Raw genomic sequence first — 60,410 nt, forward strand, 5'->3', positions numbered from 1 at the left:
TTCGGTCAGTAGTCATCTTAATGTAGTTAACTCCCAGCCAGCTGCACCAATCCTGGTGCATGACGCCATGTGCATTCTTCTCCATTCCTCACCGCCCTCCGTGATTCTCCCATCCCCAGCCATTGGCAAGTAAAACCCCTCAATAGATCCCAATTCTACAATGTTTCCATCATCTACTCTGCTTCTGTCTTGTCATGTCAGCAATAATGTGATGTCAGGAAATGGAATTCTCTTCCTCTGCCCCTCTTTCCCCTCCCTAATACTATTCTGAGGCTGGCTGATTCCTTTTATTTTAATGCAGTTCCTTTCTACTTGTGACTATTCATGTAACTACACAGTACATTAGGGTAATTTTTTGGTCTCCACAAAACTTCAAATTTGTATTAGAATGTTTGAGGTTGACCATCTAGATCTTGTTACAAAAGTCATACCAATAAAAAGTACTTTGTGCCCAACAATCTATTTCACATAGAACCAGAATGATTTCAGCCTGTCCACAGGAAAAATCATGGTTACCCCAAGCTCTCTATATTTCTGCAGTATAGAGGGTGTTACTTTGTTTCTGTTTAACTGGAAGTCAGACATCCTAGTAAATATACCAGACATGTAATTGCAGAATATTTAACTTGTGCCCGTCACAGCATTATTGGCATGTCACTGGCCACTTTGCAAAGAAAAGCATTCACAATGACTTAATCCCAAACATGTTTCCACGGGCCTTATAGTTTAAAATTTACCTATCCATATCTGTTTCTCACCCTAAACTGTTGATTGTAAACTTCATCTATTAGAGCAAAAAACCTTGGGAGGGAAGAAACGTCATACATTTAGTCATAAGCAACTACATTAATTTGGATACTATTTATTTGTTTGCTATATTTGTATACCACCCTTCCCAACCCTGAAGGGGATGTAGGGTGGTTCACAGTGGTTGGCAGTGGTCCTTTGATAATGATAAAAGTATAAAAGTAATTAGCCAACAGTGTGATGCAGCAGCTTAAAAAGCCAATGAGATTTTGGGCTGCATTAAAAGGAGTATAGTGTCTAGATCGAGGAAAGTCATGGTGCCTTTGTATTCTGCTTTGATTAGATCTCACCTGGAGTACTGTTCTGGGCACCACAGTTCAAAAGAGATATTGACAAGCTGGAAGATGTCCAGAGGTGGTCTACTAAAATGATTAAAAGTCTGAAGACTGTGTCTTATGAGGAGCATCTTAAAGATCTAGATATGTTTAGCCTGCAGAAGAGAAGGTTGAGAGGAGACAAGATAGCCATATATAAATATGTGAAAGGGTGTTATATTTCTGCTGCCCTTGAGACTAGGACTAGGAGCAATGGGTTCAAATTACCTGAACAGTAAGAACTTCCTAATCATACAAGCTGTTCAACAGTGAAACTCTTTGCCTCAGAATATAGTGGAACCTCCTTCCTTGGAAATATTTAAACAGTCTGGATGGTCATCTGTTAGGGATACTTTGATTGTAGTTTTCCTGCATGGCAGGGGTTGGACTAGATGGCCCATGTGGTTTCTTCCTACTCTATTACTATTATTCTAATGGTAGTTTTTTATTGAACAGACGCAAGGAGGCACACTTGCCCCAGTTGTCAAGGCAAAGGCAATATTGGAGCTTTGCCAGCATAAACACATACGAGAACTCCAGTTATAGCCACTGTATTAGCAAGTGTCATTGCTGTGTGTTTGCCTCTCATCCATCCCCAGATAGTGGTGTGACATTTAAAATTCTCCCAAGGGTTTATATCACTTATTGGACAAGTAAATCACACAAACAGTACAAAACGTTAATGCAAACTTTATTATACAGCACAGCACTTCTGTGCATTCTATCATCTATTAAAACAGATCTTCATTATGGCACTAAGTGAAGTCTTGACCCACAGTCGTGTCTCTTAAAATACATATAATGGAGGAAGGGACTGCAGTGGAGAGGATATTAGTACTATAGAATACAAGAGAAATATTTTGTTCTCATTTTCCATGTTATTGCACTTTTCCTATACAGTTTGTTACCTATGCTTTTAGGAGTATTATACATCAGTTTAAAAAATAAAAAGTAGTACAAAATCTGTAGGCATTACAATGAACTGTATAACTCTTCCCAACACTTCTTCCTCCCACAGTAGCCAAGTGTTAAGAGTTGACAAACAGTAACAGAACCAAAACATTTAAAAATGTAAGAAATGCAGTGCTATTCAAGCCCCTGAGAGAGATTCAAATGCAGATGTGCTCTTATTCTCTCTCTGGAGAAAAAATAATAGTATTGAGACTTTTTCTTTTTCTTTTTTTTTAAAAAAAGAACATCTGGCTAGGATACAGAAGAAACACTATGTACAGCTCAAAAATTAAGTGAACCACATTAAACAGGAATACAGCACTGACGTTCTTTTAGCTGAAGTCTGTCACCCTGCAAAAACCAACATTCAAGTGTCTTCTCACCCCTCAAACATTGTCATTTGGAAGGGAAGGAGCAGAAGGAAGGACTAACTTAACAGAAGTGCTGTAGGGAGTTAATGCAATAATTTGTTTTAATTATACAAGAAAAGCTTTCATTGTATATTCACTACATTAATGCTGGAGAAAACACAAGAAAAATTGTCAGTTGCTAAACAGGAACTTCTACAACCTGCTTTACTACAAAGCAATGCCATAGGCAGCAACAATGTACCAGCAAGCTAAAGGTAATATTCCAGCACCACAACATAGCAGTCTGCTATTGTATTCAAGCCTTGCTTCTGGAGCTAAGTTTAGCTCATGCAATTCCTATGTAGTGTTTGTCCAGAGCCTAAATGACAACAGTTTTCAGAGCAGAAATAAAAAGTACCCTGATATTAATTAGCTCCAACTTTGAACCATCAACTACTTGCACCAGCATGGGTGCCACGATTTCCCCAGGAATTTGTTTTGTAAACTAGTTTTGTTTGCTATATCCCTAGGTTTTTATTTTTGTTTGTTTGTTTGTTGTTGTTTTTACAAAAACCTATACTTTAGAGCATTTGGTTCTGTCATTAACCTGTAAACCTTGAATCATGCAGTAAACAAAGTTTCCTTCTGGGTGTGAAACTAAATAGGTAATAAAAACTGGATTCCTAGAAAATTGGACTCGGAAGTAGAGTGGGGAAGGGTTTTTTAAAATAGATTAAATTGTACCTGGACACAATTATTTTTCAAGAACTTATAATGTCTTTGGCAGATCTCTAAGTTACTGCTCTTGTGTAGTCACTAGAGAAAGGCCAAAGGAGTGATCTTGCTCTGCATTCAATGGCCATTATCAATCCCACCACAATGCCAATGGTGGCATATCATTTTGCCCATGAGGCTAGAGCTCTGCAATTGTTTAGTGTTTGCATTATATACTCAACCAGCAACCATAGAAAGAGCATGAGGACATAAAGAGGGCTGTCCTTTAAATCAAAGGTGGGTAAGTGCAAAGATTGGGAGGGGGATGATTTTCTACGCTGAACCCTGCCAAGGGGGTTGCACCAATATACAAAGCAGCTGTTGGGTAGCAAAAAAAGAAACCACAAGTTTTTTCAAGTTTCTGGTCATGTGTGTGTTTGTGTTAATCACTTATGTAATTTCAGGAGTGTAAGCAATCAGACACTACATCCCTGGTTTAAATAAAAATAAATGCATTTTAAGCAAGAGAATGTTTCAAAAAGAATGTAACGTGTATTCCCTGCTGGGAGACATATCACAAGCTGTGACATCTGCTTAATACTCAGAATTATTTTAAATAATAATTAAAATTACATCCAACAGAGAAGTACTTATATTGTATATAGGACAGATGTAGGGAGGCTATTGCATGTCTGTGGAGGAAAAAACATTTTCATAAAATTGAAACAAAATTTTGAATTTTCTTTAAAAGGCACAGGGTAAAGAGTAAGGAAATGCAGAGCTCCTTGGGAAAAGCTATACAAGACATTTTCAAATAGTTTTATTTATTTTCTGTTACATAACTATTTCTATCGTTCCAAAAATACTGACCTAGATGCCCTTAATTTTAAACAAGGTCACTAGCCATGGTAGCACAGTGTAAATGGATATGTAACAAATAATACTGTCAAGTGACTGGAATGGTGGTCCGATTATACATTGAGTGACATTTTAGGACTTCCTATTTGAGAACATATGTGCTTTTCTGTGAGCATGGTTGGCAGCTATTGCTGCCCATTTCAGTTCAAGTTGCCAAATGCTACAGTCAGTGGATAGAAGTGCTAATACAGTTTAAGACCACCACATAACAATTAATGTCTACTAAGTAAAAAGCAATAATTTTAAAAGCAGTTTTTCTATTTTATTGCACACACAAGAAAGGGTTTATCTAGGAGGCTGAGTAACACTACAAGATTAGGTTCTTGTGGGTTTTTTCGGGCTATAGGGCCATGTTCTAGAGGCATTTCTCCTGACGTTTCGCCTGCATCTATGGCAAGCATCCTCAGAGGTAGTGAGGATGCTTGCCATAGATGCAAGCGAAACTACCTCTGAGGATGCTTGCCATAGATGCAGGCGAAACGTCAGGAGAAATGCCTCTAGAACATGGCCCTATAGACCGAAAAAACCCACAAGAACTAGCGATTCCAGCCATGAAAGCCTTCGACAATACTACAAGATTACTTTTGTCTCTAGGAGTTTATGTAAACAGACAAAAAGTTGTATTTTTGTTTTGCTCAAGCAGGAGTAATTGGAAGTAAAATATGTTTGCTTCACTGGCTTTGCACAGCATATGGTAAATGGAACCAGTCCATGTCTCATTTCATAGAAGAAGGGGAACATGATTATATACTGCATTTCCAAAAAGTTTGAGGCACACTGTGTAGCTGGTTCCTATCCTTAGCCATCCAGGTCTATTCTCTATTCAATCTATATCAACCTCAAAACACAATTATACTAAAAACTAGTTGCTGTGTAAGCAAATGCAAAGGAATTTTTGTTTCAAGATGGATAACCTATAGGAGAAAGAGCCCTTCATCTCTGGACCTTCCTCTCCATGTGCTTCATGCAACAGTGTCCTCAAACAATAAAGTCAAACAAAACCACAAGGAAGTAAACACTGGGCAGACACAGCAACACATGTGTCTATAGACAGGTTTCTCTTGGGTACTCTGTCTTAGAGATGACTTAAAACACACAGATAGCTGAAGGAATCTTTTAAAATGACATGTCAATATTAGAGTTTAAAACAGTCACTGCCTTTATACTTTATTCAAAAGAAAGAAAACTGCTCTAGTTAAAAACCTCATCTGCTATTTGTCCATGAGAACAGACAGTAGTTGCCAACTGTATTTCTATATGTGCAAAACCTTTTGGTGAAGTACCCATCTTACTGTAAGATTGGCAGTGGGGAGTAAAAAAAGGCCATCTTTCTTCAGATGTTTGAAGAGTTTCTATTAGGCATTTACTGGAAGAAAGATTAGTTCACATGACCAAAAGAAGAAGAAAAAAATAGCTTATACTTGTGGGTATTCCACTGCAGTGGGGCTTTCCCCTTCTGAGGATGAACACTGTGATGTAAACATACCAGGTATTACTAGAAGTCTGCATGAACCTATGTCCCCCCAAAGCCCATGCTACCAATGTCTGCAGGATTATCGTCCCTATTAAAGGGATACAGCCTCTTTCTTCCAATTATCCACATTCACAATATTCAAGGCAGCTTAGATACATCGACCTCTGGCAGACTGTAGCTAGAGATGCAAATATGCTGGCCACTAGATATCTGATGCAAACAGTGCTTCTTCTTTTTTCTTTACTGAAGCCTGAAAAGGGGGGATAAGCAAAATTCCTAAGAGATTTGAATCCCCTGTCTGTTTTTAATGAAGAAGGAAGCACTATCAACTATCATTAGTAGTGTGTATTGGGAATGAATGTCCCTGGCTACTCTTACGATGTACAATTTTGATATCCTTTCACACAATTGTGGGCCACTCTCTTCCAAAGAGCTTAAACACAAGTTGCCAGTGGCAGGGTAGGGACCAGACTTCTCATATAATTGAACAGTTCCTCCATAGCTTCTTTTTCAAGTAGAATCATCCAACCCTTTGTTTAACTGCTCAGAGTTCAACTTGCAAAGTCTATCCATTATGCCCTGCAACATGGGCTGGACTATTCCCAGAAGTGGGCGCTGGGAGGAGTCACCATCCCAACATGCTTCCATCAATTGCCAACATTCCTCGTCAAAAATTGCAAGGCGTTCAGGGCGTACTCCTGGGGAAAGAGAACAACAATTATTTGGTAAACAGGGAAATAATCAGTTCATTTTAGCTATTACAGCCTTAACTGCCATAGCCAGATATGAAAGCAGTTCCACACAGTCATGTTAGCACTGCACCTATGAGTAGGCTTGTCAGCCAGGAAGAGTGCTTTTGGAAACGAGTTCTATAGACCATGGTTTTGTCCCTGTTGAAACTGAGTTGGAATAGCATAGGTCTCTTCAACCTGTGGCCCTCCAGGCATTTTGGACTTCAGCTCCCAGAGTTCCAGACCACTGAACAAGCTGGCTAGGGTTTCTGGAAGTTAGAGGCCCAAACACTTGCAAGGCCATAGGCTGAAGAGGCCTCACCTACACCAACTCAGCAGGGACACAACCCTGGAATATCCAAAAACACTCATCCTGGCTGACAAACCTACTCATAGGTAAAGCTGTAGCTTCTATTAACAGGATTCATTGGAATGTGCAGAGCCTACTTATGTTTTAAACCAGCTCTCAGAAATGTGTAAAGGCTATGACACTGAGCACAGTGGCCCACAAAGAAAGTCACGATGAATTAAAACATGCACAGGAATGCATTCCAAGTGCACTCCTGTGCATGTGGCCACCGAGCAAGCTAGTGCTTCCCTTATGCCACATGCTATTTATTGTAACTAATTTTCACTACCAAGGTCATCCATAAGCTTTAAAATTATCTTTAATATGAAAATAAATATCCTCTCCCTGGAAGAAATGGACAATAATTTTAAAAACACATTTTAAGAAAAAAAAGGTGTTGTGCAGGAAGCTACAAGAATTCTGATAGCTTCTACCACAATTTTCACACTGACTACATTGCTATCCAAATTAAGCATGTTCCAATTATCTGTAATTCTCAACATGTGCTGCAAGTTATTATTACATTTCAAATGTGATTTACCAAAACCCTATCTTAAATGATTTTCAAGTATTAGGTATCCCTGAATTTGAAAGCATTGAATTATTGTTTCCTATTTTGAGAAACTGGTGCTACTATTTTTCCTTGCCTTTCCTTTCCTCTGAGGCTAACAGAGTGTGACTTGCCCAAGGTCATCCAATGGGTTTCCATGGCCAAGAAGGGATTCAAAATTCAAACTGTTACACCATGCTGGCTATCATTACATTATAGCATGAAGAAATCTTAATCCCAAGATTAGAAATCCTGGTTCATAAACAGATGTTTCCCAAAAAGCTGGTCTGAGTATATTTGTGATTTCCAAAAAAACTGGCAAGGTATTTTTTAGAATCTAGAACATCTAGTTTTCTGTATATGGAAAATACATGAAGGATTTTGTCTAGCATAGAGGTTCTCATTGTGCTATAATGAACTTTTATATAACTATGCTTTCCAGTTCAAATCTAGCCTTGTTTTCTCAGAAGGGAGCCTCACAGTGACCAGTAAAGTTCAGCATAGAAACTGTCCACTGGATTCCTGTCTGAGTTGTAAATGCTATAAGCCAGGCATGGACAAACTTCAGCCCTCCAGGTGTTTTGGACTCCAGCTCCCACAATTCCTAACAGCCAAACTGTGAGAGTTGGAGTCCAAAACACCTGGAGGGATGAAGTTTGTCCATGTCTGCTACAAACCATCAACAATTTCCTGGAAAGATGAGTGTTTGACACAAATTAGGAATTATATCTTCTTTTCCTTCTATCTAATCTCTTGTAGTTGTCACCTAAGTAAACATCCAGACAACACTATCAAAAGATGCAAGAACATTATGATTACTTCTATGCCATCCAAACTAGTTTCTCTAGCAGCTAAAGGGGACACAGAATTACCATGCATCCATATAGATTGCTGCTTCAAAACCATCTAAATAAAAAATATGCCTCACTATATGCTGTTTGTATATATGCTGTCTGCATCATATTTTAAAACAACTATAAAATAATCACTGACATGGAACTGTCTGCATGCTTTTCAATCTTGTTGGAATCACCCAAGTTACAAGATTTAAACATATCAAGAGACAAGAAAAGATTCCAGGGGCTTTCTTACTTATTATTTTACTAATTTTTAATTTTTTCTGTTTTTGTTTTAATTGATTGTTTTGCTTTTATGTCTTGTGGACATTCTGTCCCATATGCAAGCCACCTCAAGTCCCTTCGGGGACATGGTGGTGGGGTATAAGAATAAAGTTATTCTATTATTATTATTATTATTATTATTATTTCTACCCATTTGGTAAAAACATGAACTGCTTGACAAGGTATTTCTAAAACTATCCTGAAAATTAAGCACTGGCACAACAACTGTAATCACAAAAAATTAACACTCCCACAAGACAAACACAGCCTGACATCCGGTCATTTAAATTTGGACCTTCTGTATAGCCTCCATTCTTTAATAACACTGCTTCAGGCCTTGTTGTGTTGCAACCATGCCTACCTCTTCGGACGTTGTTCCAAAGGTGGTCTTTACTTGCACATCTCTCAAATGCTTCTGGTAGCTTCACATGTCCTGAACAGATGTACCAGAACAAGATGCCAAATGCATATACATCCACAGAGTTATCGTATTTCCCTGGGACAGATTAGCAAGAAATACTAGTTGAATACTACTCATGAGAATAGCAGCCTAACAAATGACTGGATACTGCAACCGTTAAAACTTGCTGTTTCTCATTTATTTATTTATTTATTTATTTATTTATTTATTTATTTCATATACTTGTACCCCGCCCTTCTCACTCCTGAGGGGGGACTTTGATGGTACTTTGCAATCCTCCATCCTCAATCAAGACAATCTTCAATTGTACCAATGCAGCAAGGGTATGAAGAAGTGATTTCAGTGATCTTCCCATCAACTTAAGGAATTTCTCTAGCTAGTAACTTCATGAAGTCTAAAAATTAGTACTTTGAGAAGTTTATGAAGGCCTGCTTGTTAGAGCAGTAATTCAAGACCAAGGATGTGTGACTTTTAATGTGATGGAGTTTTATTGTAATGCTGCTAAGGATTCTGTGTTTGTTGCTCAAACCTACCATAAGTCTACAGACCTAGGGAAGCTACAGAAGGAGAGAGTTTTACTTAATTTAACAATTCCTTAGTGAAAATTAACTATCAAAGTTACAGAAATGTAGGAGCACACTTTGGAAAATAAGTGATCCAAAGATAATAAATGTAACGGGAAAGGAAGGGATTTTCACATTCACCTCTCTCTCTGCAATAAAACTGTACAGTCATAGTTTCATTTTCATGGGTGGGTTTCATGCTCAGTTTTGATTATTCAGAAGCTGGCACTGCTGTCTCCATGTCAATAATCTTACAGCAGCCCCGTTCTCCTTCTCTTCCTGTTTGCTGCATGTTTATGTTTTTCTAGTATCTCCCTCCCTTTGCCGAAGCAAAAGAGACACTCCCAGCACACAGGAAGAGGAAAATGACCCAGGATCTGCAGGTAGGTAAAGTGGGGCCACCACCTCCTCCTCCTCTTGGGATCATGGCAAGTGTGCTCCTGGATATATTCACAGTTTTTCCACTTTTAGGGAGGGAGGCGGCAGCATATGTAACCTCTGCAAAAGCGATGGGGCAACTAATTCTATTTTAAGCTTCCCAATAAGATACTTTATACCATATCAAACCATTATTACAATCATGTTCTATATAAAGATAACGTAATTTACAAAAGCTTTCAGATAAATTTTAATAAAATGAATCATGCACAAACCTAGGTAGATCCTAGTGTTAATATAGAGAAGCAATTGTCACTGTTATCATTAAGCTGTATTTCTGTGTTTTCCACATTTTCATTGTCCAACATAATCTAAAACTTACTTATTGAGGACTACAGTCCTACAAAGTTTAGTGGGTCTTGCCTCCACATAGAATATCCCTTCCCTAATATTTAGGAAGGTGTAAATGCATCCACCTACTTTCTTGCTATAAGCATCAGATGTTAAAAGTAAAGACATTGGAGAATTGTCATTTTAAGAGAAATCTGCAAGTTCTCCATGGCTAACTATCAACAGGAGGTCCGTGGGAAGCTCACCTGTGAAGAGTTCAGGAGCCATGTGGATAGGAGTCCCAACAATACTGCCAGACATCATTGCTTCAGGTTTGCAGAATCCTAAGTCTGTAATTTTAGCCCTGTTGTTTTTATCAAGCTGTAAAAGATAAGAAATGTTCATATCTTATTTAATACCCTAAAATTAAGCCATTTTAGTTGCACTATCTCTACTATAATCCCATATATAAAACACATCAGAAAAATAGTTTATCAAACCAAAATAAAATCCCTAATTGGTGATAAATTCCTGAAAGTTGCTAAATTGGACAATATCTGATCCTTAGTTATTAGTCATTATGCAACTGTCTTTTGCCAAATGCTATTCTGAGGATTCCAAATGTTGCCTGCCTAAGCTAATGGCATAGAAGATATGTCCTATATGAGACTTTAACCACTGTCCTGAACAAGTCAATCAATCAGTTTTACTGAATGAACCACAATTATTTTTATTGGGTGGACAAGAATTCTCTTACTAGACAGAACTGACATCTGCATGTGCTAGAGCCCATTTTAAATCACCATTACGCGCTTTTTCAGGCTGTGATTCAGTTTAGGATTTTTCTCTTAGGTCTAGGAAATATATTTGTTGATGCTTACTTAAAATTGAGTCTGGTTTTCTTTAGTTTATAAGAGTTCTGATTTACTTATATGAAGATCAGGCATTCCCCAATTTCCCCTATATCCCAAATAGTCTACTCACTCCTGTTTTTCAGTTTTTAATAAAAAAGGACAGCACAAATTTTGTGTGTTAGATGGGCGGAGATAATGTTGATCATGCTTTTCTTTCAACAAAAACACCTCCCTGCTGCCCCCTTTTAGTTTTAATGCAAGAAAATATTATTAGATATTGGTTTGAAACCCCCCCCCCCCCCACTATTTTGTCTATTGATACTTCATTCCATTTCAGCAAGAAGTAAGTACAAAGCCCAAGAAAGAAACTATCCCTTACCAATACATTTTTAAGTTTGATGTCTCTGTGAACAAGCCCTTGGCTATGAAGAAATCGGATCCCTTCAACTACATCCAAAGCAATCTGCAATCTTATCTCCAGTGCCAACCCAGCCTGAGGGAGGAAGAGAAAAAAATACTGATCCCTTAATGGAGTTTTTCCAAAGATACAGAATATTTATCAAGCTTTTCAAAGAAGTAGCAATGTTAATCTCACGCAACATAAAAAGGAAGATGGGAAGGGAAAAGAAATGTAGCAGCACCTTTGGGATTAACCGCTTTTTATTTTAGCATAAACTACCTGGATATGAAACCACTTCTTCAGATGCAGTACAGAGCATATCCAGGATTTAAGATATGAAGCATATTTGCACATCTGTGGAAGTTGAAGTGAAATGGAATAGGAACCCGAAAGATGCATATCATAACTCCTCTGTAAGGTGATACATATCACACTATATGTATTAAGTCATACAAGAGTCCTTGCAACTGCACACATAACAAAAGGAATCTTTGAACCCAAGGAAACTGATTTTTGGTAAGGAGAGGCTGCACACCTTTAACCTCAGTTCTTCGAGTGGTCAGCTGTGAATGCATACAAATGGGCACCTGTGTTTGGAATCTTCTAAAGCTATTAGGTTTCGGTGGTTATCCCACCCATCCTGAGATACCTCATAACCTTGCTTTCCACCTAAATCCTCAGTTGTACGAACATTGAAGTAGTATCTGAGGATCTAAGGAAAGGCAGACACAATCAGGGGAAAATGGTTTCTGAGAATTCACAAATGTCCACTTGAACTAGTTATAGAAATTCAACCTTTCCAAACCATTTAGCATAACTGGCACTGTGGGGATAGGTTTCAGGAAGCTGGGAGACAAGCAAAACACAATGACAAGGAATGATTTCAGGGAGATAAAAGCTACCAGGCACAGTATTATGTAAAATACCAATTTTAAGTATTTCTATACCTTTAATCCTGTATAGAGGTCTCTGTGCAATTGTTCCATTATCAGTAGAACGGCAATGCTAGAACCTCCCCCATACCCATAGTCTATCACTGAGCCATGAAGGTCGACCAACCGTTCATGTTTTGGCAAGGATCTAGAAAAGATACAAAGTAGTTATCAAGAATGATTGGTCAATAAGACAGGTGAAGATCTATATATATAAATCTGTTAGGTTGGTTCAACCGGACAGCAAAACTCTAAAATCCCCCAACGAAACTGCACCAAAATTGCCATGGCCCTAGGACAACCCACTCGGTACAAACTAATCCACTCAGAATTACAAACAACACAACAACACACTCACAAAACGGCAAAACAACTGAGCATGCGCACTGGAGCAAAGTTCCCAGCGCGCGTGCACACATGGCCGAACGGCCAACGCACCCTCAGCACTTCCCTCCCTCCCTCGCCTCGCCCAGCACGAACACGTCGCCGCCCACACACACACACACACAAACAACGCAACTTCCCCCCGCCCCCTTCCCTCCACCCCCTCCTTCATCTTACCCCTCCCACGCTGCCTCCAAGCCTCGCCGCGCCGCATACCCACCGGAAAGACACGCCTCCTCCCTTCGCCCCACCCCTTCCCTCCCTAACTCACTCCTTCCCTCCTCCCTCCCTCCCCCTCCGGAAAGACACGCCGGTAGGGATGCGGCGCTTGGAGGCAGCGGCGCTTGGAGGCAGCGTGGGAGGGGTAAGATGAAGGAGGGGGTGGAGCGAAGGGAGGGGGCGTGTCTAACCGGAGAGGGAGGGAGGAGGGAAGGAATGAGTCACAGAGGGAAGGGGTGGGGTGAAGGGAGGGGGAGACTTTGAAGACACGCCCCTCCGTTCGCCCCACCCCTTCCCTCCCTAACTCACTCTTTCCCTCCTTCCACCCCCTCCGGAAAGACCCACCCCCTCCCTTCGCCCCACCCCTTCCCTCCGTGACCTTGAGTACGGGAGTTGTAGTTCACCGACATCCAACTTCGCCCCGCCCCCTTCTCGCCCACACACGCACCACGCAACTTCGCCCCTTTGCAACTTTGTTTTTTAGATATTCTGATTACATTAAGCATTGCCCTAGTGGTTCCAAATAGCTCTTAGTATATTCAGAAAGGAATTTAGCATCAAAACACAAACTAGATTTACTCATTATTACAAATACTATATATATCTGCCAAATTATTTCTTATTTAACCTGGTAGTTTCATACCTCATATAATGAAACTCAAGTGCAAGGTCATTCCAGTGCTTCTCATCTGGTGGAACAACAGATTTGAGTGCACATGGGAAGTGCCCTCCCCAGGCATTACACAAGTACACCACTCCATACTGCCCTCGGCCCAGCTCACGACCTAATTTTGGTTTGCCTGAAACAAAACAACTGCTTTGTCAGATGAGATCCATAAATAAAATTTAGTTCTGCATAATTTCCACAGGTGTGACCTTCTACAACTGCATTCTGAGTTCTTTTTGTTTGCACAAGGGAGTGCAATCCTCTGATCAAATATCCCTGAACTCTGAGAGCATATCTTCAGGACAAACAAGGGACTGCAGATTAATGAAGGATCGGTTTGTCAGTCCTTCAACTCCTTCAAATGGGAGTGTCCCATAGCAAAATTCCACTAACAGAAACGCTGGATCAAACGCTGTTTAAACTGCTCATCACAACTATTTGTTCCCTTTCTTAATTTGTATTATGGAATTAATCCAGCATGCTAATCATCCCAGAAATGTCTTCATTCATCAACCGTAGTTTTTGAAGGTTGTATTTAAGGGGTTTCTATTTAGGTTTAATTTAATACATTAACATGAGCCATGTTTAAAATGATAGCAAATATTCAAAACATACAGAACCCAACATCAAAATTTCATTTTCTGGAACAAATAGATAATAAATTCTAACTTAGCTTTCTTTGGCATACAGGAATATAAAAGGTAGAACTGCCCACACTTACTATACTAAATGGCATTCAGGAAGTAATCAGTTGGAACCAAAACAAATGTAACCATCATGCAATTATCACATATGTTTTTTAAAATGTCAAAAGCAGAGATAGGTCCTCACAATCCAAATCTACGAAGGCAGTACTCACCATGTAACAAAACATCCTGCAGAGATCTGCTTTCCAGGGAGAGGCGGGCAAGCCGAGGGGCATGATCCTTTCGCACTTTCAACCAAAGATCTTCTGTCTTCTCCAGCCTTCCCGAGTGGCCAACCTCTAGCTAATGAGACATAGGCCAAATTTAAGTCTAGCTTTGCCCTCCTGAAAATTGCATCTCAGATGTCTTTTCTGCACTCTGCTTCTCAATTTCTTCCTTGCTAAATTCAATTAAATCCTGTTTAAGATTGTAGTTTGTGAAAAAAATTACTCCCATGAATCAATTTAAGCAAATTATGGCAAGGCATATTCTTTTCTGAAGCCAAAGTTTTCATGAGTAATTTATTTTTTTGTGAAAGAAACTGTTTTCAAAGTCTTATTTAGGAACACGAATTTTCAGATTCCAACCTCTATGAAATTGTTATAGTGCTCTCCTCCCAAAAGTAGCCAGGTCTATTTATACTTTAACACTAAAATATAAAATAGCTACAGAAACGTAATAGTAAATTAACTAAAGCTAAGCAGCAATACATTTGTGCTACCAGAAGGGAAGGAAGTGTCTGACCTTCTGGCCTAGAATCCTTTACCCTTGGGAGCTGATATAAAACAACACCCTAAAGCAAAAAGCACTTGAATAAATATGGAAATGGTTTTATAGAGCTGGAAAAAAACAACTGCTTTTAAAAGCAATTTAGTGTTGTTGTTTATATTGTCTAGATCCAATTGTTAGTCTTGGCTAGATTGCTCACTGAATCAAGGTAGACTTGGTAAATTAATACCTATGTAAGCTTTACCGATTCCATGAGTATACTCAACCTTTGACTAATAGCTGAATATAAGTTTGTTTCCTTGACTACTTGTTTACAACCATCTTCAAGTAGGGAGACACTGTTGACTTTTCCAAAGCCCTAGTATTAGGTCTTCATCACAGATCACCACCTCTTACATTTATTCAGTTTTCTTGGGAAGGGGTGTCAATAGAATAACAGCACATTCTGGTTACTTGGACTGCTTTCTGGGAGTAAAGGGCAATTATCACAACAAAAATGTGATTAACATATTACATGTGTCTTATTCTTGAATAATAAGTTAGAAGAAAAAAGTGTAACTGGTTTTCAGCGCTAGATTACAAACAGTTCTACAAAGTTAATCAAACTATGTCAATACTATTAGAAATGCATTTCTCAGGGCTGCTTTGACTTCTGGCTTCTAGCCTTTAAAATGGTGTTATGACACAGGTTTGAAAGCATGCTTAACTAAGGAAGTTCTGGAACGGAATTGATAGTCAATTGTTGACAGGCTCCTGTTAACTCTATTAAAGGGACATTTTAAGCCAACTGCATGAAATATAAAGAACAGATGCTTTTATGGTGTTAGGGGGAAGTGGGAGAAGATTAGTAGATAAATAAAGCTGGTTTGGTTGTGGCACAATCATCCAAGATACTCCTCTGATTTTTTTTTAACTTGAGAATGATTGTCCTGAAATCTGGGTTGTTATTTATGAAGTATGGTCACCAGAAGTTAGCAGAAATGATCTATGCAAGAGCGGATACTAGGAAGAACCTTCCACCAACTTAAACTCCCCTCCCCAGGCATTAGAACATTAATGCAGGGGTCTCCTCTAGCCCTCCATACTGGTCTAAATACTGTATCACAGGAAAACACAAATAAACTACTGTGCTTATTCCCTAGAGCTTTTTGGAGCTGAAGAATGGACACTGTGTTGTTCATTATTAAAGACTTTGGACAAATAACTGCAACATCTGCTTTATATTCCTTCATTCCTATACTATACTATTACATTCAATTCCATCAGCCCCAAAAGGGTCAGGAGAGACACAAAGATGTTCAGGTGGACTTCTGGGTAGAAGAAAATGGAGACAGGACAGGCAGTTAGTCTTTCACTTCCTTGAAAAACTGGAGAGAGTTGGCTGGTCCTTATTCTCACAACTAGCTTTATATTCAAACTGACCTGTCTCAAGGATGCTGCAAAAGCTTCATGAGAACTGTTTAGTCTTGTCCGAAATTGGCTGCAGATACTTTTGGCCAGCCTGGATGCACTAAGACTCTCAATGGCATCCTGAGCCACTTTCTTTTTCCACTCAGTGGTAATAGCTGGTGGGCTCACCCAAGTAATTCGCTGTATTATCTAAGGAAGCAGAAGACCAGTGTTTCAGCATCAAAGCTCCAGTATTCAATAACCTTCCATCTTATTCATCTGCACTGAAATTCTAATATTGGCCAGATGCAAAGAAATTAGGATTATTAGGAGCAAGACTACAAGACAACTATTTCTGTTTGCAACATAACTCTCAAATTTTCACAGAATATGGCAGAAAATTATTTTATTGTACAATGCCAATAGATATTGATAAATATCATCTTATAAAACAGGTTAGTCTATGAAAAAGTTCAACAGGTCAATTAAAGAATTAAGATTACTTTGAATGGGCTTTTACTGTAAAACATGTATGGCAATACCTGCTTGATTTGTTCCCACAGCATTCTGGATACTGTTGAACCAGAGTGAAAAGTTACTTCAACATGGTAGGCAGCATTCAGTATCTGTAAACAAAAATGTATTATTGATACATAAACAACAACAATTAATTCCTGTTCCATGGATTAAAAAAAAGAATACTGAATGCCCTGGATTCACAATTTGTAATATAGAAACAGAGCTGTGATGAACTCTGTTTTCTTTCTGGCAGAAAGCAGTGACCTGTTTCAGCCAATATAAAATCAAATACCATATTTACTCAAGTATAATGCACCATCAAATGTAACGCCCACCTCGATTTTTGAGGTGTACATTACAGAAAATCCTTGAATGTAATGCATTCAACAGGGCAGGCATAGCATGCCAAGGAGGCAGGCAGCATGAATAAGACCAGGCAGGAACTGCACTGGACTGAGCCTAGTGGGGTGGGAGAGAGATCCCGAGGGCTATCGGGGATCTGTGATTAAGCGCCAGGAATGATTGGATCATCAGCCGAGCTCTCCTCCTCTTTCTCTGGGTGCCATGGAGCTCTTATGCCACTGGGAACAGCCTCCTTGCCCAGTGTCTGGGATTCCGGGTCTTTCCCATCCTTTCCACGCAGGTAGGTTTATGTGAGCAATCCTAATGTGTCATCAATTCTAATGCACACCTCCATTTTGGCAATGTAATGTGGCTAAAAAAAGGTGAGCATTAGACTTGAGTAAATATGGTAGTTGGATAATCTTGTAGCATCTGATTATTTGATTTCGTAGTGGTTGAAACAGACCACTCTTGAGACTGAAAGAAAGAAACTGGTAGCACAAACTTTCATAGACTTGAGTCTACTTCATCAAATATCGAAATTCCACTAGTGGTCATATACAGCTCCCAACTGTTAATGCTGCCTGCAGACAGTTTCCCAACCTCAAACAGCCACTTATTACAGGAAGACAAACAACACAGATGGAGAGATTAGTACAAGACCTTTCTTTCCATAAACCCGTTTCACTTCTGCCCACCCATCTACTGAGGAAATGTCACCACAGCACTTAATTACATCACCCACAAAAGTACTTTCATTTGCTCATCATCTAAGATAATATATGCCATCCTTTGTCAACAATGCCCTTCAACACTTAATATTAGGCAAATAGGTCACTCTCTGCGCCAGAGAATAAATGGATATAAATTAGACATTCGGGGGAAAAACAGTTGCAAAACATTTCCATTTTCCTGGGCATTCCATCTTGGACAGTCTTTGAACAACAATAATTAAAATTGTCTCACTATTTTTTACTTGGCCTCACAGAAACATATATGTAAAATTAGTTCAAAGTTTATTCTCTTTTACCTGTTTTAAATAATTGCTTGTAATATGCACTGAAACATCATGCTGAGATTTCTCCAAACTCTTAAGACATCTTTCCAGAGTGCCTACAAAGCTCTCACGGAGGTAGTCCACAGAACTTATCAGTTTGTTGGCAACTGCTTGATTCAATCGTGTAATTATCAATTCTTGGATTTGCTTAATACAGCATTTAATATCTTTGGAACTAATAGGCTCTCCATTCTCAGGAATTATAACGTCTGGGATGGGGAAGATAAAGAGAAAAAACATAATTATCACAGGAAGCACAACATACAGTATCATTACCCCAGAATAAGCAGCCACCAATATGTGTAACAATGAATTTATTTATTTGGATACAATGGAAACTTTCTAATAATAGCTTTATCTTAAATATTTTCTCATCCTAAAGGTTCAAAATTTTCTGCTTTCTGCCATTTAATCCAGTGTGAATTAGAACATACTCTTAAATGTGAAATCAACAGGGATTACTTTCTAAAATTGAAATATGAGAATGAACAAAAAAGTATAGACTTCCTGCAAAAGAGACAAAACTTCAATTCCTGAGCATTCCAAAGCTATCAAATATTAGAATTGGGGAAGGAAAACTCTTGCAGCACAAGATTTATGGGCATTTTCTTTCCATTGCTTTTCTCAATTTTACAGACTTGTATAAAATCGAACTGTCAAAGTGGAGCACACTCCTAAATAAAACTATATCCACGGATTGTTTACAACTTTCAAGACAGGCTAATCTTGATCACTGGGATAAAATTTCTAAAACTTCACCTCAACATATTAAAACACTCTATGCTAACATTGTTTACAGATTACAAGCAAAAAGCTGGTAAAGAATTTCACTGCAAAGAGATTGTTCAGAGCTGACGTATATACATGCAGCAAATCACAGTAGACTAGAGTTGTGGGGCGGGGGGGGGGGGGGGGAGAGCACAGGACCAAACAAATTAATTTTAAAGGTCAGGTGCTGTTAAGACATCCTTTGAACATTATTCACTTCCCAAAATCAAAACAACAATTATGGAAAGACTGAAATAGGTTATGCATTTCTGGTGTATAGCCTACTGAATTCAGCAGGGCTCACATCTGAATGAAAATATTTAGGTTCATGCTGCTGATTTGCTTATACTGTAGCATCATTTTTTTTCTAATCAGTTTGCAGGTCTCATCTAAACAGAAAAGTAATCTTTCATGTTTGCAGAATGAATAGTGATTTGCCAAAGTCTAGTTACTTAGAACTCCCAAAAACAGAAGGCAGACTTCATTTCTGAACTTTTCAAAAAAGAAATGAAATCAGAGAATATATTTTGAATTCCAGTGCTGAAAAACTGGATTCTACATGAAGTATTTGATATCAATGCATGCAAATCACTATTGTTCTTCCCCAAGAATGTTAACTGTCTAGAAACAACGCTATCAAAAAGCACAAAGGTATTTATATTTGGTTCAGAACACATCTGTCAACAAAAGATATCTTGTTCAGATGGTGAACTTAGTAAGTAAAACTTACTTAGTAAGTAAATAAAATGGAACTTCTTCTATTCTTATATATGCTTTATACATACGCGGATACAGTTGTACAACAAATATTATGCTTCCACTCATTGATAGCAGAGAACAGACCTTGTATGAAATAGGGCATCACTGCACTTGGCATGCCCTCATTACAAATCATGTAAATAGATATCATTACACTTGGAAAAATGTGAGAACCACCATAAACCGCATGACAATTTTGCTAACCTGTGTTGAAAAGTCAAGTTTCCTTTCCAAGTGGCCTTAAAGCACAACAGAAAGCCAAATGCTTATCAATCTCTTTAATCAAAATTACCTTTGAATTCCATATTAGCAGCATCTTCCAGCAGCTCTTCTTTCATGTTATTGAGTGTCTCAATTATCATGTCCTTCATTTCCTCTTGTTTGCGGTTGGCTATGCTCATCAAAGATTCATACAGCTCATTCTCTTTTTTACGTGTGTACTCTAGACGCTTTGGAGTGATTTGCAAGTCTCGCTGCATGTCAAAGGCTTGGTTGATGAAGATATCCAGGCAACGGCAATGTACTATGTTCAAGATGGTGGCTGCATCCACCAAGTGCTTTTGCAGCACCTGTTTGGAGAAGGTGCTAAGCAGACGGAGCTTATCCGATTGTTCCACAAGCATGCTCTGGGCTTTGGCATCAGAGGTGGGAGCTCCACAGCTGCAATGGTTGGTACTAAGATAGTCTAAATCCAGCAGCTGCCGATAAAGGGATGACTTTTCATTCTCTTCATTTTGAGGGGATATTAGTTCAACCCCCAAATCTGGCACTTTGAAAAAGAACACAGGCAGAGCAAGTTTCTCTTTAATCCCACGCAGTTCATTCATATCCAGTTCTGACAGTTCTGCCTCACTGATAGCAAAAGTGACGACTGGAAGGACACTGTTAATGTATTCTCCCAAAGTGACTTCTGCAGACTGGAATTCCCGACACGGCGCTACTACAATATCCACCTCCTAAAAACAGTTTTAAAAAATCAGAATTTAAAAATTAAAGCTATTGTGATTGATTTGAGATTTTCAGCCAGCACTGCCCTCCCATCCCCATCCACTGTAAGAAATCTATTCCTCCTCCTTTCAAGGACAATATGAAACAAATCAACAACCCTCCTGTTAGGGCAATGTGATTCTTCAGATAGGAGGTATCTCCGGGATGTCTGTCTATTTATGAGAAAGATTGGGAGTGTGTTATGTAAATTTATGTTGTTAATTCTTTTCTCCTTCCAGATTTTAACTTTACACTTGAATGTACATAATGAAAGCAAGGAAATCAACAACAAGGAAGTGAGCTCAAACCAGATGACAAGATGGTAGGAATGGCTTCTTACTTTAGAACAGTAACCAACAAGGTGACTGAAGAGTATTACTTTCTAAATGACTTATAAAATGAGCCTATTTGTCAGTAAGGTGGTACACCTGCATATGGCCTATAAAACTTTAGATTTTAGGTGAAGGGTTATAACAGAAAATGCCTTCATATTAACATTTATCATGTAGTGGGAAAATGTACTAACCATCACTGTACTCTAAGACTTATTTTTATACGGAGGGAAATCAGCCTGAATCCCTACCTGTATCCAGAAGGGGTAAGTCCTTACAGTTAAAATTGATATTCAGCACTTCTTGAATTCATGCACTCACACTTTGCATTTAATATTGACTAAAACTGCAACTTTTTAAATTCCTACTGCTGGCTTCTATTTGCATATTATATTTTACATTCTGTAATTTGTTTGTCCTCCTTTGATACAGTTTTGTAAATATGTGAAAAATGGAACTGCTATACTAGTTTCTGAACTCCTCTCCCTGAGTTTATATTTGCTTTAAACTTCCACATAGTCTTTTTTAATTTTACAACAGGCACAGCAATTCATTATATGCATTCCTAGTCACTTTCAACATTTCCAATACACTTTCCAGAAGAAAACAAGAAGCATACTGGGTATTTTTCTGTATTACGTTTAAGCCCCTAGTCAAAAAAACTTCTCAGTACTTTGAGGACTCCAGGAGAGTGCCAAGTCATCATAAACTGTTTAAAATAAACACTATGTTAAGAATTGAAGTCTGTTTCTATTAACAGTTCTTGCCACATTTTTGTAAAACTTCTAGCTGATGGGATATTTTTGGCTCTGATAGCATTGCTGTTCAGGCTGGCTTGAAGTCTGAAATACTCTTATGAAAACTGAACTGGTAGAGAAACTGGTAAAGGCATTAGAAAATCAATAGTTGTTTAAAAAGTAATCCTTTTTGTTTTTTAAAAACAGCCATGATGCATGGGGCATTAATGTTTTCAACCTCACTTGGAGCAAACTTTGGAATTCCCCTAGAAAGCTATTGAGCTGAAGCCAATGTACGAACAAGCACTTTCAACAGCCAACAGATGCATTCCAGTAGAAGTTAGAAAGACATTACTCATTTATTTACTATTCAATAAATAAATAAAAATATTCTAGCTAGTTTGAATCTCCATGCTAGTTTGAATCTCCATCTCCCCTAAACACTCTTCCCAGTTTCCCAAATTAACTTCTAATTGCAGTTTGCCTGACTGTCATGAGACTCCTAAGCACAGAAACATAAAAACTGATGTAGCCAGATAAGAGTATAAATTGAAAGCGATGTTGGATGTGCGACTCTACATTCACTATGAGAGATGGCTCACACTGACAACAATAAACAAAAAGGAAACCAATACCATTTCCATAAGCCATACGTTTTATAATTATTAATATTTCTTATTTATATTGTGTCCTCATACATACATGGCGCTTTATAATAAAATGACCAAAAACAATGGTTCCTGCCAGAGGCACACAGTCTAAAATATATGTGTGTTCACATACACTGAGAGAAAAGGAATAGCAAAACAAAATCATATAAAAAATACAAAACAAATCATCCTGATAAAATGCAAAAAACCAGAAGCAGAACCCACAACCATATGCCAATATAATACAAGTAAACTGACTAATACATATAATCAAAATACAAAGTGTTCTAAAAATATGGATCCGATTTGAAATCACTATATCCCTTCAATCACAAACCACCCATGAATGAAGAAGCTCTTGCCATTTGAAAGGATGGGGCATAGAGTTTAAAATCATTACCGTTGGATGCCTCTCTCAGCGCACAAACAGTCCCTAGCCTGTCGTTCACAAGATGGCAACCCCACAACATAAGGTCTAATGAGACCATTTATGGAAGTATTTTTTTAACTTTGCTTTTGGCTCAAAATGGTTACATGATAATTTGATAACTCAACCATTTCCAACTGTTTGCATAATTGTAACCTGTTGCCATGGTGAAATACTGTATACAAGACTACAAAATAACATCAAACTAAAATTCCAAAAGCTTTGGAAACAAAAAGGGTTTTGACTGATATTTAAAAACTAGGGAAGGAGCAGTCTATAAATGTTTATGGAGGTGATTCCAAGAGTATGGGGCAGCAAGTCAGGAACAAAAAACCCAAGCCCAGGAAGAGGGAAGTCTCAGTTACAAGGAGCGTTCATTAAAGATTTCCCCTGACCCACTTCCTGTAAGGACTGAGAGCAATGAAACTTGGCACAGTTATTAGAACTTCTCTACCTAGGTACCACCTAGGGACACACACATCTACCATCATTTTAAGCAACTGTTAACACCTCGCTTGTAGAAGACTACTGGTTGCTGCAAAAGCCACATTGTAACTTTGGAAATCAGGGTCTCATCATCTGATAAATGTTTGCCCTTCAAAAATAACTTCATTGTTGGAAAAAGGTGGAGGTCCGATGGTGCGAGGTTAGGTGAATAAGGAGGATGCGGTAGAATTTCAAAGCCACAGGAGCATGCTTCCATTTGGCTAACACGTGAGTTGTGAACTGGTGCACTGTCTTGCAGAAGGTAGACACCTTTTATGAGCATGCCATGTCTCTTGGTTTTGATGGCCTCCCACCATTTCCACAGCAGTGATGAATAGTATGCCCCAGTGATCATGGTATCCTTTGCTGGGAAAGCCATCAATACAACTCCGTGCTGGTCCCAAAATACTGTGAGCATGACCTTTCCTGCCAAGAGTTGGGCACGTGCCTTCTTTGGAGGTGGTGAGTCATGATGCTTTCACTGCATCAACTGGACTTTAATCTCAGGATCATAATGATGGACCCAGTTTGCACTGAAGTCTGGCCCCATTTGAATTTACAATACCAGTTCTTGAGTACATCATATGATGGGGAATCATCACCATAACCCTCTTTCATCTCATCGAGCATCTCCTTTGGTATGCAGCCTTTCAAGTCAAGGAACTAGAGGACTGCTCTATATTCCACTGGGTCCATTATCAAACCTCATACCACTTCAGCACCTGTAAAATCAAGACCGTTATCAGTTCTGAGTTGTAAACTGGCACGTAACCTATAGAGACTTACATGATTACACACGTGCAGTTTCAGCATCCTGTGATAAATAGAAGTGGATCAGGGGAAATCTTTAATGAACGCCCCTCGTAGGTGGGAAGCCTAGAATTCCTAGAAAGCAGCTCTTGAGCAAGGCAGTTAAAAAAATGAGAACTGAAAGATAGAGGGAGCTGGGTTATATAGGACTGAACATTAAAACAAGAAGTTTGTACTAAATCATAGAAGGAATTGGTAACAAAAGAAGGGATATTAAAAGTGGGTGACACGATCAAAACAACAGGACAAAGATAATTTCAGCAGAAGAATACTGAATGGAAAGCAGAGGACTAAGGTGTAAAGCAGAGGACTAAGACAGTAAAGGAAAAATTGACATGATTTGTTACAGAGTCAACATGAGGAACAAAAGACAAAAAGTCAAAAATAAAGACATGACATCATGCTTCCTTCAAAGCATAAATGGGTACATTATTAACGGTCAGAGAATGAATGTGGTAAAGAAGATTTTGTTTTTGCCATGTTAAATTTTAAGTAATTAAGGAGCATCAATGCTGATACAACTGAAAGACATGCTGCAATATGATATCCAATGTCAGAAGAAATTACAGTGTGGAAAGACGGAGTTGGTACATCATTGTCATGAAGCAAACCCAACAAAAGCACATAGTAAGTTGTATTAAAAGCTGCAGAGAGATCAGGGAGAACAAAGACTGAATATGGGCCTTCTGACTTGGCTTAAAGAAGATCATCTGTGATTTTAGCAAGAGCTATCTCCAATGCAAGGGGCAAAGTCCAGATTGGAAGGCATCCAGTACAAAAATAGGAGAAAGTAATCCAAGACAAAATACATGAATAACCCTTTCTAAAACATCTGACTAGAACAGAAACAGTAGAACAGGGTGATAATTAAAATAAACATGGCTCAATCAAAGTAGAAATAGAGTAATAATATGGAAAAGAGAAGAGAGAATGTCAGGGACAACAGTAATCAAGAAAAGAGAAGCAAAAGGATTAAGAGAGCAATTAGAAGGATTTCAACATTTTGTATAAATTCATCTAACAAGTCAGGAGGAAAGTAGAAAAGAGTAGAAGAGATAGACAACGGAAGACCCATCTACCACCCCAACATTCATGGCAACTTGTATGAGAGAAGGAGAGCCCCCCAAAGGATAGGGCAGCTGAAGTAGCAGTATCATAGGCAGAGAGCCAGGTTTCAGTGAGAGGAAGAAGGTGAAAAGATCTTGAGAGAAACAAATCTTGAAGAGAAGCATTTTTAGAACCAATTGAGTGATAGTTCCATAAGGAGCAAGAAGAACAATGCTGAGGAGAGGTAAGACAGGGGATAGGTGTCAGATTATGAGAAAAGGAAGGAATTGGAGCCAGAATAAAGAAGGAAAAGTGGGGAAATTTCAAAAATAATTACCAAGTAAAGGATAAATATAACCTCAGGAAAAAATAGATAAGATACACAGTAAAAAAAACACTGACACAGCATTAGTAATGAAAAACCAGGATTTTCAGCTGGCTGACAAATAGCATTTGCTGAACTTACCTCACAAGGGGGGCTAGAATAGTTCTGGTCTAGTTTTATAGTTATATCACCCAGAGATGATACGGCTGGTTGCTGAATTCCCCTATCTGCACTTACCTAGAAATTAAAAGGTTGTTGTTTATGGATAGTGGCTTTTTCTTAAAATGGAACAGAGAATGAAGCAATTTCTCTTGGGTATGCTCTCTAAATTATTTTTTTCACTCATGGCCATGTTGCCACTAGTCTGAATTATGAGGCTGTTAAGAGCCCACCTCTTTGAGAACAAAGTTGATGAAAGTGTCCTTGGGCCTGCTTTGTCAAACCACTGTGAGAAAAGGTAAACTCAATAGAAATACATGTCAATTGCCTTAATCATTTGTGGGTGATGTTTTACTAATTCTCACAAGTTTGATATTCTGCAAAGTTTATCAGCATGCACATGCACATCAGTGATGCAGAAAGGAAAACAGAAGTACTGAATCAAAGAACTGGAAGCTGTGGTAAACCAAGTGTGCTCCAGTTCTCAAACTGGTTCCTACAGTGGAGGATATCAACAGAATTATATAGTAAGTGAGAAATTAATTCACCCACTGGCTCACTTGCTTTGTTTTTGCCTCTCCTGAGCCACAGATACGAATATCAGGACTGAGACACCCCTCTGTTGTTTAAAGGAATCCTGGAAACTGAAAGCCTTTCTGTCTCTCAGTCCAGGACCAGCAAATGCTCCAGTTTCAAATCATTAGGTCTTCCTCATTCAGGAACTAACTTCTGCACAGAGTGGGGGGGGGGGGGGATCAGTTCCTAGGCTCAGCAAATTCCTATACTGCTTTAGACTTACTAATTTGGAAGTCTAAGTAAAAAGAAAGTGCTTCCCTTCTAACTATTTAAGTCAGCTTCACAGACTCAATAATCACAAACAAATAATACTGCTGGAGAATTAGCCATACATTTTTTCAATTCATATGTACTTTGTTCCAGCCACAAGCAACAGAAGGAGTAACACAGCATGCCAGGGCAACTGACAGGAATAAGACATCTGCTACTTGAAATGAAACCCTTTGCAGTTTGCCAATTTCCTCAAGAATGTTCTGCAATACAGTGTTCACAGGGAAGAAAAATGATCTTCAAATAACTTCATTTCTCATGCTCAAGTATAAAGCACTCAAAGTGACTCCGTTAGGAACATAGGGCAAACTGTAGAAGCAGTTCTCTGGCTAGAAATCTACAAACTTTCTTTTTGCATCTTTTCTTAGATTTCCTTTAATATTTGTGAAATCCAGAAATAATGAGATGTTATAATGAGTTTTCCCTTGATCAAAGTATTTGAAGTATTCAAGTTTTGAATTATTTTTCAAAATCAGTTGTCAAAATGCCCCATATTGCTTTTCAAAATTTCAAGCTCCAATAGACCATACTTTTAGTAACATGAACACAGCAATTAACATTCAAGTTGATGTTCTTGTAACAGTAGGGTTAAAATGTTTATCATTCAGTTTTGATTTGAAAAATGTGACCCAAATGCATACAAGTCCTTCACATTTCTCTTCATCACATCTTACCTTGAGCAGGTTAACCATTTCTCAAATCTGTAACCATAACTCAAATCTATTAGATATTTCTACACAGATCATATCAGATGTAAGAAGGCATATCTCTCGTATCATGCATGGATCACATAAAACATATTTTATGAATATACTAGCTGTCCCCTGCCACGCATTGCTTTTTGTGTATATATGTGTGTGTATATATTTGTGTATATGTGTATATACGTGTATTTGCATATATATGTGTGTGTGTGTGTGTGTGGTTTTGCGCATGCATTGTAATGTGGGGTTTTGGGGCTTTTTAAGTCCCTTCTGCTATGTTTTTCAGTGTTTTTATTAGTGATGGTCACTCGCTGGCCTAATACGTGTATTGTGTTCAAATCTGGTGTCAATTCATCCAGTGGTTTTTAAGTTATGTTAATCCCACAAACAAACATTACATTCTTATTTACACAGAGTATCTGGGGGAAAAACTAGAATAGTGAAAGAGGCAATTCCAAATCCTAGTTTTCAGAAAAGTCTCCATCTATGGCTTTAGCAAAAGTACAAGCATTAGCCAATCTAATTTCATTCTGCCAAGTATTGAAATATCTAGTGGGGACAAAAGGAAATAATTAAGGAACTCAAGAAAATTCCCACTAGAAGAATTGTAGAACTTTCAAAGCATAGTTTGTTGCCGCAGAGGGAACAAATGCCAGGCTACTTCCAAGCCTGCTAATTGCACCCTTCACACTAATTTAACAGACAATGGTTCTTTCCTTCCATCCTGGACATCCTACAGGTATATATACTCCACTTGCTTGACTACTATCAGATCCTCTGAAGATGCCAGCCATAGATGCAGGTAAAACTTCAGGAAAAAATGCTACTAGAACATGGCCGTAGAGTCCAGAAACCACACAACACCCCAGTGATTCCGTCCATGAAAGCCTTTGACAATACACTCCAGTATTGTTTAAGATGATAAAGCTCCTCATGTATAAATGTAGAGATGCCTGCTAAAGAATGCAAATGATGTAACATTTTATTTCTTATAAAAGTGTAATACCTTACCTGACATATATTAAAATGAATGATGCCTTATGTGCAATATACTGTAAGTAATGTGTCTACTTGACACTGAAATGTCAAAGTTTCCTATGGGAAGTATGTATGCTCAAATATCTATGAGTAAATAGCCTAAAAGAATAACAGAAAGTTCCTTGTCCCATTTAAATATTCTGAGATTCCAATACTTAAGAAGATTCAAGTGAAGTGTTGATGCTATCTCTACCTGTTCAGATTTTACCACTGGTAATTATTTGGATGCCTAAGTGGCCAGAAGGAGATAAGAGGTACGTCCAAACCGAAACAGATTAACAAGTGGCAAAGAAACCTTAATCCTTTAGGCAAAGAGATGGGGGGGGGGATCGTGCCCATTTCACACCACCTTTCACTTGCACAGGGAAGTCTTGGTTTTATCTTTGAACAAGCAGCAAATCTATTAAATTTGAGAGGAGAAACATTTGACACTATGAGCTCCAAAATCTTAGCTAAGAGACAAATACACAAATGAATAATGTTCGGCTATATAATGTTTCATTAAAATTGATTTTGTTTTTTACTGAAAGCTTTTTTATTTCCTTGTTGCTTGAATTCCAGTTAACTGAGTGTCTAATGTAAATAGCATGAAATGGTTATAGACTTGGGGGGGGGGGGTATTGCTACTATAGTTAAAAGGTCAGATATCAAGAGAGTAGACTGGAGCGGGAAGGAGTCCACTCTTTTAACCTTTTCTTTCCTTGTGAAACCTATACTGGTAATTGAGCAGGCCAGTCAACTTCTCTGATCTTTCTTTCCTCCCCTCCCAAACTGACAGGTTTCAACATACTCAAACCATATTCAAAATAATATGTTCAATCTTTGATCTATTTCATTCATTTTTTCTCAGTTTTTAAACTAGCATTTCTTGATAGCTGATTTTTTAAAAGCCCTAACATTAATGAATTAATTGGTAAATAACTTGTTTTTGATGTGGCTTACAAACTCAAACTTGTTAATTCCAGCACAATGTGATTCCTCTCGGATGATTAAATATACAGACTCTCATATATTAAATGTGAAAAGTTAACTTCTATTATTTAAAATTCCATTTGCAGAAGACATTTTCACATTTGCTTTGACACAGAAAACAATCTTAATTTACCATCCCTCACAAATAATTTGAGAGGCTGTCGTAATACATGCTGCCCTAGATGAATCTGGAACCTAACAAAGCAATCTTTGTCACTAGTTTGAAAAGTTTACGAAAGACATTTGAGCTGCCTTCCATTAGCTGACCTATATAAACAAGGAAAAACATGGTTGCAATAGACAAAAGCCAACATTTTCAAATCTACTTTCCAACTGTACTGCATATCAGAAAAGTTCAGAAAAAGATATACTGAAGAACAAACAGGCAGGGCTTCTGGGATTATAAGCATGATTCTTCACAAAGGAGGTAGGTATCCCAAGTCAAAGCAACTCTTATTTGGTACTACCTATAGTACATCAGTTTTCAGCTACAGAATACAGTAGTTAAGTGTTTTGACTTTGAAGTAAAGGAGGGATTAAAAGAACACAGTATCCATTTTACTTGGGTTAGAAGGTTTCCTTAATGTGAATTACAACCATTCACGAGAGAATTTGGGATGAAAACAAAAGCAACCATAGAGAAGCAATCTGAAAGCTCATTTATTGGGCTCAAATGGTATGTATCTTTGATTTGCAGGCTGAGAGTGAATGGGGCAAGCTAGCTGGTCCTTTACACAGCTGCCAAAATCATTCCCCCACCAAATTTTAAAGCAGTTCTGATCATTAAAGCCAATGCCACATACACACCCCTTGCAGGAGAAAGGCCCAAGTCTGATTGGTGAGCCAGCATGTAATTCATTAATATGTTTGACTGCCATGTCAGCTGCAAAACAAGGAAAATTCATTTTGCTTTACAGTACTTTATATCCCACCTTTCTTGTCATATAAGATCCAATGTGGCTACAATTCAGGCTGTTGCTGTGAGTGATGTTTTTAATACAGATCTGTCTTCAACCCCAGATATTTGGAATGAATTTGAAAGACACTGTCATCTTGATATAAGCCTTCCAGCTATAGGTTTGGGAACTGGGCAGGGGGTAAAGCAAATGGTGTGCTGAAACTGACAGAAAGGGAAAAATCAATATTCCCCTTCCAGCCAAACCTTTCCTGCTGCAAACTACAACCTCCAGAGTACACAGATGGACTGAAAAGAAAAAGAGAGTGTGTATATACTGAAGCAGATCTTGGGTTCTACAATCATATTTAGGAGTGCAGTGAAGCTGACTCATGCTTCTGGAGTTATCTGGTTTTATGTAGAATTTACTCATCTACAATCAAAACAGAGAAATACAGTATCCATTTTTAAAAACTTTCTGGCAAAACTCACATTATTATGAGTTAAAATGTATCAGTTAAGTACATACATGCTGGTTTTCATCAGTACCTGCAACAACGTGTGATTCAGCGTAACTTCCAGCTCTGCGATCCGGTGTGCCAAATCCTCATTATCTTCATGGATTTCCAAGTCTTCCTCAGGTATTGTTTCCCATCTACCTTGATGAGCTGCCAAGTTATGAACTAATTCATACTGTCCAGGTAAAGCTAAACTGATCCGTGTTTGTCTTCCATGTGTGAAGTGAATTCGACGCCTCTTGCAGTTTTCCTCACTGCTGATTTTGTTGGTAGGCAGCAGTCTGTCCCCCAAGAGCATGTTGAGCAACTGGCATTTGGCATTACAGTTCTGACCAAAGATTAAAAGGCATGGATGACAGCTTACTGTCAGCTGGAGGTACTCCTCCTCATGTCGGGGAAAGGCAATTGAACTCAGCTGCCCTAAAAAAGTGGAAGAACAAGAAACACATTAGCACTTCTATTTGTTGGATGAATTTCTATTGAAGATTTCAAAATCTCTTCTCAGTACAGAATTCTCCCCAGAAATACAAACTCCTGAGCTGGAAAGACTCTTGCATGGATGCTGTTAATTAGACCAGGTAGTATCTGGCTGAGAGTCAACAAGTTTAACTTTTTCCTTTTGCACAGTAAGCAGCAAGCAGAGTTGATGGCGGCAGCAACCTAATCACCAAACTTTGTGCTTTTCATCTGCAGTTTAAAATTAAAGCATTATTGTAAAATGAATCGATCCAAAAACTGTTCTGCTGAGGTCAGAGGAATGGAAAGAAACACTAGGCCTTTGCTGAAATTGTTAATTAACAGCAGCAACCCTCCACTGTGAAGAGATCCAGTTCTGTGACCTGTTACATTACTGCTTATAATATACATGTAGAGAGCTCTAGAAGACAAAATGTCAAGACAATCCATAGCATATCTGAGCAAGAGCATTGTTCGGATTTCCTTATATTTCTATTGCCAGAGCAACAACAAAAAAAATCAATGAAACATCATAATCAGACAACATCATAACAACATCATGGCTGAACAACAAGTGATGGGTTCGGGCTCATGATTCCTAAGTGTAATGATTCCTACATAGAGCCGGGGAAAGTACGACAATCGGAGAGCTGGGCTAGGAGGTTAATGTTATGGGCCAGGAGCATAAGTGTTACAGAAGAGACCATAAGTGGGAGAGTAACCAAGACACTATTAGGATTATGAACTGGAGCATGCAATTAGACTATACCATACACACAAATGCTTCTCAAAGCTCTCTGTTGTGGGAGATGGGCACAACATTTTTGTCCACTGGGAACAACTGTTTCTTTCTTGGCCAGCTCAGGTGACAGGCAGTCAATGGCTCAGAAACCCGCACTGGTCTGGGAACCACTACTCTGAGCAACATTGCTGCATATTATATAGTCATTTAATGTGTACAAAGTGAATGGACTTTTGTAAGACACCTTGCGAGATCTTTGCCATGAAAGAGTAAATTAGGTATTTTAAACAACCTGTGGACGTCTTAACATGAATGAGGATACTAATTTAAAAACTCAATAGGTTGAAACTATCCAAGCTGTCACTTTCCATTTTGCCAATATTTGTGAAGTATTTCTTTCTTTGTAGCCTAAAATACCCTATAATAATAAACAATAAATCAGAAATAAAAACTGAAACAGTGGTGTATTTAAATACAATTTCACAAGTACAGTGAATTTTGAAATAAAACTGGTGCTTTTGTGTTCAGAGCACTCAATTACCAATATTTTGGACACCGCTGCTATTTGAATATATTTGAGCCCAAACCACTGTTTGTTCAGCCCATCTCTTGTATAAGAAACAAGTTCCCCAAATATAGAAATACACCTATATTTTCCTAGCATTTGTCCAATATTTTTCTGTGCTTGAAGGATTTGTACTCTAACGTAATTTGTTTCGATAAATAAATTATCAAGAGGACAATTATATGCCTGCTTCCCCAAAAGCTGAGTTTCAAGACTCACTTTATGGTGTATTAATATTGGACTGAAGTCACAACATAATAATCAATTGACAGTATTCAATTTCAAGTATAAATAATATTAAGATATTTACTGCGTTACACAAAATTATTTCATCTGCTTGGCCAGCTCTTCCTAAAGTATTTTTCAGATCAGTTTTTAAAAGTTATTTGAATGATAGTAAGACCACAATTTGAATGCACTACCATTTTGGAAAATACATCTATATTCAAAAGGGAAATAATGACACTTCATTTATAAAAAAGGAAGACCAATGATTGATATGCAATTTCTGAGAATGTTTGAATTCAGAAAACAAATGATACCAAAGTTATTAACAATATATCCAATGAGTGAAAATCAAATGGTATTAAAGCTTTTAATCATGTGTGTACACCACTCATTTTTTTTGGATTAAGCTGTCAAATCCCAAAATCTGTTTATCCATCTGTCCAAAATTAGATTAGGAACTTGATAGAAGAGTTGGTTCTAAATCCCAAAATTCCAGCTTTAACTGAAATCTATTAACCTCTTCTTATGTAAGAATTCAAAGAATTCCTTTGTCTGTAGCATCTGCCAGAATTATATCTTCTGAAATGTCCAAGGAAAGACACTCGGAGGTGCCAAAAGTATTACACACACACAAAATAACACTCAACGGCAATTAATTTAAATTGACTACAAGTGGAGTAATCAATCCTAAGCAACAGGAAAACAGTAGGCATTAATTAGATGCCCATTTCTTTGATGTACAATAACATCAAATAACTGGCATAGCCACCAGGCCAGGGAACTGACATGTGTGCTAAATGCAGTTAAGAGAATTACGAGTTATTTTGGTAAACCACACTCATCCCCTTTAACAACTTGAAACAGGATTCCAATTGCTGTTTCTGGGAACCCTGGTTGTCCCACATTCCTTATAGCCTGGCTCCCATGTTCTTAAATCAAGACCAGTAGGAAACCATTATCATGTCTGAAACATGCCTATTAAGAAGCCCTGGTGCCCATTTCAATTTATTGTCTTGGTTTCTTTAATATTAAGTAGCCACCTTACATCTAGAAAAGAATCCATTCATAACAATAACTGTTACGTTATAGTCTGAATCTGGTATTTGATTATTACCATAGTTTGTAAGCTGCCCTGAGCCCTCCTCTGGGGGTGAGAAGGGTGGGGTATAAGTACCATAAATACATAATCCAGAACACATGAAACTGAGATGCTTTCTCTCAATGCTAGTCCTAAATACTGACAACTAACTGCAGCAACACAAAAGCTATCAATATCTTCTTGCTTTATAATCCAGCCTATTTCCAGGGATTCACAAACATGAACATGTGCTATATTCTATAAAACACACACAACGTGCGTGTGTGTGTGCGTGTGTGTGTGTGTATATATCAGCCTTCTGTTCTAACAGTCAACAACCAAATGTTATGGGACTACCACTGCAACCTGCAAGTGTTACCCAGCAAATGGTGTTGAAAGTTATAAAGGAGGTAACACATAATATATACAGTCCGCATAACATTTATTTTATTTATTTATTTCACAGTTTTCTATAACATATACAAGAATAGATGTCATTGATAGCCTCAATGCATTTTGCCCAACCTTTTTTCTACAGTTGACTAATTAATACATCTTCTAGTAGAAATATCCCATAGTTTCATTATGAGCTGTGTCCAATTACATTAGTTTTATTATTTTTATCAATCCTGAAACTCCCACCATTTAGCGTCACTGGTTGATTTCAGATTTTAGTATACTGACCAAAACAATCCTTCCTAGCTATTTTTGCTACATCATGCTCAACTTAATACATTCATACAGATTCCCGTGATAATCATAAATATTTTTAATCTGTTTATGCCAGTGAATGCACACTCTCTTTTTTTGGTACTTTTTTGCTATCTCTTTTTGTTCCAGCCACCTCAAATAAGTCCTTTGTGTGAATACTTGGCACTTGTCTGCCATCTAAAAGTAAGGGTTATCTTCCCAGGGTTAAAAATTACAGGCAGGTTTAATGACTACTTTTCTGCATCCATTATAAAATTATGTTAATTCTGACTTTTATGTTTCCATTTAGATGATATTTCTATATAACCATTCAAATAACCCTAGTTTTAAGCAATGCAGTAATGCTTGAGTGGTAGATTCCAATATGTGAAAATATTTAAAATTTCAGAAAGCTGATCTAAGAAACAGAAAATATCAGATCTTAAATCTCAGTGCACATTCATGCCAATCTACATACCGATATCAGTGCACTTCCATTCCATTTCTTGGTAAGTTGACTAAAGACATATTTGGATTTTTAAATTTTATTATATTTCCGCTATTACTTTTTGACTATTATATAGCAGTTAATCCTCTAAATGGAAATGATTTCACATTCTTTTATGTTATGTGACCAAACAGTTATTCCAGAAATTTCTAAGAAAATCATTATGGGAAAATTAGAATTACTATATAAATACCTATGCAATGTTATGGCTAAAGTATGTATAATGTGACATGAACAATTACCAAACTTTACATCTGTGCAGTACACAATTCTAAAAATAGTATTATGTGTAGTCTTCACTGTTTTGGTATTTTTCTAAGTGTGGCCTAAAAAAAATAAAATGAAAAGGTTGGCCATATTATTGGAATATTTTTAAATAGATTACAGGCTTGTTCCAAACTGGTAACTTGCACTTAATTTCTATTTAACTTCATTCTATTTAACTTAATGATTAATTTTTCAAAGTGATTTCAATGGAACACTGGACCCTCTATCTGTTTACACAAAAGTAAACCACATCAAGTTAAATAGAAGCTATTCCTGTAAACATGGTATAGAACTGCTGCAATAATCTTGATCCAATCCCATATATCTCATATAATCAATAACAGGACTTTTCCTTCTTGTACTAGTGTAGACTTCTGCTGATCTAATTTAGCAAATATTCTTATACAAGAAGCAGCTTGTGCCAAATGCCTAAGGAAGTGATTTCACCCATATTGCTCTATGTTCTTGGTGGAGCATAACAACTTCCAAAAGGTACTCTGTACAAAAGTATAAATCAATATTACTGCAAAGAACCATTCTCTACATACCTTACTAGAATTTGCAGCACGGAACATCTTTGTTTTAAATATTTCTATTCCAATCTCTTCCCAAATGCTTCATAGCAACATTTTGTATTGTATTCAGAGTAATAAAACACAGTTTAAAAATAATTAGAAAGACAGAAAGTATACCACTGAAAATAATTCCGGCACACCCACAGTCAGGCTACCCAGCTATGCTTTCTGCAAAACCTGAAAACCAACATTCAAAATGAAGGTGAAGAGAGAATGTTGAAATGAATGCTTTAACACCTCTGCACATTAAATGGTATATGAACTTCTAATCTGAACATACATATGCAAGTTTACCTTTATTTTTATGCAGGGTGTCATTTGCTAGCAATGGCTACCTAGTATCCCTGCTTATACAACAGGCATGGGCAAACTTTGGCCTTCCAGGTGTTTTTGAACTTCAACTCCCACAATTTCTAACAGCCAAGTTGTTCAAAATACCTGGAATGTTGAAGTTTGACCATGCCTGCCATAGAGGGAGAGGGATCAGGCTTGTTTTCTGCTGCCCTGGAAACTATGATTCACAGCAATGGATTCAAATTACATGAGAGTAGATTCCACCTGAACATTAGGAAGAACTTCTTTATTGTAAAAGCTATCAATCAGTGGAACTCTCTGCCTCAGAGTGTGGTCAAAGCTCCTTCCTTGGAAGCTTTTAAACTGAAGCTGGATGGCCATCTGTCAGAGCTACTTTGATTGTGCTTTTCCTGCATGGCAGGGGGTTGGACTAGATGGCTTATGTGGTCTCTTCAAATTCTATTATTCTATGATTTTATGAGGGCAGATATAAAAGAAAACATTGCAAGAAATGCAAGAAACAGGGTTACTTTACACAATTATCTTTGAAAATGAATTTTGGATTTTAAGAGTTACTACAATGTCATTTTTTTACACAGCATAGCCATAGTCAAACTGTGGGCCTCCAGAATGAAGAACAAAGAATGGAACTGCTTATTTTGTTTTTAAAAATTATTCAGTATTGCCCCGCCCAAAGTTAACTTTTTCAGAATAACCACAACTAATTTTTTTCAGTTAGCACATCCATCAAACCTACTGATTATTCAAGGTTTTTTGTTTTTGTTCTTCTAACATGTAAATGCATTTATTGTATTTGATCACAATTTAATAAATGAAATATCCAACCCATTAACTGTGAGAATTTCTGCATTATGTCAGCATAACATAACTAAGAGCCAGAGAATGGAATCAAGGGTGTTGTCTGAAAATGTCTGGGCTTGTAACTTCTACACAGCTGCAAGAATGGCAGTCATGCTGCAATAAGCAATATAGTCAGGCTGAACAACAGGCAGTAAATATATTTTTTATTAAATTGCATGTGCAAAAGGAAACAACACTGCCATCCAACAGGTCTCCATACAGACAGTTGCCCATCACTAATTAATACCCTTCAGGAATATTTTAACTGCCTTTTGAGTATGCGTTGACTAAACAAGAATTTTTTAAAAAGTTCTACAGCACTAAAATAATACTTCAATGCCTACTGAAAGAATAAAGCTATTTATTTCTGTTGACAAACTGACCACTGAAGTCGTCTGAAGTTGCTGACTTAGAGAACCAGTATTATTACAGATGTCAGGAAAGGGACCTTTGTGTGTAGCAACCAAAATGATTTTTTATGCTGAAGGAATTCGTAGGAGAAACCATTTTACATCAGTTGAAAGAACATGTGATCAGCACTTCAAAAGTACCCAGAAGGGAGTATCCAAGCACATGGGTTCCAATTATGTTGTTCCCAAGAAGAAATAAGTTAATTCATCTCAGACTATGGGAACAGGATAGCTGAAAAGCTTACAACAGCATCTGCTCCAGCAACAAGAAGAGCATACAGGTTTTTTTCTCATGTTAAAGCATTTGTTTAACAAAAATAGTACCGTGAATAAATATAAAGTTGTGGTTAAAGGTAAATATCCAATAGACAAATATTTGAATTTTATGTATAAAAATAGCATCTATCATATTAAGATATGTTTAAAAAGAGTAAAAAAAAAAAAACCGTTGAGGCCTGTGGCAAAGTTTAATATGAGCAAAGTCATAAGGGAGTAGAGATACCATATTCAGCCACAATGGAATTAAAAGCTATTGCTGGAACAGCAACAAAGCGCCAGAGTCTTTGTATGCCTGGTTGTGATCTTTTATGAAGGACTGTAAGATGTACTGAAGCTATCTGCATGTGGACTCTGCAAGGGTGGAGAGAGGTTCCAATATCCATATAACCTTTTGGGGGGAGCAAGAGAAAAATTCCTCCTAGATTCTCTTAGCTTGAGATACTTGATTGAATTAAATTCTTCTTCGTGTACAAGGTATATTTCATGTATACGTATATTTCATGTATATATAAAAATGATGAGCATGCATACATTGGTACAACTTCAATGAATTATTAAAAAATAATTTGGTGATATACCCTTAAGAAATTGCATGGTCAGTACAGACCAACATACAAAAAAAAAAAAATACCACAGCTATTTAGATAATGTACCACAATGGCTCACATATGTTAACAGCTTTGTTTAAAAAGATTATATTCTTGTCTGCATATTCTGTATACAAATTCTTTATGGGAAGAAATGTATCAAAACCAGGGGAATGTCAGGTTTTGTGGTGGGAAAGCACAAAAAAGGAAGCATTTAAAAAAAGAAACCCAAAACACAAGTTTAGAAAAGAGTGGACTAATCAAAATACATTTTTAAAAAACCCCTGGATTCCAGAGGATCTGGTGTTCCGTGTTCATATATTACTTTAAAGTTTCATAGGTCAATTCTTGCTCCCAAGTTGTGAAATTCCCTTCCTTGGGGAATTCCCTTCCTGCTGTCCACTAGCAATTAAAATACCTTTTTATTTAAGGAAAGATTCGGCTTTTAGCATGTTGTGGCAGACAAACTATTTAATGGAGATGACTATAGTGTTTGAGTTTTATAATACTGTACTTTAAATGTCATTTTAATGCTGTTTCTAACGCGTGTTTTTAAAATTAAGGTTAGTTTGTGTTTTAACTTTTGTATTACTGCACTGTGTTTCTAAATCTTACATACAACCTTCAATCCTGTGATGGGAAAAATGTAACATCTAATTAACACTCCCAGGTTTCTTCCAAATGCAGCCATCTCTGATCTAGAGACAGTCTCTAAGTGCATTCATATTCCAGATGAATAGAAACTATTTCTGTATCCTAAATGTAAAGCATTTTTGTGTAAAAAAATATTGTGTATGTGCATAAATATTTTCCAAGCAGAAATTTTCAAGCGCAAGAATAATTTAACTTTCTCACTATCACTGGGTGGGTAGTTTCAAGGGTATTTAAATATATATTTATCTTCTCCAACGTAGGGTACTACACTGGCTTTGGTTTGTTAACTAACAAAAAGTCATGATTTTTTAAAGGCATAATTCATGTTTTTACTTGGCCAGATATTTGGGGATTTACTTTTTCTGAAATCTCTCACTTGTTTAAGAAACACTATTCCAGAAATATATGAGAATTACCATTCTATCACTAAAACAGTCTCTTAGTGGAAGAGGTTTGAACGTGTGTTATCCTGGTAATTTCAAACATTCTTGGAGGAACAATATACCTGAACCCATTTCAATATACCTTCAAACCAAGGTGTGGTACTGAAACCTAAGTTTCTTGACTAACAAACTACAATACACTAAAGACAGGGTGAGTGCTACCCTGTTGATTTTCCTGATTTCTTAAGAGATTTTTTTGATACCATGGTATTCTACTAGATTGGCTCTGCAAGAAAAGAAAAGAAGGCACTGTGTTTAGTGGTTATGGGGATTCCTGTTCATCCTTACATCGGGCTTCCTCTCAATACCAAGTTAGGAAACTCCAAGTAGTTAAAAATGAAGTAGCCAGTGGTCACAGGAGCATCCAGGAGTGAACAAATTACACCTATACTAAAGTCACTCCACCGGTTGACAGTTTCCGGGCAAAGTAGAAAGTGTTTGTTTTGACCTTCAAAGGCCTAGATGATTTGTGTCCAGGTTACCCACAGGATTGCCTTCTCCCATACAATCCGTCCCAAGACGGATTGTATAATGACCTGCCAGGAGGGCTTCAACAGCTAGATCAGATGTTGGAATTAAGACACAACTGAAGACCCATCTCTTTCAGCAGACCTACCCAGAAAATTTTAAGTTGTAAATTTTAATCTGCATTTCATCAGTGGATTTTAACTTGTATTCTAACACTGCGTATCTTGTATGTATTTTAATAATGTTTTATCTCTTGTTTTAATTATGTTGAATCCTGCCTCAGGTCGTAGGGAGAGGCAGATAATACATTCATTAAAACTGTTGTTGTTGTTACTACTACTTCCAACACTATTACAACACTGTGAGATGCCACACAATTCCAGTTTTATCTCCCATGCTGTGTGACATCCTTATAAAGCTGCTGGAAATCACTGGAGGTTTAGAATCGATTGGGGCTATGTAAGTGGTCGACTAGTAGTCCTCAACTTGTGGGTCCCCAAATGTTTTGGCCTTCAACTCCCAGAAATCCTATCAGCTGCTAAACTGGCTGGGATTTCTGGGAGTTGTAGACCAAAACACCTGGGGACCCACAAGTTGAGAACCACTGTGGTAGTCTATTGCCTGGATAATATATTGGGCAGGAATTGATGTTTAATCTCAGTGAGGCCAAGCTGATGTGAGTTAATGATTTCAGATCCAAGAACTGGAAAAGCAACCTGCTGTGGATGGAACTTCATCCTCCTTGAAGGAACAGGTACATAACTTGAGAGGAGCCCCCCCCCCCTTTTTTTTTTCTTTTTCTTTTTACTGGCCCACCAAATAGACTCTGTAGCTTAGGGTTTCCTTGTCTCTGTTCCTTTTATTGTGATGAACAGTTTTAACTGGTCTCCCATCTACCTCCTTTCATGGACAGGGTATCTTAGCAAAATAGTACATGCACTGGCAATTTATAGATTCAATTAGTACAATTAGAAATTTAATGACTTGAGAAAAGTGTAGAATTCTGGGAGAATTTCCCTAAAATCATCTCTTTCTGGGGGGAAATGAAAATGGATTATGGGCTATTTTATTTTTAACTGTAATTTCTGATGCTGGATTCTTTGTCTCAATTTGTTTTATTGTGATGAGTGCTATTTATTGTCTTGGCCCTACAGAGAACAAACAGAGACAAAATAACTTGGTGTGCTTTAATAACATGGATGGTTTCTGCTTTTATTGGGGCTTTCCCTTTACTCCTCATAAACTGGCAAAAACAATTAGTTCTTGTCAAGAATCTTCGTAGCACCACTTAAGCGCACAACAACAAAAACAACTGTTATAAAGTAAATTCTATTTGTAATTTTTTTCTGGATAAACTGAATAAAATATCTTTACTGTCTCCTCTAGTTAGTTCTTCACAGTGTCAACTGCAGTTGCATATAATGCTGTAAAGCTTGTTATATTTTATTTTCAATGTTTTCAAACCTTTCCATTTTTGCCCTAAAATCCAGAAAAAAATACCCAATGATTTCTAAATTTCTGGATACTTCATATCTCCAAGTACAATGACTTCTATGTGGAGCTTTTCTTAAAGATGAACCTGCAGGTAGTGCAATATGGAGCACTCATAGTGCAGATAGGGGCATCTTATAAGAAACATGTGACGTTGATTTTGTCACAATTATACTAGGTGCCAGTACACTGGCATAATTAAATGTACTGTAATTACATTAAAAGCCCTAAACAGCCTGGCACTAGCTAATTAGAAGCATCACCACTTCCTATATATTTCTGCCCAGGAACTGAAGACTGCTCAAGAGGGGCTTCCTGAAATCTGACGTAGGATTCTGGTTTTGGGAGAAGGCAGAAGATAAAATTAAAGAACATAAAATATATTCTTCTGCATTTCACCAATGGGAGCATTAGACTATAGGCAGACCCTGAGTTGGAGGTGAGACAACAGGAAGTGAGAGAAATCTACCCCTAGGAAGGGAAATTTAGTCTGGAAGAATTCTCAAGGGGAAAAGATGTCACTACTGAAGCTTTATCACTAATCCTTGTTTCCACAACAAGCCATTTTTTTTTTCAGAATCCAGTTGTCACAGGGACAAAAAGTGAAGTGAAATATTCTGAAGTGGGGGGACAGACAGCAAAACAAACACCACAGGAATCTTAACCCTTCATTATGCTATCCAAAGTTTGTGTGTGTGTGTGGGTGGAGTTACACTTTAAAAAGTACCTGTTCCAACTTACATACAAATTCAACTTAAGAACAAACCCACAGAATATATCTTGTTTGTAACTTGGGAACTGCCTTTATACGCAAATTTGGGAGAGGGCCTTCTCTCTATCTGGTTGTGGTATTTGATTATAGTGTCAAGTTAAAACATGGCTTTTCATGAACATCTCCAAAGGTCTAATGATTTTATCCAATTTGTACATGTATGTGGATTAAAATTGTTTTTGCTGTTGCTGTGTTTCTGATTTATGGTGACCCTAAGGAAAACCTATTGCAGGGTTTTCTTGTCAAGATTTGTTCAGAAGAATTTTTCCTCCGTTTAAATTGATAAATTGTTGAATTTGCCTTTAGATTCTTAACTTATCTTTATTGCTTTAGATCAGGGGTTATTAAATGTACATATATCAAACATGGGAAAACATAAACTAAACAATATTTCAGTGCAAGATCCCAGGGGCCATCCAGTCCAACCCCCTTCTGCCATGCAGGAAAAGCACAATCAAGGCACCCCTAATAGATGGCCACCCAGACTTTGGAGGAGGAGGAGCAGCAGCAGCAACCCAAGGGGCCATCCAGTTCAACTCCTTCTGCCATGCAAGAAAAGCACAATCACGCACCACTAAGGAGGGATGAGTGGTGGGAGAGAAATAGAGTTTTGGAAGCAAGGATGGAGAGAGGGAAAGATCTGGGTGGCGAGGGAAGTGAGAGAAAAAAAGCTTTTTGGAGCAAGAAAGCAAGGGGGAAAGGCTTTTGGTGGCAAGGAAGGCAGGGTTTAGATAGATTCATGCATTCGAACTTTCTAAACTGATTTTAAAACAGGTTCTTCTGATATTTCGCCATAGTTGGGAAGTAAATGTTTCATTTCATTTTAATAAATAAATAAAAATAAATGAGTATTTTTATTACTTTTTAGTACTTCAGAAGTAATTCTAAAGCTACTTTGGTGTCAATCAAGAGAGAAAAGTGGGGTATAAATAAATATAGTAATAGTAATAGTTATAATAACTCTCACATAGCACATTTTATTGCTCTTACTAGCTATTGAATCCAGATGTTATATTTTGTTATATATTCACAAGAATCTATTGTGATTTAGGGTACCCAGTGCTATAGAATTCTGTGAGTTGTAATTTTACAAGGTTTTTAACCTTTTCTACCAGACTGTGGCTTCCTCAACACACTACAACTCTCATGATTCTACAGCATTAAGCTTTGACAATTAAAGTCGTGTCAAATCACATTATTCTGCAGTGTAGATGCAACCTTAATTAGAATTTTTAAGAAAATAAGGTAACTAATGATAGTGCGTGTGTGTGTGTTGTATGAGTCGCCTGAGGGCTGAGAAAAGCGGTATATAAAATAAATAAATAAATAAATATGTATATATTTTCCATTTGATTAAATTCATTGACCTAAATTCAACTGTTAAAAACAACTGGAGTAGACAAAATGAATCAATGGGACTTAGATAAGGTTTAATTTACTATTCAACCATTAATTCAATGATCTTATTCCAGTTGAAATTCTCACATGAAATTAAGCCATTTACTTCTGCAGAATCTCGCTGTTGCTTTAAAAAATGGTCGTCAAATGTGCCTGTTTTCCTTCATTTGTTGTCATTGCTTTCCCCCTTTAGGTCTTTTTTTAAAAATCTGAAGCCTAAGGGCAAGACAAGTATTTTATTTTAATTTCATATAAAAATGCTGTATATCAAAAACTGGGTATTAAAGGTTATTGTAAAACACTGGAAGTTAAAAAATTAAACTATGATAGCCTTTTCATAGAAACTGGTGCTTTATTATTTCTACAGTAACTGAACATATTTTCCTCACGTAGTAAGAGGTTTAAGTGAATGTTTAGAACTTTTAACCTTAGTGCACTAAACTCTGAGAACATCTAGATAAGCAATTTTTACATTTACTTCAACTGAGTTCTGTTTATTTTGTTTCTCCTCTAACAGTGGGAACCATAGACTAGCAATTTAACACTGCAGAGCAAATTGTGCAATCACATGTAACTCTCCACCCACATATAAAACCTACACAGCAACAGATCATATAATAATCCAAAATACTATTCATTGCTTATTAGCATTGTCAATTACTCTGGCTTGGTTATCTATGTTTACAGATCAATGAAACCGATTTTTAAGGCTCTGTTTCTTTATGAGTCATGTCAACTCAGGGCTTAGATTTCTAAACCAAACATGAGATCAATAGCCACTCGATAAGACCATTTACTTGCATTGGACCACGTATACCATGATGTTTGAACCTAACCCATGCTGCTACCTGGATATGTTGCTTTGCTTTTAAATAAGTCTGAACAAATTTACACACACAATTATATATCCCTCGCTCTACAAAAGATAAATAGTCATATTGTATAATGCAATGCTTTACAGTTTATTTCATATGATTCATCACACCATGAATTTGAACTACAATAAGCTGTGGGCTTGATATATTCTCTCTTCCTTTTGCACATTTATTTATTTATTTAAAACATGTATATTCCACCCTTCTCACCCTGAAGGGAACTCAGGGTGGAGCACAACATACAAACGGCAAACATTCAATGGTGGGACATAAATAAATTATATGCATACATAAACATTAAAAGCACAACACAGTTCGCTTCCTATCTCTGTAATTTGAGGAAAATCACAGTTCACCAAATAAAAAAATTACTGAAAATAGCCTTAACTCCAGGTATTAGGTCATCCAGAATGGGATCCAGAAACCTGAGATAGAGACATTTAAAGATTTTGTAGCTTGTGGTGGAAAAGAAGAGTAGACAAAACAACAGCACATTTCAGATTTGTTCTCAGAGCACTAAACCTGTTGCCATTACACTGAAAGAAGCCAAACTCCAAGCCAGACACCATAAGCTGTGCAGAGTAATATTCAATCTGCCCTATACAATACTAAAAAAGTTGGGACTGGAGTATATTTATTCTGTCTTCATGAACATACAACACATTTTCTTATAGGTTATCAACAAGACAAGCACCTGCTGTGGAAATGAGTTCAGAACTTGAAAATGCAACACTTTTCAACCTGACTCTAAAATGTCTTGCATAGCAAGATAAATGTCTTACTGACCGATGTTGTTGGACACTATTTTCATCACTCCTAGCCAATACAGCCAATGATAAGAGATAATGGGAGCTGCAGTCTAAGAATATCAGATGAACCATATGTACCCTTTTCTGTTCCACAAGAATCCATTTTAAAAATCTGAAACAATTACTTTCCTTGTACATATACCAGTTTGACGGCCTTCCAGAAAGGAGCTTGATTCCACGACAAATGCTAAAGAAACCTATTTGTCTTGTCAGAGATATTGGAAGATTTTCACAAGATCACAAGATTGTAGCCTAAGCATATAAAGTATTAAAATCTAATCATAATTTCAATTTACACCCATTTACCAAGCTCAACATTTTGGAAAATGCCACCCAACAAATATGTGGGCAAGACTCTCACGTCCTTTGATATTTAAGCTGTGTGATGAAAATGAATAACCTAGAATGTTTTGATTGAAATCTTTTTAAAAAGTGGTTTCTAAAGAAGACTCATATTTCAACTAGTTATATATTTCCAAATTCAAGTCTAAAATGAATTGGGAATCATTTAAGAAGCATTAAACCTTCAGAGTCATACTCTGTACTTATACCTCAGTCCAGCTTTTGATTTACTATATTGATCACTCAATCCATCACTTTCATTTCTCTTTTTTATTCCTCTTTTATAAAACTTGAGTGTGTACCTACACTAAAGCTGCATCCAGTTACAGCTACACCACTTCTGAAATTTTGATATGCTGCCCCATTCAGCTAATTTCTCAGTCCAGTCCAGTTAATGATTTCCACTTCCATCAGTCTCAACAAGTACTGTTTCCCATTTACTACAGCATTCACCAAGACAGAATTCATGGTATTTAGGATACAACCCTCTAGTCTAAGGAAAGAGGAAAGCAAGGATGCAGCAAGGTGGATCAACACACACTATGGAGCATTATAACACCAACAATCCCTTCCAAGGGTTTGCTCAGAAGAGATGTATTTAGCTTCCTGCCTACAAGGACTTCATTCCAAAAGGATGATGCATGTTTCATTTTAATATCACTACCATTCCTGAGATTTTCAGGGTTGAAGGAAAACATGACTAAATGATATAGATTTATTTCATCTTGGTGAAGTGGGAGGTAGAAAGAAACACAACAATAGATACAACGTATCCAAAAAATCATTCCAAGATAGAGGATAAGATTCATTTGTGAAAACTCCAGATTATTAAAACCAAACACCATAACACCACAGGTGACGACAGTTAAATGATTTTGAGTTTAAAAGAAAATCAGGACACACATTTTTATTAATTTTTTTAAAGTGCTAAAAGTGCTTTTTAAAAAAGTAATGTGCTAACTTGAAACAAGTAAGGGTACCTCACAAAATAAAATCAATGAGTGTGCATTACAAACATGCATAACCATTAACCACATTCCCACTTACACCTGCCATGCTCTGCAATTCTAATAGATGGTGAGAAAAGAGCAATAAGACCATGAATGGTTAGGTTCTTTCCTTTTTTTCTAGCTAGGTGGCACAACGGGTTAAACCGTTGAGCTGCTGAACTTGCCAACTAAAAGGTTGGCAGCTCGAATCCAAGGGACGAGGTGAGTTCCTGCTGTTAGCCCCAACTTCTGCCAACCTAGCAGTTCAAAAACATGCAAATGTGAGTAGATCAATAGGTACCGCCTTCATGGTAATGGTGCTCCATGCAGTCATACCGGCCACATGACCTTGGAGGTGTCTACGGACAATGCCGGTTTTTCAGCTTAGAAATGGAGATGAGCACCACCCCCCAGAGTCAGACACGACTAGACTTACCATCACCGGAGACCTTTAGCTTTAACGTTTAGCTAGCTTCAAATACCAAATCTAAACTTGTCAAATACACTTTTACACAGCGATGGAATCTACTTGAACTCCCCATCACTTTCTAAAGAAACCCTTTCTTATTCTCCCTCTCCAGACTCTCTCAACTGCTCTCCCTTACCCCAACTTCTGCTGGAAGAATTTAACCATTTCCTCACCCCAGGATGACTGCCAGCCTTTCCCAACACTTCCTGTGTCCTTGCAGGCATCAAACCATCCTCATTCTTACTCAAGAAAGCATCTGTCTCTCCCAGTTGCATCAAAACTGGCAATTCCCCCCAGTGTAAACCTTTCCTGCTTAAGTATACCCAGAGAAAGGAGATGATAGCACAAGCTTATATATTACTTTATCGCACCAGTTCATTGTCTCACCACATGTGTTCTTTAAACAAATGGAAACATGTTGATGTTGGAATAATCACTTTTAAACCTTGCTGCAATTGCACATTGCTGGTACTTTGCTCATGCAAATCCCCACAACCAGTCTTCAACGCTGCCTCACTTCCTCACTGTTTGTCCTACCCATCTGTAATATGTTTTGTTCTCTTTTCCCTTTCCCCTTACTTTGCTACAACTAAACAGTCACAGTTACAGACATCCTAGCAAGAGCTGCCAATAGTTTGCAATATCACGACTATAACAGAAGAACATTATCACAACATTACAGCAATATTGGGTTGAATTTTTTTGCCCATCAATTAAAAGAGACAACCCAATCACTATCCAAGTGCAGAAGAGACAGGATATTGTCTGGTAATTTTGTTTTAATCAGTCTCTTGTGAGAAAGTTTATAGACATAAGTCTATTTCCTCAGATACGTGAAATTAAGTGCTTAGGAACAGCTTTCATAACTAAGAATGAGAAGGTTATGTGTGAATAGCAACAGAAATGCAAAATGTGTGGGTATGGTGATATGGTAACAAGTTCAGTTTCAATTATTATTGTTGGAGGACAAACAACCCCCTAACTTGTCACCTTACTTCTTGGGAGGAGACGCTTACTTCTTGGGAGGAGAGCAATGTCCAATCTCGATTAAATAGTAAAGAGTAGAGACATCAGACTGGCAACAAAGATCCGCCTAGTCAAAGCCATGGTATTCCCTGTAGTAACCTACGGATGTGAGAGCTGGACCTTAGGGAAGGCTGAGCGAAGGAAGATCGATGCTTTTGAGCTGTGGTGTTGGAGGAAAGTTCTGAGAGTGCCTTGGACTGCGAGAAGATCCAACCAGTCCATCCTCCAGGAAATAAAGCCCGACTGCTCACCGGAGGGAAAGATACTAGAGACAAAGTTGAAGTACTTTGGCCACATCATGAGGAGACAGCAAAGCCTGGAGAAGACAATTATGCTGGGGAAAGTGGAAGGCAAAAGGAAGAGGGGCCGACCAAGGGCAAGATGGATGGATGGCATCCTTGAAGTGACTGGACTGACCTTGAGGGAGCTGGGGGTGGTAACGGCCGACAGGGAGCTCTGGCGTGGGCTGGTCCATGAGGTCACGAAGAGTCGGAGACGACTGAACGAATGAACAACAACAACAACTTGTCACCTTATCACTATACCCACATGTTTTGCATTTCTATGGCTATTCTCTCTAACACAGTCTGTCTATAAAGGTTTGTTTCTAGTCTCCTCATGTATCTGAGGAAGCAGACGAGATTATGCCATGGCTTCATTTTATGGAATCCTGGATTGTGTAAATTGTTGTAGCCCCAGAGCTCTAAGTCAGAAAGGCAAGTATCTCGCAAATTTAGAAATCCCAGAATTCCACAACATGGAGACATGGCCGTTTATGTGGCATCAAAGTGCTACAATTCTGTAGTGTGGCTACAGCTTTAGATTAGGAAAGTTTATGCTACCAGCTTCTTTTTCTCAGTTGGTCTCGAGCTAGCTCTACACCAGTGGATCCCATCCTGTGGTCCGCAAGAACTAAAATATGGTCCACGGCCTCACCGTTATTACACCGTTTCAATGAGAATGACTGGTCTTGAGAAACCCTTTTATGGTGTCAAGGCTTATTAAATATGGTTTTCTGTGGGCGACCAGATGGTGACTACTGGATGGCATAGGTTTTGTATCAGAAACTAGAGCTGATGTGGTCTATCCAACGCAATTTTCTGAATCAGCACCCCAAATAACCAAATCAAATCTAAAGTTGATCAAAAACCGATGCGTAACCCTTTTGGTACTAATGTTGGAGAGTGGTCCCTGGTCATAAAAGGTTGGGAACCAGTGCTCTACACTGTCAAATCAATGCAGTTTGGCCCTACTTTAACTGCCATGTCAAAGTGATATGGAACCCTGGAGTTGTAGTTTAGTGGGGCACTAGCACTCTTTGACAGAGAGGCTAAAGACTTTGTAAAACTACACCTCCCATGATTCCATAACATTCAACCATAGAAGTTAAAATGGTATCAAATTGCATTAATTCAAGAGTGTAGATGCAACCTATGAAAGCTTATGCTACCCATTTCTTTATCTCCCCCTCTCTCAAAGGTGCTTAAAGATCCCTTTGTGGCCCGATATCCCAAGACCAATGGGACCATGTCTCCTGCTTCAGTGATGTTTGGAAGACAACAAACACACAAGGGTCTTTTCCAGCCAGCATCTTTCTTAATAATAATTTTATTTCTTACCCACCTCTCCTTGTGGCTTGAGGTGGATTACGACATAGCTAAAAACATGTAATCATCATAAACATTACATAAAATACCGGCAGTCCTCAAGTTACAAACATCCAACTTACAAATGACTCATAGTCAAGAACCAAGATGAGACAACAGGAAGTGTGAGAAATCTGTTCCTGGGAAGGGAAATTCACTCCTGGAAGAGTTATTATGAGGGAACAGTGTCTCCACGGAAGCTTTATCACCAGTCCTTGTTTCCACAACAAGCCTTTTTTTCAAGATCCAATTATCACAGGGACAGAAAGTGAGGCAAAATCTTCTAAGCAGATACACAGATAGCAAAAGAAACCCCACAGGAGTGTTAAACCTTCCCTATGGTATCCAAAACTCTCTAGTCTATCCAAAGCTCTCCTAGTCTACAGGGCAGCAGAAAACAAGCCTCCTCTCTCCTCCCTATGACTTCCCCCCCATGTATAAATATGTGAGGGGAAGTCATAGGGAGTTGGGAGCAGGCTTGTTTTCTGCTGCCATGGAGACTAGGACGGCAATGGCTTCAAAGGAGATTCCACCTGAAAATTAGGAAGAATTTCCTAACTGTGCGAGCTGTTCAGCAGTGGAACTCTCTGCCCCGGAGCGTGGTGGCGGCTCCTTTTAAACAGAGGCTGGATGGCCAGCTGTCAGGGATACTTTGATTGTGCTTTTCATGCATGGCAGGGGGTTGGCATAGATGGCTCATGTGGTCTCTTCCAACTGTATTATTCTATTATTCTAATGGTAGTATCTATCATTGAAGAACACTTGCCTCAGTTTCCAAGGCAAAATTGGAGGTTTGGGGGCATAAACTCATACTCTAGTTATAGCGACTGTATTAGCTATTGTCATTGCTGTGTGCTTGCCTCTATGGGTCCTTCCACACAGCCCTATATGCCAGAATATCAAGGCAAAAGATCCCACAATATTTGCTTTGAACCAGGTTATCTGAGTCCACACTCAGATAATGTGGGATTTATTGCCTTGATATATTGGGATATAGGACTGTGTGGAAGCGATTTTCCTGCTTCTTGGCAGGGGGTTGGACTGGATGGCCCATGAGGTCCCTTCCAACTCTATGATTCCCCCCCCCCTCTCTCTCTATATATATATACACTAGCCGTCCCCTGCCACACATTGCTGTGGCCTAGTCTGTGTATATGTGCTTTTTGTATATAAATTTATGTATATGTGTATACATGTGTGTTTGTGTGTGCGTCTGTATGGTTTTGTGCATGCGTTGTAATGTATTTTTTATTTATTTTTTTGGCTTTTTAAGTCTCTTCTGCTGTGTTTTTCAGTGTTTTTATGAGTGATGGTCACTTGTTGGTCTGATACGTGTATTATGTCCAAATTTGGTGTCAATTCGTCCAGTAGTTTTTGAGTTACGTTAATCCCACAAATGAACATTACATTTTTTTAATGTACTTGTTCCTACTTATATACAAATTAATCTTAGAAACAAACCTAGAGAACCAGTCTTGTTCGCAACCTAGGGACTGCCTGTATGTGCAAATTTGAGAGGATCTTCTCCTATACCTGGTTGTGGTATCTGATTTATTTACTAGCTGTACCCGCCACACGTTGCTGTGGCCAATCTTCCCTCCTTCTTTCTCTCCTTCCTTCCTTCTCTTCCTCCCTTTTCTTTCCCTTCTTCTTTCTCCCCATTCTTCCTTCTCTACCTACTCTTGGACTGCAACTTCTAGCAGTCCTCCTGATCGATCTATCTACCTACTTACCTACCTACCTACCTACCTATCTATATCCTATCTATCTATCTGGAGGATTGCTGGGACTTGCAGTCCAGGAATAGGAAATTGGAAATATGCAGGAATTGGGATGCTCTCAAAGAGAACCAAGGAGAAGAAAGCTTGTATCTTGGAAGCAGTGCATTTGGATCATCCTCCTCTCCTAAAGGGCCTAGTCTAGGGGATGCTGGGAGCTGAAGACCAGAAGAGAGTGTGGATATGCTATTGTGTGTTTTGTTTGCCAGAGGAGTCGTCTTTGCATGTGCGCTGTAGCATCTTTCTGCTCTTTTGGCTTTTTTAAGTCCATTCTGGTGCTTTTTAGTGTTTTGTGAGTGATGGATGGTCACTCGTTGGCCTGATAGGTGTATTGTATCCAAATTTGGTGTCAATTCATCCAGCGGTTTTTGAGTTATGTTCATCCCACAAACAAACATTGCATTTTTATGTATATAGATATGGCTGAAGTTACACTTTAAAGATACTTGTTCTGACTTACATACGAATTCAACTTAAAAACAAAACTAGAGAACCTATTTTGTTCATAACTTGGGGAATGCCTGTATCTGCAAATTTGAAAGAGGGTCTTCTCCTATACCTGGTTGTGGTATTTGATTATTTATTTATTACTAGCTGTCCCCTGCCACATGTTGCTGTGGCCCAGTATGTGTATATGTGTTTTCTCTGTGTATATATGTGCATATATCTGGTTTTGCTCATGCATTGTAATGTATTTTCTTTTAATTTTTGGCTTTTTAAGTCTCTCCTGATGTGTTTTTCAGTGTTTTTATGAGTGAGGGTCATTCGTTGGCCTGATAGGTGTATTGTGTCCAAATTTGGTGTCAGTTCGTCCAATGGTTTTTGAGTTATATTAATCCCACAAACTAACATTACATTTTTATTTATATAGACTAGCCATCCCCTGCCATACATTGTTGTGGCCCAGTCTGGTGATCTGGAAAATAAAGTAATGAGAAAGTGTTGGTTTCTAATATATGTAATTTCTTTATGCTTGTGTTGATGTAGAGATTGTCTGGTTTGCCTACTCTGGAACATGCAACATAGAATTGACCTTGTTTAGGGGTTCCTTTCAAATCTATGATATGTGTGTGTGGGAATCATATATATATATCTATATCTATGGCTGGATGGTTCTTTGTCAGGAAGGCTTTGATTATGTTTTCTTGCCCTGGTGATGGGAGTTGGACTGGATGGCCTTAAGTATTTTCTGTTGGTCATGGGTGTACTTTGTGGGAAGTTTGCCCCAATTCTGTTGTTGGTGGGGTTCAGAATGCTCTTTGACTGTAGGTGAACTATAAATCCCAGTAACTACAACTCCCAAATGTCAAAGTCTATTTCCCCCAAACCCCATCTGTATTCATATGTGGGCATAAGGAATATTCATGCTATGTTTGGTCCAGATCCATCATTGTTTGAGTCCACAGTGCTCTCTGGATGTAGGTGAACTACAACTCCAATGGTGAGCAATGACTCAAGGTCAATGCCCACCAACCCCTTTTAGTGTTTTCTGTTGGTCATGGGAGTTCTGTGTGCCAAGTTTGGTTCAACTGCATCATTGATGAGTTCAGAATGCTCTTTGGTTGTAGGTGAACTATACATCCCAGCAATTACAACTCCCAAATGACAAAACCAATTTGTTTTGAGTGATGGTCACTCCTTGGGTTTGTAGGTGTATTGCGTCCAAATTTGGTGTCAGTTCGTCCAGTGGTTTTTGAGGTGTTAACCCCACAAACGAACATTACATTTTTATATAGAGAGATTTATCTATTTATGATATTTCTATCCCGCCTTTCTCAAGCCCATGGCGGCCTTACAACATAGACAGCTATTTGATGTGTCAAGTGGGAGTTTGCTGTCAGTTTGAGGCACAGGCCAACTTTGGCCCTCTGGGCGTTTTGGACTGCAACTCCCACCATTCCTCACAGCCTCAGGCCCTTTCCATTTCCCCCTCAGCCGCTCGGCTGAGGGGGAAATGGAAGGGGCCTGAGGCTGTGAGGAATGGTGGGAGTTGCAGTCCAAAACGCCCAGAGGGCCAAAGTTGGCCTGTGCCTGACTGCTGTGACTTCCACTGTGGGTGTAAGAAGGCCTAAGGCTGCCCTGCTCCGCCTGAGGCCCCGAAGAGGCCTGTGACAGGGCTTGGAATTCCTTACCGACCAGCAGCGCGGCTCCTCCGTGGCCACCAGGGGCGCTGTCCGGGCCCGAAGGGGCGGGCTGCTGCTGCTGCTGCTGTGGAGGCTGAGGCGACTCCTCCGCGGGCTTAGGCCCAACCACCACAGCAGGGAGGCCTTGGGAGTACTTGACGTCGCGGAAGAACTTCTTGGTCTCGCGCAGGTTGTGCTCGAGGCGCGCCAGGTGCCGGTTGTAGTGCCCGAAGGCGCGGCACAGCTCGCGGTTCAAGCCTCCCGAGCCTCCTCCGGAGCCCCGGGCCGAGGGGGGCCCCGACATCTCTCCCGCCGGGGCCTCCGTCCTTGACTCTTCCCCGCCTCCTCCTCCTCCTCCTCCTTCTTCGTCTTCTTCCCACCAGGGTGGAGTTTCCGACGCGGCCAGGCTGCTCTCGCCGCCTCGCCCACACAGCGGCCTCCTCCTCCTCTTTCTCCTCTTTCGTTGTCAAGCCGCGTCGCACCGAGCCGCACTGCGCACGGAACGGAACCTTTATCCGGGCGCTCTGGCGGGGAGGGGAGTCGGCCAAGGGGCGGACCCATTCACCCTGCCTTTGCGCGCAGGGACTTATGGGGAATGTAGTTCCCCGCGACTCCGGAATGTCTTCCTAGTTCCTTCCCTTGCGGCACACGAGCAGAATAGCGTCTCCTCTCCAAAAGGCGGGAGGACGCGCATGCGCACAGCCTCTCCGAAAGGCACGCTGAAGATTAGGATGCGCATGCGCAAGCTGCGCATGCGCATCATTCTGATTAATGCCTTTTGACACTGCTTGAGTTGCCCTGACTCAGTGCGATAGAATCCTGGGAGGCGTAGTTTCACGAAGGCCTACCAGTGGTTCTCAACCTGGGGTTTCCAGATGTTTTTGGCCTTCAACTCCCAGAAATCCCAACAACTGATAAACTGGCAGGGATTTTATTTATTTATTTATTTACTTTGCTTGTATACCGCAGTTTCTCAGCCCGTAGGCGACTCAACGCGGTTCACAACAAGAGCAAAAGGCATCCAACAACATACAATATTAAAACCATTAACAGTATAAAATACAAACTAATGACATCTCAATAACAACACATTAACGATTTCTGGGAGTTTTAGGCCAAAAACATCTGGGGACCCCAGGTTGAGAACCACTGGATAAATTACACTGTTTAGCCGCTATTGCACCACCTGACATCCGCCGGGAAGTAGCAACCAAAAGTGAAAGGACCAAGGCAGTGACATCTCCAGCTCATCCCTTGTTTGGGTATCAGCCAGCACGTCAACGATTTAAATCAAGAAATAGGTTTCTAAGATCTACAGAAACACCTGCTGGAGCACCTCAGCAAGCGAGAGTCCAAAAATGGCAGGCTAAAACCCAGAACCTCAACCAATGGCTGATACCATTGTCATATGATTGTCATATTGATGTTTAATTATTGTTATGCTATTGCTTTTAAACATTCCAATGATTTTGTAATGTTTGTATTGAAACTTTTGTTGTTTACCGCTTTGAGTCACCTAAGGGCTGAGAAAAGCGGTATATAAATGAAGTAAATAAATAAATAATATCAAATGAGAGACACCCCCCCCCCTCACCCGGGCACACAGAAAACTGGGCAACTCGGAAGGCACTGAACAGACTGCGCTCAGCACCACGAGATGCAGAGCCAACCTTCAAAAATGGGACTACAAAGTGAAATCCACAACATGCCAGTGTGGGGAAAAGCAAACTACAGACCCCCAGCTACAATGCAACCTGAGCCCTGCTACATGCACAATAGAGGACCTTCTTGCAGCAACACCAAAGGCACTCCAAGTGGCCAGCTACTGGTCAAAGGACATTTAATCAACTACCAAGCTTGCAAACTTTGTGTTTTGTTTGTTTGTTTGTTTAAAAAATGCAATGCAGCTGTTTGGTCTGCCCCGGACACGATAAATACGAAGGCCTTTCGCCCTTTCTGGCCCCTTCCACCCAGCAGAATAAAATCCAACATTATTTGCTTTAAACAGCTGAATCCACACTGCCATATAACCCAGATATTGTGGATTTTCTGCCTTGATATTCAGGGTGATACAGCTGTGTGGAAGGGCCCTAAGTCAAAGAGGTGCTGGTGCCTCAGCAAACTACAACTCTCAGGTTTCCCTAGCATTGGCCCATGGCAGTTAATGTGGTGCCAAACTATCAGTCTGTTGAAGGCTTTCATGGCCGGTTGCTGTGAGTTTTCCGGGCTGTATGGCCATGATCCAGATGTATTCTCTCCTGACGTTTCGCCCACATCTATAGCAGGCATCCTCAGAGGTTGAGAAGTGTGCTAGAGACCTGGCAAGTGAGGTTTATATATCTGTGGAATGTCCAGGGTGGGAGAAAGAACTATTGTCTGCTTGAGGCAAGTGTGAATGTTGCAATTGCCCACCTTGATTAGCATTGAATTGCATTGTAGCTTCAAAGCCTGGGTGGTTGCTGCCTAGGGGTGTTCATTGTTGGGAGGTGTTTGCTATCATTCTATCTGTCCTCTCTGGCTGCATCTTCTGTAGAATGAAAGCAGTGTGGTACTACTTAAACTGCCTTGGCTCAAGGCTGTGGAATCCTGGGAGTTGTAGTTTTACAAGGTCTTTGGTCTTCTCTGCCAAAGAGTGTTAGAGGGCCCTTCCACTACACACTGAGCCCCCTTCTACACAACTATAAAATATTCCAGATTATCTGCTTTGAACAGGATTATATGGCAGTGTAAGACACATATAATCCAGTTCAAAGCAGATAATGTAGATTATCTGCTTTAATAATCTGAGGCCCCTTCCACACTGCTGAATAAAATCCCACATCTGCTTTGAACGGGAATATATGGCAGTGTTGACTCGGATAACTCAATTCAAAGCAGATATTGTGGGATTTTCTGCCTAGATATTCTGGGTTATATGGCAGTGTAGACTCTCCTTCCTGCCTTTAGAATCCAAAAGCAGAATACATTGCTAGTCTAAGGTGGAAATGGCTAAATGCAAATACTGTCGTATCTTCTGTATCTCAGAATAAGGAACAACGTGCTTTAGGAAAAAGCAGCCATATTTCTTGTCATAAAAGTAACGAAGCTTTAATTATAGTTTTATAACTGACAAAGTATGTTATTAAATGAACCTTTTATCTTAGATTGGTTTTGTCAGAGCGCATTAAATTATATGAGACATAAAAATTAGTTGTCATTAGAATTTACAATCTTATTTTATGATGGGATGCTTTCATTGGTTATTCATTGTCATTGCAGCTCAGGGGCAGACAAATAAAGTGAGAATGATTGAAAAACTGACTTGATTATCAAAAAGGTTTCAATTTTTATATTTCCCCAAATATTACATTTCTTGTTACAAGTTCTTATTTAAATAAATATGTAACATGGTCATATATACATTAAAACATATACCCTCATTATCCTTTAGGAAGATCATTGGGCTGATGGGAATGGAGGGAGGCAGATTCTGAACATGTCAGCATTGTTTACATTGTAGTTGAGCATTGCTTCTTAAACTGGGTTTTAACCCTAAATGGAGTCCTCTTAACTCAATGTTGGAGGTCACAAAAAAGTTGGCAGCAGCACAAGATTTTTGAATGCCATCCTTTACACAAATCTGCTAGCAGCAACATGCAGTGTTTACAGTGGACTTTGCAGAAAATGTTTCAGTTGTACTCCACAAAAAAGAAAAGCTGTTTGTCTAGCAAGCCTTACAAATGCTGATTTATTGTCAGTACTTGTTGGATTTTTACACCATATAGGTAAAGGTCTTCCCCTGACATGAAGTCCAGTCATGTCCGACTCTGGGGTGTGGTGCTCATCTCCATTTCTAAGCCAAAGAGCCAGCGTTGTCCATAGACACCTCCAAGTTCATGTGACCAACATGACTATAAGGAGCGCCATTACTTTCCCGCATGTTTTCGAACTGCTAGGTTGGCAAAAGCTGGGGCTGACAGCGGAAGCTCACACTGCTTCCCGGATTCGAACCTGCGACCTTTCAGTCAACAAGCTCAGCGCTTTAACCCACTGTGCCACTGGGGGTTATATACCTGGAATCACATTAAAAATTCAGAAGGAAAGGGATTATGGGTGGAAAACGGTTTAAGAAGACTGATACAAAGGGTATCTAGAAGCTTCCCCATGATTCCACATCTATACTAAACATTTAATTCCATTTCAAATAGTTATTGAAGAAAGCGGTTTGGCTCTGCAGATGATAGCATAGGAAAACGTGGATTCAGTTTGGTTCCAAATGGTGGTTATGCAAACCACAAAGCGCTGAGATACATTAGGGGCTTTCTTTTGTGTGCTTTCACAGGTGTTGTCTAGTTGCTGCAGTTTGGAATTGGCTTTGAACACCATTAAGTGGACAGTTGTAGATGGGGCCAGAATCACAGCAGAGGTGTAAGGTGGTTCCAAAGAAGACTATAGATTATGCCATTCAAATCACAGAAAGTCACTGAATTACAAACATCCGATTTACAAATGACTTGTAGTTACAAACAGGAAGTGAGACAACAAGAAGTGAGAGAAATCTACCCCAGGAAGAAAAATTCACTCCTGAAAGAGTTATCATGGGGAAAAGGTGTCTCCACTGAAGGTTTCACACAACATGCCAACCTTTTTCTAATTCCAATTATTACAGGGACAGAAAATGGGGTGAAATCTTCTGAATAGAGGTATAGGCATCAAAAGAAACACCACAGGGGTATTAACCCTTCACTTTGTTGTCCGACACACACATATACACATACATATATACACACAAATATACATATATACAGTAGAGTCTCGCTTATCCAACATAAACGGGCCAGCAGAACATTGAATAAGCAAAAATAGGAAACGCCTATTAAATGCCAAATTGTGGTTTTACAAATTTAGCACCAAAACATAATGTTTTACAACAAATTGACAGAAAAAGAAGTTCAGTACGTGGTAACATTATGTATTAATTGCTGTATTTACAAATTCAGCACCAAAACAGTGCAAATTCAACTTAAGAACAAATCTACAGAACCTAACTTGTTGGTAACTTGGGGACTGCCTATATACTATTACTGTTATTCTGCCCTATCTTTTTTCTAGTTAAAGTCTCAAAGGGCTTACGACAAATTACAAAATGCCATATTTCATCAATTGTAAGATGCCATCAATTGTAAGATGCACACTAATTTCATTATGTATACAAATATGTCTGTGTGTCTATCTATCTACATATACACATACCCATGATTCTAAGATGCACCTCATTTTTAGATATATTCATGGGGGCAGAGAGTGCATCTTAGAATAGAGGAAATATATAATATAAACCAACAATATACAAAAGTTAAAGTGAAATTAAACAATCAAAAAATAAAGTTGGATTGAAATATATATCATTAAAACACGTGCACACATCAGAACAAGAATTAACAAGGTCCAGCACAATATTTAATGGCCTTACATAGTCACTAACTAAATTATTTTCTCAACAGAAAAGTCTTTACTTGTATATGTAAAGAAAGTGGGGAGGCTGCCAGACTAAGTTCTCTGGAAAAGACATCCAAAACCCTGGGGGCAGCTACTGAGAATGGTGTCTCTCATTTTCCTCCCAGATGTACCTCTGAGGATGTTGGGATAGAGAAAAAGCCTTCCCCTGCAGATCTCAAAGACGAGAGTTGTTCATCAGGAAAATTACAAGTTTGTGAAAGAAATCTATCAAGAGCAGAGAACAGAGTTTTCAGAGCAAAGATTTTGATGTGGTCCAGAGCAATTTAACAGTTACTTTTTTGTCTTCCTATCATGCACACTTCTTAAAAGTAAAGTATTGATTATTACAAACGAATATTCACAATTTTCATTTTTAGAGTTGAAAAAGACCATAAAGGCCATCCAGTCCAACCCCTTGCTATCAGTCAAAGCATCCCAACAGACTAATCACAATCACCAAGAAAACATTTGTGCAAAATGTATAATGAATATCAATATATTATGTTTTAGGACCCAGAAGGTTGCTTCTAATCTCCATGAATATGGAAACAAAGTAACAGCTGATATCAACAGTATTATCCGTCTTGACTCATGCCTATCATCCGGTTAGAGGATGTGGTTCTTAGTGTATTCCTCCAAATAAAAATACCCTCCTTTATTCCTTTTTCAGTGACATTCTCCAATGCCCCTGAGCCATTATGGGCTCAGCTGAGCTGAAAGGACGGTTTGTGTAAAATTATCTCCACTATTAGATTTCTGCAAGATAGTTCATTTTTCTTTTCTTTTTTATTGCAAAAAATGCCGTCTCTCTGCAAACTATCACAGCCTTTCAGTCACAAGACTTGCTCAAGTGCTACACCCAATTCTCATAAACAGAGCCAAATCCTTTGTATATAAAGTAAGTTCCACTGGTTTGAGTGGAATTTAACCTCAAGTAAGTTGTGCATAGATTAACATGTCTAGAAATGATAAAATTAACATGTAAGCAAAACACTGCCATTTGAAATGTTAGGCCATGGTTTCCTAATTTACCATCCCTTTGTAGCCCATCTGTTAATACAGCGTTTCTCAACCTGTGGGTCAGGACCTGGGGGGTCATGAGGGGGTGCCAGAGGGGTCGCCAAAGACCATCAGAAGGCACAGTACTTTCTGTTGGTCATGGGGGTTCTGTGTGGGAAGTTTGGTCCAATTCTATCGTTGGTGGGGTTCAAAATGCTCTTTAATTGTAGGTGAACTATAAATCCCAGCAACTACAACTCCCAAATATCAAGGTCTATTTTCCTCAAACATCACCAGTGTTCACATTTGGGCATATTGAGTATTCGTATCATGTTTGGTCCAAATCCATCATTGTTTGAGTTCTCTGGATGTAGGTGAGCTACAACTCCAAAACTCAATGCCCACCAAACCGTTCCAGTATTTTCTGTTGGTCATGGGAGTTCTGTATAGCAAGTTTGGTTCAATTCCATCGTTGGTGGAGTTCAGAATGGTCGTTGATTC

At 38.6% G+C, this 60,410-nt stretch overlaps 1 protein-coding gene and 1 long non-coding RNA gene across 2 annotated transcripts; one reads left to right on the top strand and one right to left on the bottom strand.

The window, feature by feature from the left end:
* Positions 1–1,795: 1,795 nt before the first annotated feature.
* On the bottom strand, positions 1,796–54,098 carry DSTYK (dual serine/threonine and tyrosine protein kinase). Its single transcript, XM_067468051.1, has 13 exons — positions 53,442–54,098; positions 30,641–31,029; positions 19,969–20,632; positions 18,123–18,358; positions 16,774–16,857; positions 16,265–16,441; positions 14,287–14,416; positions 13,404–13,560; positions 12,173–12,305; positions 11,205–11,318; positions 10,238–10,352; positions 8,641–8,775; positions 1,796–6,226 (listed from the first exon to the last, which is right to left on the bottom strand). Exons 1-13 carry the CDS (start codon positions 53,734–53,736, stop codon positions 6,039–6,041), a joined length of 2,817 nt encoding a protein of 938 aa, XP_067324152.1. The 5' UTR covers positions 53,737–54,098; the 3' UTR covers positions 1,796–6,038.
* LOC132773631 (uncharacterized) lies at positions 9,470–28,717 on the top strand. The gene is made up of 4 exons (XR_009631331.2): positions 9,470–9,646; positions 20,903–21,024; positions 27,926–28,437; positions 28,589–28,717. It is a non-coding gene; the product is annotated as an uncharacterized lncRNA (long non-coding RNA).
* Positions 54,099–60,410: the final 6,312 nt, after the last annotated feature.

This window comes from Anolis sagrei, chromosome 4 (assembly GCF_037176765.1).
Source record: "Anolis sagrei isolate rAnoSag1 chromosome 4, rAnoSag1.mat, whole genome shotgun sequence".
NCBI lineage: Eukaryota > Metazoa > Chordata > Lepidosauria > Squamata > Dactyloidae > Anolis > Anolis sagrei.

Excerpts from the sequence above, each read along its gene's own strand:
- DSTYK (XM_067468051.1), bottom strand. The coding sequence starts at position 53,736 with ATGTCGGGGCCCCCCTCGGCCCGGGGCTCCGGAGGAGGCTCGGGAGGC. Across the intron at positions 18,359-19,968 it reads TGCTAATATGGAATTCAAAG|ACGTTATAATTCCTGAGAAT; the intron begins GTAATTTTGATT and ends TCCCCATCCCAG. Across the intron at positions 8,776-10,237 it reads GGCTCCTGAACTCTTCACAG|GGAAATACGATAACTCTGTG; the intron begins GTGAGCTTCCCA and ends AATCTGTCCCAG.